The 71,796-nt window shown below is 41.4% G+C and overlaps 3 protein-coding genes and 1 long non-coding RNA gene across 9 annotated transcripts; 1 reads left to right on the top strand and 3 right to left on the bottom strand.

The window, feature by feature from the left end:
- Window positions 1–36,159: 36,159 nt before the first annotated feature.
- On the top strand, window positions 36,160–39,005 carry LOC116357730 (uncharacterized). The gene is made up of 2 exons (XR_004205671.1): window positions 36,160–36,286; window positions 37,852–39,005. It is a non-coding gene; the product is annotated as an uncharacterized LOC116357730 (long non-coding RNA).
- A 1,980-nt stretch (window positions 39,006–40,985) lies between these two features.
- Window positions 40,986–56,659, bottom strand: LOC109870893 (homeobox protein PKNOX1). Of its 5 annotated transcripts, none has more exons than XM_020461583.2 (12): window positions 55,801–55,916; window positions 55,399–55,462; window positions 54,876–54,987; window positions 52,450–52,580; window positions 52,062–52,233; window positions 47,368–47,556; window positions 45,812–45,917; window positions 45,545–45,642; window positions 45,330–45,458; window positions 45,128–45,204; window positions 44,790–44,950; window positions 43,129–44,533 (listed from the first exon to the last, which is right to left on the bottom strand). In XM_020461583.2, the coding sequence occupies exons 2-12, from the start codon at window positions 55,434–55,436 to the stop codon at window positions 44,361–44,363; spliced, it is 1,386 nt and encodes a 461-aa protein (XP_020317172.1). In that variant the 5' UTR covers window positions 55,437–55,462; window positions 55,801–55,916; the 3' UTR covers window positions 43,129–44,360. The 5 variants fall into 5 exon arrangements, with proteins under 5 accessions (XP_020317176.1, XP_020317172.1, XP_031661540.1 ...); XM_031805680.1 differs by lacking the exon at window positions 55,801–55,916 and adding an exon at window positions 55,620–55,736; XM_020461587.2 differs by lacking the exons at window positions 55,399–55,462; window positions 55,801–55,916 and adding an exon at window positions 56,553–56,659 and having other exon boundaries at window positions 40,986–44,533.
- A 447-nt stretch (window positions 56,660–57,106) lies between these two features.
- LOC109871275 (NADH dehydrogenase [ubiquinone] flavoprotein 3, mitochondrial-like) lies at window positions 57,107–62,380 on the bottom strand. Its single transcript, XM_020462096.2, has 4 exons — window positions 61,548–62,380; window positions 61,275–61,398; window positions 60,719–60,821; window positions 57,107–57,480 (listed from the first exon to the last, which is right to left on the bottom strand). The coding sequence occupies exons 2-4, from the start codon at window positions 61,317–61,319 to the stop codon at window positions 57,311–57,313; spliced, it is 318 nt and encodes a 105-aa protein (XP_020317685.1). The 5' UTR covers window positions 61,320–61,398; window positions 61,548–62,380; the 3' UTR covers window positions 57,107–57,310.
- An 841-nt stretch (window positions 62,381–63,221) lies between these two features.
- Window positions 63,222–71,493, bottom strand: LOC109870826 (ice-structuring glycoprotein-like). 2 transcript variants are annotated; one of them, XM_020461475.2, is made up of 7 exons: window positions 71,366–71,493; window positions 70,835–70,938; window positions 70,165–70,270; window positions 65,345–66,346; window positions 63,884–63,947; window positions 63,653–63,777; window positions 63,222–63,566 (listed from the first exon to the last, which is right to left on the bottom strand). In XM_020461475.2, exons 2-7 carry the CDS (start codon window positions 70,877–70,879, stop codon window positions 63,535–63,537), a joined length of 1,374 nt encoding a protein of 457 aa, XP_020317064.1. In that variant the 5' UTR covers window positions 70,880–70,938; window positions 71,366–71,493; the 3' UTR covers window positions 63,222–63,534. The 2 variants fall into 2 exon arrangements, with proteins under 2 accessions (XP_020317064.1, XP_031661665.1); XM_031805805.1 differs by having other exon boundaries at window positions 70,835–70,956; window positions 71,366–71,454.
- Window positions 71,494–71,796: the final 303 nt, after the last annotated feature.

The raw sequence follows: 71,796 nt of genomic DNA, 5'->3' as shown, positions 1-71,796 counted from the left end.
TACGGCTAAATTCAGATGTTAATGTCAAAGGAAGGCTGATTTACTTAGGACTCAACCTCGCTTGGGGATTTGAACTCACAACCTCATGATTGCTATCTCCTGTAGTACTTGCTGCGCCACCAGGTGTGTGGATATAATGTAAATGGGCAAGAAAAGATTTCTGCACTTTACCTAAATTAGCAGTAAAAATAAAGTACAGTGGCTCCAGAAAGTATTCACACCCCTTGACTGTTACAGCCTGAATGTAAAATGGATTCAATTGCGATTTTTTTGTTGTTGTCAGTAGCCAACACACAATACCACATATTGTCAAAGTGGAATTATGCTTTATATATACAGTACCAGTCAAAAGTTTGGACACACCTACACTTCTACACTTCTACACTGTAGAATAATAGGGAAGACATCAAAACTATGAAATCATGTAGTAACCAAAAAGTGTGAAACAAATCTAAATATAATTTATATTTGAGGTTCTTCAAAGTAGCTACCCTTTGCCTTGATGACAGCTTCAAACACTCTTGGCATTCTCTCAACCAGCTTCATGAGGTAATCACCTGGAATGCATTTCAATTAACAGGTGTGTCTTGTTAAAATGTATTTTGTGGAATTTCTTTCCTTAATGCGTTTGAGCCAATCAGTTCTGTTGTGACAAGGTAGAAGGTAGAAGATAGCCCTATTTGGTAAAAGACCACGTCCATATTATGACAAGAACAACTCAAATAAGCAAAGAGAAATGACAGTCCATCATTACTTTAAGACATGAAGGTCAGTCAATCCAGAAAGTTTCAAGAAGTTTGAAAGTTTCTTCAAGTGCAGTCGCAAAAAACATCAAGTGCTATGATGAAACAGCAGTTGCCTCTGCTGCAGAGGATAAGTTCATTAAAGTTAACTGCACCTCAGATTGCAGCCCAAATAAATGCTTCACAGAGTTCAAGTGACAGACACATCTCAACATCAACTGTTCAGAAGAGACTGTGTGACTCAGGCCTTCATGGTAGAATCTCTGCAAAGAAACCACTACTAAAGGACACCAATAATAAAAAGAGACTTGCTTGGGCCAAGAAACACGAGTGATGGACATTAGACCTGTGGAAATCTGTCCTTTGGTCTGATGAGTTTTTTGGTTCCAACCGCCGTGTCTTTGTGAGACGCAGAGTAGGTGAACGGATGATCTCTGCATGTGTGGTTCCCACCATGAAGCATGGAGGAGGAGGTGTGATGGTGTGGGGGTGCTTTGCTGGTGACACTATTGGTGATTTATTTAGAATTCAAGGCACACTTAACCAGCATGGCTACCACAGCATTCTGCCGTGATACGCCATCCCATCTTGTTTGCACTTAGTGGTACTATCATTTGTATTTCAACATGACAATGACCCAAAACACACCTCCAGGCTGTGTAAGGGCTATTTGACCAAGAAGGAGAGTGATGGAGTGCTTGATCAGATGACCTGGCCTCCACAATCATCCGACCTTAACCCAATTAATATGGTTTGGGAGTTGGACCGCAGAGTGAAGGAAAAGCAGTCAACAAGTGCTCAGCATATGTGGGAACTCCTTAAAGACTGTTGGAAAACCATTTAATGTGAAGATGGTTGAGAGAATGCCAAGAGTGTGCAATGCTGTCATCAAGGCAAAGGGTGGCTACTTTGAAGAATATAAAATATAAAATATATTTGGATTTGATTAACACTTGTTTGGTTACTACATGATTCGGTAGTTGTTATTTCATAGTTTTGATATCTTCACTATTATTCTACAATGAGGAAAATATAGAAAAACCCTTGAAAGAGCAGGTGTGTCCAAACATGCACTGTATATTGACTGGTACTGTATATTTTTTTACAAGTTAATACAAAATGAAAAAATCTCTTGAGTCAGTAAGTATTCTACCTCTTTGTTATGGCAAGCGTAAAAATGTGCTTAACAAGTCACATAATAAGTTGCATGGACTCACTCTTGTGTGCAACAGCCTTTTAAGATGAGCGAGGACCATTTTTTTCATGCGAATGACATTATTTTTATTACATCATATTCGATGACTTTCATTCCATTCACTCAGCTCAATGTAACATCAATAGGTTTAAGCTGCTACATGATACTCAAATTTCCCCTAACCCCATCATGAGGTTGCTGTAACCTAGCGTATGAATTAAAGTTTACAACGTAGGTGCCCAGGTGAAACATTTCAGAAATCAAGGTGACAGACAGTGACACATTTAATAACACCTTGCACACTCTTGCCTGCATCTAGCTGATCTAGGGTGTAATCATTAGTCTAACAGTTGCAAAAAAGTGTTTCTATTGGAAAAATTCAGATATGTTTATCCCCGTTTCACTCCATTTGCTTCTGTTTAATAAACATTTTTAACAGAATTGGCAGAATGAATACAACCCTGGTCACACGCGAATACTGACCAGGCTAACCACTTCACACAGCCTACATCGTTGTCACCATATTAGCTAGCGTCATAGTTAACATAGCTACAATAACTAATGTGTTAGCAAACCCGCTGCAATCATGCAGTACAGTGTAAAGTCAGCAAGCAGTTTAGCAGTTACACCGGCAGGCCCCAGTGGCAATAAATTACCCTGACTTAGAAGAGTTCCAGTGTTGCATAGCCAGAGCCAGCTTGCTAACATAGCATCCCTCTCTGTTTGTGCCGGGTGTTTGAGTAGGCTAAACTAGCAAGCTGCATTCGCTAGCTAAGTGAAAGTGAAAAAATTTTAGCTCTCTCTCACTCTCTCTTTCTTGTTTCTCATTAGTTTTTGAAGAATCTGAATTTATTCAAAACTGTTCAGATATTGTCTTCTCTGTCTTTGAGTCAACTACTTACCACATTGTATGCACAGCTGTGCTAGCTAGTTGTAGGTTATGCTTTCAGTACGTTATTCATTCTCTGATGATATGATTGGGTGGACAACATGTGAGTTCATGCTGCAAGAGCTCTGATAGGTCAAATCAAATCAAATGTTATTTGTCACATGCTCCGAATACAACAGGTATGTTGTTTTAAGAAAATACCTAAAAAAAAGTAAGAGATAAGAATAACAAATAATTGAAGGCAGCAGTAAACAACAATAGCAGGGCTATATGCAGGAGTACAGAGTCAATGTGTCAATGTCCGGGGGCACCAGTGTCGAGGTAATTGACATAATTATGTACATGTAGGTACAGTTATAAAAGTGGCTATGCATAGATAATAACAGAGAGTAGCAGCAGCATGGGGGGGGGGGGGGGGGGGGGCAATGCAAATCGTCTGGGTAGCCATTTGATTAGCTGTTCAGGAGTCTTATGGCTTGGGGGTAGAAGCTGTTTAGAAGCCTCTTGGACCTAGACTTGGCACTCCAGTACCGCTTGCCGTGCGGTAGCAGAGAGAACAGTCTATGACTAGGGTGGCTGGAGTCTATGACAATTATTAGGGCCTTCCTCTGACATCGCCTGGTACAGACGTCCTGGATGGCAGGAAGCTTGACCCCAGTTATGTACTGGGTCGTACGCACTACCCTCAGTAGTGCCTTGTGGTCGGAGGTTGAGCAGTTGCCATACCAGGCAGTGATGCTACCCGTCAGGATGCTCTCGATGATGCAGCTGTAAAATCTTTTGAGGATCTGAGGACCCATGCCAAATCTTTTCAGTCTCCTGAGGTGGAATAGGTTTTGTCGTGCCCTCTTCACGACTGTCTTGGTGTGCTTGGACCATGTTAGTCTGTTGGTGATGTGGACACCAAGGAACTTTAAGCTCTCAACCTGCTCCACTACAACCCTGTCGATGAGAATGGGGGCGTGCTCGGTCCTCCTTTTCCTGTAGTCCACAATCATCTCCTTTGTCTTGATCACGTTGAGGGAGAGGTTGTTGTCCTGGCACCACACGGTCATGTCCCTGACCACATCCCTATAGGCTGTCTCATCGTTGTCAGTGATCAGGCCTACCACTGTTGTGTCATCAGAAAACCATGCAGTCATGAGTGAACAGGGAGTATAGGAGGGGATTTAGCATGCACCCCCGAGGGGCATCCGTGTTGAGCATCAGTGTGGCAGATGTGTTTTTATCTACCCTTATCACCTGGGGGCCGCCCGTCAGGAAGTTCAGGATCCAGTGGCAGAGGGAGGGGTTTAGTCCCAGGGTCCTTAGCTTAGTGATGAGCTTTGAGGGCACTATGGTGTTGAACTCTGAGTTGTAGTCGATGAATAGCATTCTCACATAGGTGTTCCTTTTGTCCAGGTGGGAAAGGGCCGTGTGGAGTGCAATAGAGATTGCATCATCTGTGGATCTGTATGCAAATTGGAGTGAGTCTAGGGTTTCTGGGATAATGGTGTTGATGTGAGCCATGACCAGCCTTTCAAAGCATTTCATGGCTACAGACGTGAGTGCTACGGGTCGGTAGTCATTTAGGCAGGTTACCTTAGTGTTCTTGGGCAGAGAGACTATGGTGGTCTGCTTGAAACATGTTGGTATTACAGACTCAGACAGGTTGAAAATGTCAGTGAAGACACTTGCCAGTTGATCAGCGCATGCTCGCAGTACATGTCCTGGTAATCCGTCTGGCCCTGCGACCTTGTGAATGTTGACCTGTTTAAAGGTCTAACTCACATCGGCTCTGGAGAGCATGATCACACAGTCGTCTGGAACAGCTGGTGCTCTCATGCATGTTTCAGTGTTACTTAACTCGAAGCAAGCATAGAAGTTATTTAGCTCGTCTGGTAGGCTTGTGTCACTGGGCAGCTCTCGGCTGTGCTTCCCTTTGTAGTCTGTAATAGTTTGCAAGCCCTGCCACATCTGACGAGCGTCGGAGCCAGTGTAATATGATTCGATCCTGTATTGACGCTTTGCCTGTTTGATGGTTCATCGGAGGACATAACGGGATTTCTTATACGCTTCTGGGTTAGAGTCCCGCTCCTTGAAAGCAGCAGCTCTACCCTTTAGCTCAGTGCAAATGTTGCCTTTAATCCATGGCTTCTGGTTGGGGTATGTACGTACAGTCACTGTAGGGACGATGTCCTCAATGCACTTATTGATAAAGCCAGTGACTGATGTGGTGTACTCCTCAGTGCTCAGAACATATTCCAGTCTGTACCAGCAAAACAGTCCTGTAGGTTGGAGGATGTCCTCCGGAAGTTGTCAAAATGACTGTGTGGGTCTATGGAAGGGGTTGAAAACCATGAGCCTCCTAAGTTTTGTATTGAAGTCAATGTAACCAGAAGAGGACGGAAATTGGCTACACCATGGTGCAAACCTACAGAGTGCTGTTGAGGCTACTGTAGACCTTCATTGCAAAACAGTGTGTTTTAATCGATTATTTGGTGATGTGAATATATTTAGTATAATTTTCCCTAAAAAGGTCCTCCCCTCCTCCTCTGAGGAGCCTCCACTGGTGTGCAATAATAGGGTTTAATATGATTTTTGAATGACTACCTAATTTCTGTACCCCACACAATTATCTGCAAGGTCGGTCAATCAAGCAGTGAATTTCAAACACCTATTCCACCACTAAGACCAGGGAGGTTTTCCAATGCCTCACAAAAAAAGGGCACCTATTGGTAGATGGGTCAAAATAAAATAAAAGCAGACATTGAACATCCCTTTGAGAAAAGTGAAATTCTTAATTACACTTTGGATGGTGTATCAATACTCCCAGTCACTACAAAGATACAGGTATCGTTCCTAACTCAGTTGCTGGAAAAGAAGGAAACCGCTAAGGGCCAATGGTGACTTTAAAACAGTTACAGAGTTGAATGGCTGTATTAGGAGAAAACTGAGGATGGGATCAACATTGTAGTTACTCCACAATAATAACCTAATTGACAGACTGAAAAGAAGGAAGTCTGTACAGAATACAAATATTCCAAAATATGTATCCTGTTTGCAACAAGGCACTAAAGCAATACTGCAAAAGAATTGCTAAGCAATTTACTTTTTGTCCTGAATACAAAGTATTATGTTTGGGCAAATCCAATACAACACATTACTGAGTACCACTCTCCATATTTTCAAGCATAGTGGTGGCTACATCATATTATGGGTATGCATGTAATCATTAAGGACTGGGAAGTTTTTCAGGATAAAAAAGAAACAAAATGGAGCTAAGCACAGGCTAAATCCTAGAGGAAAACCTGGTTTGTTCTGCATTCCAACAGACACCGGGAGATTATTTCACCTTTCAGCAGGACAATAACCTAAAACACAAGGCCAAGTCTATACTGGAGTTGCTCACCAAGAAGAACGTGAATGTTCCTGAGTGTCCGAGTTACAGTTTTGACTTAAATCTACTTGAAAGCTATGGCAACAACTGAAAATGGTTGTCTAGCAATGATCAACAACCAATTTGACAGAGCTTGAACATTTAAAAAAAATGTTGCACAATCCATTTGTGGAAAGCTCTTAGAGACTTACCCAAAAAATAATCACAGCTGTAATCGCTGCCAAAGGTGTTTCTACAAAATATTCACTGAGTGGTGTAAATACTAAATTAGATATTTCTGTATTTAATTTTCAATACATGAATTACAATTTCTAAAAATATGTTTTCACTTTGTCATTGTGGGGTATTGTGTGTAGATTGGTGATAATAATACAAATATTTAATCAATTTTTAATTCAGGCTGTCACACAACAAGGTTTTGGAATAAGTCAAGCGGTATGAATACTTTCTGAAGGCACTTTATAGACAACAACTTGAAGGTGTTATTTCTATAAAAAGACAGTATGCTGCTGTATTCTGATTTCAATTAGTGGGGTATACATTCATTATTTGGAGATTTGTACTTGCAACCTCTTGGTTGCATCAATGTTTCTGCAGTGCCACCAGCTTCATACTTATTCACATTATATAGCATATTTGGGGGCGTGGTCAAATATATCCCATGCAGCCTTGTTTACAAGTTGGAACACTGGAATGTGATATGTAATCTACACCTCGATAAGGTTAATAGAAATCCTCATTCTTTTCTTTAATGATTTTCAATTTGAGTGTCATTATTTCTATTGGTCTATAGTCTACACTTTCTCGTTGTCACGCCCTGACCTTAGAGATCCTTTTTATGTCTCTATTTTGGTTTGGTCAGGGCGTGAGTTGGGGTGGGCATTCTATGCTTTGTGTTCTATGTTTTCTATTTCTTTGTGTTTGGCCGGGTATGGTTCTCAATCAGGGACAGCTGTCTATCGTTGTCTCTGATTGGGAACCATACTTAGGTACCCTTTTCCCACTTGTGGGAAGTTGTCTTTGTTTGTAGCATTATAGCCCTTAAGCTTCACGGTTGGTTTTGTATGGCTATTGTTTTTGTCAGCGTCATCCAAAATATAGGAATATGTACGCTTACCATGCTGTGCTTTGGTCCTCCTCATTCAACGATCGTGACACTCGTTCTGTACTTCTAATGCGAGTAGGACGGGTGTGGCTTTGTGACAACGACCACACAAGCAGCGCTCACTGATTTGACAGCTCTAATGCAGCGACGCCACAAAAATACCAGCTATGCGAGTGTCGCCTATCACATGTTTACACTTGATCTGATTGAATCTAGGCCTTAATGGCAAGTGTCCCTGAACACGGATACTTTTTAGTTGGTGTTGTCAGATAATCGCACAATTATTGACTTGATTCCAGGTAACATTGAGCAATGTGCAGAAATGTATTCTTGCCAATACATCTGTGGCTGATCTCAGCCGTAGCCACAGACCTGGTGGTGAAGCAGGAAATTCAGGTTCCTGTCATCTAAAACGTTGTGAATTTAAATCCCAATTGTGTTGACCAATGTTGAGGTCAATTCGATGTAAGTTCCAGTCAATTCAAAAAGTTAAACAAATTCCCAACTTTCCAGTATTGAAAATATTTTAAATAGAACTAGAATTTCTGTGTACTTCCTGAATACATTTTGTTGTATATTTACTGACAAAATACAGTTCAGCTGTAGAAGTACTTAAAAAGTTGTTTGCTCTTATTCCACCGCAACTCAGTAGCCGGTAACTTACTATAAAATTGTACAGATTTTTTTTTAACAGTTTGTGCCATAAACACATCTAAACTAGGCTTTCTAATAAGTTTAAATGGAATTTCAAGTGAGGCATGCAAAGTTAATTTGCAGGACGGGCCAAAAAGTATCCATGTGCATTGCGATTGACAGTAAGTAAATAGCAAAACACTAATATAGTATCCTGTAGAAATGTACCGTATAATGACTGTAGAACTTACCACAAAATTAACATCAATGGCTAACAGTATAGTTTCATGTTGAACCATATGATTTCACATGTGAAACTGTGTTTTTGGAACACTTCACATGTGAAATTCCATGCGTTATCGCTGTTCAGCTAAATTCTGACCCAACCTGGGATTTGAACTCACGACCTTTGGACTCAGCAATAGAGTGCCATCTGTTATTCTGACTATTCTCTCATCATTGGTTTAAATAACTTATTTCAGTTGGTGGGGCATATTATTCTGTTTTAATGTTACTGTTTTAATGTTTTTGTCACGGGATTCTTCCTGGGAAGGAGAGGCGGACAAAAATGCAGCGTTGTTATGGTTGAACATCTTTAATAAAGAAGATAACGTGAACAATATACATATACAAAATAAGAAACCGTGGAAAAAACCAAAACAAATCTGGTGCAAAGACAGGAAACAATCACCCACAAAACCCAACACAAAACAGGCTACCTAAATATGGCTCCCAATCAGAGACAATGACTAACACCTGCCTCTGATTGAGAACCATATCAGGCCCAAACACAGAAACAGACAAACAAGACATCCAACATAGAATGCCCACTCAGATCACACCCTGACCAAACAAAACATAGAAACATACAAAGCAAACTATGGTCAGGGTGTGACAGTTTTAATGTTACTCCTGAATCATTATGTTAAGTACAAAACATTAGGAACACTTTCCTAATATTGAGTTGCACCCCCTTTTGCCTTCAGAACAGCCTCAATGCATCAGGGCATGGACTACAAGGTATTGAAAGCGTTCCACAGGGATGCTGGCCCAATGTTGACTCCAATGCTTCCTACAGTTGTGTCAAGTTGGCTGGATGTCCTTTGGGTGGTGGACCATTCTTGATACACACAGGAAACTGTTGAGCGTGAAAACCCCAGCAGTGTTGCAGTTCTTGACACACTCAAACCGGTGCCCTTGGCACCTTCTACCATAGCCCGTTGTAAGGCAATTCAATATGTGTCTTGCCCATTCACCCTGTGAATGGCACACACACACAATCCATGTCTCAATTGTCTCAAGGCTTAAAAATCCTTCTTTGTCTCCTTCCCTTCATCTATGCTGATTGAAGTGGATTGAACAAGTGACATCAATAAGGGATCATAGCTTTCACCTGGATTCACCTGGTCAGTCTATGTCATGGAAAGAGCAGGTGTTCCTAAAGTTTTGTACACTCAGTGTGTGATAATTTTTCTTGAGTGTATTTTTAAGTCCAAAGTGTAGGAATACAGGTGAATTCAGTTACTGACACAGACATGGTAGCGTAGGAGGAAGATTGAAATGCTGTTAACAAGGAGGTTGTGAGTTCAAATCCCAGGTAACAACATGTTGAATCATAATGACTGTATGTATAAACCTATTAAAATGTTGTCATGAAAGTTGAAAACACTGTATGTTAAAAGCACTGTGTGTCTATTATAACAACTCATTTTCGTTTGCAAGGCATAAAATGTGAAGTCTGATGTGAGAATTTGAATCGTTGTGTGAACGCGTGAGAATCCACATGTGAAATATCATCACGTGAAGTGTTCCAAAACTCATGGCTTCACATCCTACAGTGTTTCAGAGTTGAGCATGCCATGCAAGAATTCACATTACCAGGTATCTCTGGAGCTTTTTCCTCCATCTCTATGCATGCATATTGCATGTCAGCTAACTGTAGAGGATAATGAATGTGGTTCAGGTGGTTCTTTTGAAATGTGTGATATGAAATCAATCCCTCCAAACTGTTTTACAATATGGAATTCAGAAAGGGCGTGGGGATAAATTATTCAGAGTCTCATTTTTAGATATTCAGAATGTTTGTAAATAATTCATGGTATCTTGAACATATGACAATACCTCAGTTTGTGTGGTTTCCATAACTATTTATAGGCCCTTTTAATTCAGAAAATGATAATTTAACACACCGTAGCGCACAATTACATGTTTAATTAGTATGTCATGTAAATGAGCCACGAACCACATCATAATTGGTACTGTTTGAAACGGTTGAAAAATACAATAATTTTATTTTCTGAAGTTGAGAATTGATTCCCATTGTAAAAAGATTGTAATTAATAATAATGAACCTGATTTATATTTTGCTGTAGGTAAGTTGTAAATGCTGAAACGTTGCTGTACCAGTGCTGCTCCCACATGATGGAAATTGTAGAGCCATTCTTCCACAGGGAGAATTTTCCCATCGGTCATAACATAGTTAAACTGTTCGCCTAGCCATTGGCTACCCACATCAAAGGAAAATACAATATACAGGAAACAGTCCGAGTTGAGATGGAGTGGTTGCTGTAGCAACCAATCCTACTCCTGGTAGATTTTCTCATACTGGACTGGAATTACATGTTTTACATGGAATTACTGAAATGTCTAGTTTTTCTATGTTTTGTACCATTGTAAATATTGGGCTCAATATTTTTGTTAAATATTTGTTAAATAACAAAGGCATCGCTCATGCTCCAAAGTGTCTTGGGACAAAATAGAGAAAATATGTTGGGAAAGCATTTAATGGTACCGTTTTCATTATACACTGAGTGTACAAAACTTTAGGAACACCTGCTCTTTCCATGACATAGACTGACCAGGCGAATCCAGGTGAAAGCTATGATCCCTTATTGATGTCACTTGTTAAATCCACTTCAATCAGATGGGGAGGAGACAGGTTAAAGAAGGATTTTTAAGCCTTGAGACAATTGAGACATGTATTGTGTATGTGTGCCTTTCAGGCACAACTTGGCACTTACTGTAGGAAGCATTGGAGCCAACATGGGCCAGCATCCCTGTGCAACGCTTCCGACACCTTGTAGAGTCCATGTCCTGACAAATTGAGCTGTTCTGAGGGCAGAAGTTGTTCCTAATGTTTTGTCCACTCAGTGTATCTGTGCAAAAAAACATTAAGCTATAACCTTAAGAAATACTTGGACCCAAAAGTAGGCTAGTAGTACATATCAGTTATAAATCCCAGTGTGCTGAACTTGAAATATATATATTTCATTAGCCTCTACGGATGGCTCACTTCCGACAACATCAATGTTTGAACAGAATGTTTTCATGCATACATGAATATGAATATGAGTTTATTTCCACCAATTTTTCATATTAGATTTTTTTTACCAGAGATTATAGCTTATGGGTTCCCTCATGTGTGTGTCAAATATTACCGTTCTCAGATTTTTTATTAATATATTATTTTATTTTTACTTAAAATGCTATATTTCCATTGTTTTGTATCCTATATATTTGACTGTGCTATGTGGTTGTCTCACCTTTCTATCTTAAGATGAATGCACTTACTCTGCGTCACTCTGGACAAGAGCATCTGCTAAATGACTAAAATGTCAAACGTACATGTATTACAGACAGATCACACTACTGTGTTTAATATTTTTTCACATTTTTAAATATTGATGTCAGATATGTATCATTTGTACATTTTTTTATTACAAATGCAGTCATTTGTTACATTAGACCGTGCAAAACCTAGTACTACTTATTTATCTGAGAGTGAGGTGGATATACAGTATAGCATTTAGCAAAAAAACGTCATTACAGTATTTGTCTCTCTTCAATGAAACCAATCAAGTGACACACCAATCAATTTCATAAGTTCGTTAAACAATAAAAGGTAATTTACTAACATTTCTGAAAATGGATATACAGCGTTTTGGAATGAAACTCTTCATATGTCCCTGAGGCAGTCCCAAGAGAGCAGATGATTTTGCATTGCCATGCTACAGGACGGCTACAACATCAAATATTCACCACAGCACTTGGAATAGGAGTCATCCATGAAAGTATGAGATTTATAATTAAGCAGTACGGATTAAAGCAGGGATGGAGCTTAATCAACAGCAGGATGAGTTGATAAGCGTTAAACCACCAAGACACGAATGATGAAAACTCCTTCTGATCAGGAGAAGGCCCCACAATGCATCACTCCTCAAGAATGAGGTCAACCATTTTGAGTCACAGAATGTTTCCTCACAGTCAAGTGACTCAATTAAATATGCCATTGTGCCGTCTGTAGAAAAACATTTCAGTTGACACATTCCTTACACACTGTAGAGTTCCATGTATACTATTCTATAGCCAGATGCTACGTTGCAGCTCGACTCACATAGAATGTTTCTCACCGAGCTGATGAACCTTGCTTTGTCATGTTTTTTCTCTCACAACATTCATGAAATGGTATGTGAAGCACAATGTTTTCCAACGTCAAGGCGATGTGAATGTACTGTAAATGCATTCATTATTCATGACCTGAAGTTGGAACATTGGAAAGATTTTAACTTTCCAGAGCATCAGACGTCTGCTTCCTGTGCAACAATATGTCTCTTGCAGACCTAGTAAAGTAAGGATAGAATACATTTAGCCTACCAGGATGCTACATGTGTGAATATGAAACAGTATAGCTGAGTATGTATTTACAATTGACCTTCGGCTGTCATTGCATTGTCTTCCTGTAGCGTTGTTCCACTTTGTGTTTCAATTCCATAATCCAACGCAATTAAATCACAATGCAGCTCTTAACCTACATTTGCAGGAGGGGACACATGGGGCAAAGGAGTTTGCATAATATATTCCCAATAATGGCATGAGTGTATTGCAGTAAGGGAAAGAGAGATCAGGAGAAATAGCCTACATGCTCTGCTCTACTTTGCTCTACTCAAACCTTGGCACTACTTAGCGCCCTTGATATGTCTGGTGAGCTGACAACAATCCTGTTCGGAGTCCTGATGATCACTGTGACCAAATGGTGAGTCTTGGGGGGGGGGGGGATACGTCAACACAGTTATGCAACACCGAGATCCTTGCAATTGCACAAGTGTCAGTTTGAACATTACTCACAGAGACACAATGAGGCTAATTAATCTACATGTAAGTACATTGTTTTTCAAAACCCCCAGCTCCATACATCAGCGATTAATATTCACTATGATTCACTGTGCAAACCATCTCTTGAGCTATGGCACCTAATTATTTCAACAGTTCATTTTTGCTATTGCCTCTGCTTGTAAGCTACCAACGGAAAGCTTTAGTTATTGGCTGTGTTAGAGTACATTGTGACTCTGTCATTCCTTCTTCTTTGGTTGTTGATTTTGTGAAGCACCATGGATATAGCCGGTGTGTTTCATGTTTACCATCTGTACAAGATGTATGCTCTGTGAATCTGCCACCTGGTGGTGGCATCAACGTATTTGCCATGGGATGATTGGGTTGTTGTTGCATTAACATGGATCCGTTCATCATGTCAACATGCGTTAAGTAGCCTGTGATAACTCAACAAAGCATGGAATCACACAAATTGTGGGAGGCAATAATGGTATATCTGCATGATTACCATGCTCCTTTGACAACGAATCTTACCATGTCTCCTTTCTGCTCACACTATGGCACTCGATGTCGCCTTCCAACCGCTGTTGCATAGTCAGCTTCACAATGAAAATGCTCAAATCCATCTTAAATTGACTGACAGAACATAATGTTAAGCGCTTTCATTTTTTTTTCTTCACGTCAAAAGAACTTCAAATACTGAGAGGAACGTATGCAAGTGTATCATACCCTCTATTCTTCCGAAGGTGAAGAGGTTTAAGCTCCCTATTCATAGAGAGGGTGAGGAGGTTTAACAAACTGTGTGTAATAGGCAACTATTTAAAGCCTTCAGATGTGGGTTTAGTTTAGGTAAAGAATGGTTTATCGGCAATTGCTGGCTTCACAAGTGTAGAATGCTATCACTCTCACGTTGTAATGTCCATGGAGTGGTTGGTTCAGGAGAGGTGCTGAGTGGACTACTAAACACATGGATCCACACTCATGAATGAATGCCACTTAGGGGACAGGAAATGGTGTTAGGCGGGGAAGGCACTGGCGAAGGATAGCTAATACCATTACGCCTATGTCGCAAAGTCATTGACGATGATCCAGGCCTTTTATCAGTCACTCTGCAGGACAATACGTGTTAAATGCTGCATACCCTCCAGACTTTCAGGGTAATATAATGTATGTCGAAGCTTCCAAGTTTATAATTGAAAAAGGGTAGAAATGGTAATGCTGGTTTTGTTCTTATGCACCAACTGGAGAAATCAGTCAAAAGATTGGTTTAGAACAGCTATTATAGAGATTCAAAGTGAACTGTCGTGTCAGACAGTAACAAGTCTGTTGTGGAGAGGCCTTGAGGAATTGTTGCTGCACACACAGGCCACATTCAAGCTGGTACTGGATTAGCTTTGAGGCTGAGCAAAAAGCGAGAGAATTGAAATGCAAATGAGAAGGGGATTACTGAGAGAGAGCATTCACTCCACTAGCGTCTCTTCCGTTAACTGGTACCGTGTTTCAGAATTTGTTCTTTCCTCAACCATATTTAATTGCAGATCTATTCACAGTTAGTCATTCACCTTCTGTCATCGAAGTCAATTGGTAAATTACCTTGTCTCACGCTTGTCTGCAATGTGTAATGAGATAAACAAGTACTTGACTCTTGACTTTGTGTAGCATGACCTTGTTTATCATATTCCCTATACCATAATCACGCAAATGCACAATCTATCCTTCCTCACATTCTTCCATATCTTCTCCACTCAATAAAATGCCTTCTGACAGCAAGACCCCATCCCTACTTAACCTCAACTCCAAAAGACTAATAATAGTGTTGACAAATCAACAACAACAGAGATAATGTTTTCTCCATCCAGAGTTCTGGGGTTTGTTTGGCCATGGCCGTCCCATGAGCTGTACATGAATCCAAAGAAAATGGCGAAAAATGAGGAACTGAGTCATCTCCCCTTCAAAAGAATGCTTCCTGCACACCCCAACACTGTGAAATCTCTAGCTGCAGGCATGAGGTTGACTTCAAAGTGCTCAACTGTGAATTTACTTTGATCCGTTTTCAGATTTGGAGTGAAGAGGAAAGGTTGTGAATTGTTATTTTAACACATTTATGTTTTTCTGCAATATAAACATTTGTTTGTTTTGCTGAAATATACTCTATTTTTATGATGATTCAGTATAGTAAACGAAAAAGGTTTTCTTACTAATTACTGAGGTTGTCTACATGCGTTGGTTTTCCACTGCACCACTCTTTCACACCACTGGAGACTAAATACATAAGGTATGAGAACTGGGATGAAATACTGTACATGTGTATTTAATTATTTGTTATTTAAATGCTTGTTTTCTGTGTATTTGAGTATTTTCAAATAATGTGGCCTGAATAAACTACTTCTATTGGAAGTATTTGAAAGTATTTTAAAATAATTTCCCCCAAAATTGCCTTATTTGAAACTATTTTCAAATACTTATTTCAAATAATATTTTAAAATGCTATGGTTAAATGCATAGGATGGTATTTATGAGTCAGTGTATTTGAGTATTTCCAAATACATTCCAATATTCAACGAAAAATCTAAAAACGTACTTTCAAAAAAGTGAAAATATTGAAATTCCCTAAATATACTGAACGAAAATACAACATGCAACAATTTCAACGATTTTACTAAGTTACAGTTCATATAAGGAAATCAGTCAATTGAAATAAATTCATTAGGCCCTAATCTATGGATTTCACATGACTGGGCAGGGAGGGCACACAGTGGATTGCGAAAGTATTCACCTCCCTTTGAATTTTCCTTATTTTGTTGCCTTACAACCTGGAATAACAATTACAGCAGCAAGTCTCTTGGAGTATGTCTCTATAAGCTTGACACATCTAGCCACTGAGATTTTTGCCCATTCTTCAAGGCTGGTGTACAGCAATACAGCAATACCACAGATTCTCAATTGGATTGAGGTCTGGGCTTTGACTAGGCCATTCCAAGACATTTAAATGTTTCCCCTTAAACCACTCAAGTGTTGCTTTAGCAGTATGTTTAGGGTCATTGTCCTGCTGGAAGGTGAACCTCCGTCCCAGTCTCAAATCTCTGGAAGACTGAAACAGGTTTCCCTCAATAATTTCCCTGTATTTAGCGCCATCCATCATTCCTTCAATTCTGACCAGTTTCCCAGTCCCTGCTGATGGAAAAACATCCCCACAGCATGATGCTGCCACCACCATGCTTCACTTCACTGGGGATGGTATTCACGAGGTGATGAGAGGTGTTGGGTTTGCACCAAACATAGCTTTTTCCTTGATGGCCAAAAAGCTCAATTTTAGACCAGAGTACCTTCTTCCATATGTTTGGGGAGTCTCCCAAATGCCTTCTGGTGAACACCAAACGTGTTTGCTTATTTTTTTCTTTCAGCAATGACTTTTTTTCTGACCACTCTTCCGTAAAGCCCAGCTCTGTGGAATGTACGGCTTAAAATGGTCCTATGGACAGATACTCCAATCTCTGCTGTGGAGCTTTGCAGCTCTTTCAGGGTAATCTTTGGTCTCAGGGTTATCTTTGGTCTCTCTGATTAATGCCCTCCTAGCCTGGTTCGTGAGTTTTGGTGGGCGGCTCTCTCTTGGCAGGTTTGTTGTGGTGCCAGATTCTTTTCATTTTTTAATAACGGATTTAATGGTGCTCCTTGGGATGTTCAAAGTTTCAGATAATTTTTTATAACCCAACCTTGATCTGTACTTCTCCACAACTTTGACCCTGACCTGTTTGGAGAGCTCCTTGGTCTTCATGGTGCCGCTTGCTTGGTGGTGCCCCTTGCTTGGTGGTGCCCCTTGCTTAGTGGTGCCCCTTGCTTAGTGGTGTTGCAGACCCTTTCAGAACCGGTGAATATATACTGAGATCATGTGACACTTAGATTGCACACTGGTGGGCTTTATTTGGGGCGGCAGGTAGCCTAGTGGTTAGAGTGTTGGACTTGTAACCGAAAGGTTGCAAGATCAAATCCCTGAGCTGACAAGGTAAAAATGTGTTGTACTTATCCTGAACAAGGCAGTTAACCCACTCTTCCTAGGCCGTCATTGAAAATAAGAAATTGTTCTTAACTGCCTTGCCCAGTTAAATTGAACAACTACCCTCCCTTTACTAATTATGTGACTTCTGAAGGTAATTGGTTATGCCAGATCTTATTTAGGGGCTTCATAGCAAAAGGGTAAATATACACACACTAATTTTACTTTCTTTTTTTTTTATTGCATTTTTTAAACTAGTAATTTTTTTCATTTCACTTCACCAATTTCGACTATGTCCATTACATGAAATCCAAATAAAAATCTATTTAAATTACAGGTTGTAATGCAATAAAATTGGAATAATGCCAAGGGGGATGAATACTTTTGCAAGGCACTGTAGGCCCATCCACTGGGGAGCCAAGACCAACCGCTGGGAGCCGCTGGTTACACGTGGTCTGTGGCACAGCTGATCAGATCGAATTTTTCCCCACAAAAGCTCTTTACTACAGACAGAAATACTCCTGTTTCATCAGCTGTCAAGATGGCTGGTCTTAGACGATCCCGCAGGTAAAGAAGCCGAATATGGAGGTCCTGGGCTGGCATGGTTACACGTGGTCTGTGGTTGAGCGGCCGGTTGGACGTACTGCCAAATTCTCTAAAATGACATTGGAGGCGGCTTATGGTAGAGAAACTAACATTCAATTCTCTGGCAACAGTTTTGGTGGACATTCCTGCAGTCAGCATGCCAATTGCACGCTCCCTCAACTTGAGACAGCTGTGGCATTGTGTTGTCTGACAAAACTGTAAATTTTAGAGTGGCCTTTTATTGTCCCCAACACAAGGTGCACCTGTATAATGATCATGCTGTTCAATCAGCTTCTTGATATGCCACACCTGTCAGGTGAATGGATTATCTTGTCAAAGGAGAAATGCTCACTAACGTGGATGTAAATACATATGTACACAAAATGTGAGATAAATATGCTTTTTGTGCGTATGGAACATTTCTGGGATCTTTTATTTCAGCTCAGGAAACATGGGACCAACACTTTTCCATTTATAGTTTTGTTCAATATAGTATCTGAACTGATCCTTTGATTTCTATGAGCAATGCATTTGCAAAGTCAATGCATATTTTAATATACTATAGAGGCAAATGTATTGTATATTAAAGTGTATTGTATTATGTTACAACAGTGTTCAACCTTTCTGTAATTTCAGTCTTGCTCAGATGGTGTCAGTCCCACTTAAAGTACAGGTGTTAGGTAGACCTAGTTATTTACTTATTATGTACATACATACTACATAGGCTAGTAGACTATGTAAGGGATATTCAGTGATACCTTCTGGAAACAAAGCTTGTATTATAAGGAGGATGGGATCCACCCAAATCATTTGGGTTCCTAGATTCTTTCACAGCATTATAAGGCTGCATTGAGACAATGACTTATCAATGACCCAAGCCCAGCTCATTTAATCCCTACAATTGTGCTGCTGAGCTGTCATAATGCTTCAGCAAATGTACATTATCCCAGGGGCGCTGGAAGACAAAATGTAAGTAACCTCATTTATGTCCCTCTTACTGCCCAGCAAAGGATCAGCAGTAATCATATGCCTATGAACCAGAGTTATACTGTTAGCACTGAGGTGGTGTGCAGCTCACCCTGCACTAAGATAAATAACCCGAGCATGTCAACCTCTGCTAAGCTTCCCAGTAAAGAAAGAAAAACAATCAAGTATCCCAGAAAAGTGTTAAAAATAGCCCAGATTTACAAATGTATCTTATTTTTATTACCTTTATTTAACTAGGCAAGTCAGTTAAGAACAAATTCTTATTTTCAATGATGGCCTAGGAACAGTGGGTTAACTGCCTGTTCAGGGGCAGAACGACAGATCTGTACCCTGTTAGCTCGGGGGTTTGAACTTGCAACCTTCCGGTTACTAGTTCAACACTCTAACCACTAGTCTACCCTTCCGCCCCAATGAAACAAGGTTCACGAAACCAATAATTTGCTAGCAACAGATGGCATTCATATTCTGACTTACCGTACTCTGAAACTCACTTAAATAATACCTTTGATGATACAGTGGTAGCAATACATGGTTATAAGATCTACAGAAAGCTGGGAAGCTGCTATAGACCACCAAGTGCTAACAGTCAGGATCTGGATAACATGTGTGAAATGCTTGATAATGTATGTGATATCAATAGAGGGGTATGTTTTCTGGGTTATTTAAATAACAAGTGCCTGCAACCTGGTCCGGGTTATCAATCAACCAACCAGGGTAGTTACAAACAGCACCGGAATGAAATAAATTGCATGTACTGATCACATCTTTACTCATGCTGCAGAAATTTGTTTGAAAGCACTATCCAAATCAATCGGATGTAGTGATCAAATCAAAGTTTATTTGTCACGTGCGCCGAATACCGTGAAATGCTTACTTGCAGGCTCTAACGAATAGTGCAAAAAAGGTATTAGTTGAACAATAGGTATGTTAAGAAATAAAAACAGTAAAAAGACAGTGAAAAATAACAGTAGCGAAGCTATAAAAGTAGGGAGGCTACATACAGACACCGGTTAGTCAGGCTGATACATGTACATGTAGATATGGTTAAAGTGACAATGCATATATGATGAACAGAGAGTAGCAGTAGCGTAAAAGAGGGGTTGGCGGGTGGTGGGTGGGACACAAAGCAGATAGCCCGGTTAGCCAATGTGTGGGAGCACTGGTTGGTCGGGCCAATTGAGGTAGTATGTACATGAATGTATAGTTAAAGTGACTATGCATATATGATAAACAAAGAGTAGCAGCAGCGTAAAAGAGGGGTTGGGGGAGCACACAATGAAAATAGTCTGGGCAGGCATTTGATTACCTGTTCAGGAGTCTTATGGTTTGGGGGTAAAAACTGTTGAGAAGCCTTTTTGTCCTAGACGTGGCACTCTGGTACTGCTTGCCATGCAGTAGTAGAGAGAACAGTCTATGACTGAGGTGGCTAGGGTCTTTGATAATTTTTAGGGCCTTCCTCTGACACCGCCTGGTGGAGAGATCCTGGATGGCAGGCAGCTTAGCCCCAGTCATGTACTGGGCCGTACACATTACCCTCTGAAGTGCCTTGCGGTCGGAGGCCGAGCTTTAGCTGTACCAGGCAGTGATGCAACCAGTTGCATGCTCTCAAGGTTGCATCTGTTCAACCTTTTGAGGATCTCAGGACCGATGCCAAATCTTTTCCGTTTCCTGTAGGGGGAATAGGCTTTGTCATGCCCTCTTCGCGACTGTCTTGGTATGTTTGGACCTTTCTAGTTTGTTGGTGATGTGGACACCAAGGAACTTGAAGCTCTCAACCTGCTCCACTACAGCCCCATCGATGAGAATGGGTGCGTACTCTGTCTTTCTTTTCCTGTAGTCCACAATCATCTCCTTAATCTTGGTTACGTTGAGGGATAGGTTGTTATTCTGGCACCACCCGGCCAGGTCTCTGACCTTCTTCCTATAGGCTGTCTCGTTGTTATCGGTGATCAGGCCTACCACTGTTGTGTCGTCTGCAAACTTAATGATGGTGTTGGAGTTGTGCTTGGTCATGCAGTCGTGATTGAACAGGGAGTACAGGAGGGGACTGAGCACGCACCCCTGGGAGGCTTCAGTGTTGAGGATCAGGGTGGCAGATGTGTTGCTACCTACCCTCACCACCTGGGGGTGGCCCGTCAGGAAGTCCAGGATCCAGTCCCTCAAAGCTCATCACTAAGCTAAGGATCCTGGGACTAAACACCTCCCTCTGCAACTGGATCCTGGACTTTCTGACGGGCCGCCCCCAGGTGGTGAGGGTAGGTAGCAACACATCTGCCACGCTGATCCTCAACACTGGAGCCTCCCAAGGGTGCGTGCTCAGTCCCCTCCTGTACTCCCTGTTCACCCTGTTCACCCTGTTCACTCCCTGTTCACCCAAGGGTCTTGTGTTTCTGGGATCACAATATAGTAGCCATATCTAGGAAAACCAACGTTCCAAAGGCTGGGCCTAATATAGTGTACAAGAGGTCATACAATAAGTCATTGTATCATTCATTGAATCAGATGGCTAATTTATCACAAATTTACCCACTGTTTCCAACTACTAAGATTAGCAAACGTAGGTATGACATGCCAGCAACAAACACTGACACTAGACATCCAAATATATCTGACCAAATTATCAAAGACAAGCATTATAATTTTGAGTTCCGTAATGTAAGTGTGGAAGAGCTGAAAACAATATTGTTGTCTATCAACAATGACAAGCCACCGGGGTCTGACAACTTCCATGTAAAATTTCTGAGGATAACAGCGAATGCTATTGCAACTCCTATTTGCCATATTTTCAATTTAAACCTATTAGAAAGTGTGTGCCCTCAGGCCTGGAGGGAACCAATATTATTCCACTTATTTCCCCAAATAGCCAACCAATCAGCCTGTTACCAACCCTTCGTAAACCTTTGGAAAAAATGGTGTTGACCAGATACAATGTTATTTTACAGTAAACAAATTGACAACAGACTTCCAACACTCATATAAGGAAGGACACTCAACAAGCACAGCACTTACACATATAACTGAATATTGGCTGAGATACATTTATGATAAAAAGATTGTGAGGGCTGTTTTGTTAGACTTCAGTGCAGCTTTTGAAATTATCGATCATAGTCTGTTGCTGGAAAAACATATGTGTTATGGCTTTACACCCCCTGCTATATTGTGGATAAAAAGTTACCTGTCTAACAGAATACAGAGGGTGTTCTTTAATGGAAGTTGGTGAATACATGACTCCATATGTGTTATTTCATAGCTTTGATGTCTTCACTATTATTCAACAATGTAGAAAATAGTAAAAAATAAAAACGCGGGAATGAGTAGGTGTGTCCAAACGTTTGACTGGTACTGTATATACTAGGCGGTGTCAGAGGAAGGTCCAACAAATTGTCAAAGACTCCAGTCACCCAAGTCATAGACTGTTCTATCTGCTACAGCACGGCACGCGGTAACGGAGCGCCAAGTCTAGGTCCAAAAGGTTCCTTAACAGCTTCTACCACCAAGCCATAAGACTGCTGAACAATTAATCAAATGGCCACCCAGACTATTTACATTGACATCCCCCTTTGATTTTACACTGCTGATACTCGCTGTTTATTATCTATGTATAGTCACTTTACCCCTACCTACATGTACAAATTGCCTCAACTTAACTGTTCCCCCCTGCATATTGATTTGGTACCGGTACCCCCTGTATATAGCCTCGGTATTGTTATTTTATTTTTTACTTTAGTTTATTTAGTACATTTTTTTCGACCTCTATTTCGACCTTGATTTGATTTGAACTTGGCTTCCCTTGGCTCAATTTACCCCACAGCAACTCAATTTACCCCACAGCAACCATTTTGACTATATTAGCCCACACAGCTAAAAGGCTGCATTTTATGCTAGGTTTGGGACCTTATATTGAAGCTTATAGAGACCCCAAATGATGTATCAAACTGTTTTTAAACAATATACTTTGAGTTAGATGCAAGCATCATGAAACCTATAACACAATACATTTATTTGACTTTGTGAAAATCAGTTTTTTTGGACCTAAATTGATTCCCACTTTTTCCATGTGGTTTCTTCCTTCAGACTCATTGAACTTATGACCTATTCCTAAATATTTGGTCACATGACAAATGTTATGTATAGAAACTAGGGGTCTCAACTAACCCTTTCGTTAAACTAACCCTACTCTCCCCTACTGTCCTGTAAAAATAGTCCACCCTCCAACATCTTCAGTAAGGATTACTGTTTGAGGATTATTAAAACAGAAGAGGAAAGGTTTCACATTCCAACCTTATGTCTATGCTATTGTCTCCCATGTTGAACTCAAGCAAAGAGTATGAGCATCTCTGGGTTGTAAATCCTAATCCAGTCTACAGTCTTATTTGCATGGCATGTGCAGAGCGTCCTCTGCTGGCAAAACCCAAGCATGGCACAATACCTCTCTGAGGGAAAAGTTCACACACTACTTACAGTGAGGGGGAAAAGTATTTGATCCCCTGCTGATTTTGTACATTTGCCCACTGACAAAGAAATGATCAGTCTATAACTTTAATGGTAGGTTTATTTGAACAGTGAGAGACAGAATAACAACAACAAAAATCCAGAAAAACACATGTCAAAAATGTTATAAATTGATTTGCATTTTATTGAGGGAAATAAGTATTTGACACCTCTGCAAAACATGGCTTAGTACTTGGTGGCAAAACCCTTGTTGGCAATCACAGAGTTGTAGTTGGCCACCAGGTTTGCACACATCTCAGGAAGGATTTTGTCCCACTCCTCTTTGCAGATCTTCTCCAAGTCATTAAGGTTTCGAGGCTGACGTTTGGCAACTCGAACCTTCAGCTCACTCCACAGATTTTCTATGGGATTAAGATCTGGAGAAAGGCTAGGCCACTCCAGGACCTTAATGTGCTTCTTCTTGAGCCACTCCTTTGTTGCCTTGGCCGTGTGTTTTGGGTCATTGTCACAATGGAATACCCATCCATGACCCATTTTCAATGCCCTGGCTGAGGGAAGGAGGTTCTCAACCAAGATTTGACGGTACATGGCCCCGTCCATCATACCTTTGATGCGTTGAGGTTGTCCTGTCCCCTTAGCAGAAAAACACCCCCAAAGCATAATGTTTCCACCTCCATGTTTGACGGTGGGGATGGTGTTCTTGGGGTCATAGGCAGCATTCCTCCTCCTCCAAACACAGCAAGTTGAGTTGATGCCAAAGAGCTCCATTTTGTTCTCATCTGACCACAACACTTTCACCCAGTTGTCTTCTGAATCATTCAGATGTTCATTGGCAAACTTCAGACGGGCATGTATATGTGCTTTCGTGAGCAGGGGGACCTTGCGGGTGCTGCAGGATTACAGTCCATCACGGCGTAATGTGTTACAAATTGTTTTCTTGGTGACTATGGTCCCAGCTGCCTTGAGATCCTTGACGTGTAGTTCTGATCCTCCCGTGTAGTTCAAGATCCTCCCGTGTAGTTCTGGGCTGATTCCTCACAGTTCTCATGATCATTGCAACTCCACGAGGTGAGATCTTGCATGGAGCCCCAGGCCGGGGGAGATTGACAGTTCTGTTGTGTTTCTTCCATTTGCGAATAATCGCACCAACTGTTGTCACCTTCTCACCAAGCTGCTTGGCGATTGTCTTGAAACCCATTCCAGTCTTGTGTAGGTCTACAATCTTGTCCCTGACATCGTTGGAGAGCTCTTTGGTCTTGGCCAAGATGGAGAGTTTGGAATCTGATTGATTGATTGCTTCTGTGGACAGGTGTCTTATATACAGGTAACAAACTGAGATTAGGAGCACTCCCTTTAAGAGTGTGCTCCTAATCTCAGCTCGTTACCTGTATAAAAGACACCTGGGAGCCAGAAATCTTTCTGATTGTCAAATACTTATTTCCCTCAATACAATGCAAATCAATTTCTAACATTTTTGACATGCTTTTTCTGGATTTTTGTTGTTGTTATTCTGTCTCTCACTGTTCAAATAAACCCACCATTAAAATTATAGACTGATGATTTCTTTGTCAGTGGGCAAATGTACGAAATCAGCAGGGGATCAAATACTTTTTTCCCTCACTGTACTGTATCTAGCGATTGATTATTGGAGACTGAGAAAGCCTCTGGCAGATTACCAGGACAATCACTTTTCTTATGGTGGCATAATGTAGCATAATGCTTGCATTGATTTAATATAATTTTGTACAAAGCCAGGGCATCATTTACAAACAACACAAGATTTTATTTTAAACATGGAAAATAGATCAGGTATAATAAAACACTGAAGCTACAATCAAATAACCTTGTTACCTGGTCCCTTAGTAGTTGAGACTATTTCCCTTAAATATTGATGATTCCCTGCAAGAGAAGCAGAAGTGAGAATAGGAGAGATGGGTTCCAGAGCCAGACATTCATATATAATATGTGTGAAGTTGGGGCAGACAAAGAGTACCAGTCAATCGTTTGGACACACCTACTCATTCCAGGGGTTTTCTTTATTTTTGACTATTTCCTCATTGTGGAATAATAGTGAAGACATCAAAACTATGAAATAGCACATATGGAATCATGTAGTAACCAAAATAGGTGTTAAACAAATCTAGATCGATATTAGATTTGAGATTTTTCAAAGGAGCCTTTGCCTTGATGACAGCTTTGCACACTCTTGGCATTGTCTCAACCAGCTTCATGGGGAATGCTTTTCCAACAGTCTTGAAGGAGTTCCCACATATGCTGAGCACTTGTTGGCTGCTTTTCCTTCACTCTGTGGTCAAACTCATCCCAAGCCATCTCAATTGAGTTGAGGTCGGGGGATTGTGGAGGCCAGGTCATCTGATGCAGCACTCCATCACTCTCCTTGGTAAAATAGCCCTCACACACCCTGGAGGTGTGTTTTTGAGTCATTGTCCTGTTGAAAAATAAATGATAGTCCCACTAAGGAAGGAAGTGGATGGCTGCAAACTTTCTACTTTTAAACTCGGACAAAACAGAGATGCTTGTTCTAGGTCCCAAGAAACAGAGATCTTCTGTTGAATCTGACAATTAATCTTGATGGTTGTACAGTCGTCTCAAATAAAACTGTGAAGGACCTCGGCGTTACCCTGATCTCTCTTTTGACGAACATATCAAGACTGTTTAAAGGACAGCTTTTTTTCCATCTACGTAACATTGCAAAAATCAGAAACTTTCTGTCCAAAAATTATGCATAAATATTAATCCATGCTTTTGTTACGTTAGACTACTGCAATGCTCTACTTTCCGTCTACCCGGATAAAGCACTAAATAAACTTCAGTTAGTGCTAAATATGTCTGCTAGAATCCTGACTAGAACCAAAAAATGTGATCATATTACTCCAGTGCTAGCCTCCCTACACCAGCTTCCTGTTAAGGCAAGGGCTGATTTCAAGGTTTTACTGCTAACCTACAAAGCATTACATGGGCTTGCTCCTACCTATCTTTCTGATTTGGTCCTGCCGTACATACCTACACGTACGCTACGGTCACAAGACGCAGGCCTCCTAATTGTCCCTAGAATTTCTAAGCAAACAGCTGGAGGCAGGGCTTTCTCCTATAGAGCTCAATTTTTATGGAATGGTCTGCCTACCCATGTGAGAGACGCAGACTCGGTCTCAACCTTTAAGTCTTTACTGAAGACTCATCTCTTCAGTGGGTCATATGTTTGAGTGTAGTCTGGCCCAGGAGTGTGAAGGTGAACGGAAAGGCTCTGGAGCAACAAACCGCCCTTGCTGTCTCTGCCTGGCCGGTTCCCCTCTCTCCACTGGGATTCTCTGCCTCTAACCCTATTACAGGGGCTGATTCACTGGCTTACTGGTGCTCATTCATGCCATCCCTGGGAGGGGTGCGTCACTTGAGTGGGTTGAGTCACTGATGTGATCTTCCTTTCTGGGTTGGCGCCCCCCCCCCCCGGGTTGTGCCGTAGCGGAGATCTTTGTGGGCTATACTCGGCCTTGTCTCAGGATGGTAAGTTGGTGGTTGAAGATATCCCTCTAGTGGTGTGGGGGCTGTGCTTTGGCAAAGTGGGTGGGTTTATATCCTTCCTGTTTGGCCCTGTCCGGGGGTATCATCGGATGGGGCCACAATGTCTCCTGACCCCTCCTGTCTCAGCCTCCAGTATTTATGCTGCAGTAGTTTATGTGTCGGGGGCTAGGGTCAGTTTGTTATATCTGGAGCACTTCTCCTGTCTTATCCGGTGTCCTGTGTGAATTTAAGTATGTTCTCTCTAATTCTCTCTTTCTCTCTTTCTCTCAGAGGACCTGAGCACTAGGACCATGCCTCAGGACTACCTGGCATGATGACTCCTTGCTGTCCCCAGTCCACTTGGCCGTACTGCTGCTCCAGTTTCAACTGTTCTGCCTGTGGCTATGGAATCCTGACCTGTTCACAGGATGTACTACCTATCCCAGACCTGCTGTTTTCAACTCTCTAGAAACAGCAGGAGTGGTAGAGATACTCTTAATCGGCTATGAAAAGCCAACTGACATTTACTCCTGAGGTGCTGACTTGCTGCACCCTCGACAACTACTGTGATTATTATTATTTGACCATACTGGTAATTTATGAACATTTGAACATCTTGGCCATGTTCTGTTATAATCTCCACCCAGCACAGCCAGAAGAGGACAGGCCACCTCTCATATCCTGGTTCCTCTCTAGGTTTCTTCCTAGGTTTTGGCCATTCTAGGGAGTTTTTCCTAGCCACCGTGCTTCTACACCTGCATTGCTTGCTGTTTGGGGTTTTAGGCTGGGTTTCTGTACAGCACTTTGAGATATCAGCTGATGTACGAAGGGCTATATAAATACATTTGATTTGATTTGACTAAGCGCAAACCAGATGGGATGGTGTATCGCTGCAGAATGCTATGGTAGCCATGATGGTTAAGTGTGCCTTGAATTCTAAATAAATCACAGATAATGTCACCAGCAAAGCACCCCCACACCATCACACCTCTGCCATGCTTCCCGGTTGGTACCACACATGCAGAGATCATCCCTTCTCACAAAGACACAGAGGTTGGAACCAAAAATCTCCAATTTGGACTCATCAGACCAAAGGACAGATTTTCATTGGTCTAAATGTCCATTGCTCATGTTTCTTGGCCCAAGCAAGTCTCTTCTTCTGATTGGTGTCCTTCAGTAGTGGTTTCTATACAGTAGTGGAAACCACTATACAGTAGTGGTTTCTATACAGCCCTAATTCAAACAGTCTCCTCTGAACAGTTGATGTTGAGATGTGTCTGTTACTTGAACTCTGTGAAGCATTTATTTGGGCTGCAATCTGAGGTGCAGTTAATTCTAATGAACTTATCCTCTGCAGCAGAGGTAACTCTGGGTCTTCCTTTCCTGTGGTGGTCATCATGAGAGAAAATTGTAAAAAAAAATAAAGAAAAACCCTTGAATGAGTAGGTGTTTCCAAATTTTGAACTGGTACTGTGCAAAATTATAATAAATCATAAATTATAATAACTAATAACTTCATTTGTATAGCGCTTTTCAACACAAGTAACAAAGCTCTTCACATCATAAAATAATACATTAAAACTGCTGACAAAGAAACAATGATAGGAGAAAGGAGAACGGGAAAAAGAAAGCAAACTAAAGTCATACATTAAAAGAATCTTTATAAAAATGTGTCTTCATCAGAGATTTAAAAAGAGCCACTGAATATGCAAGTGTCCTCTGGAAGAACATTCCAAGGTCTAAGGGCCCTAATGACAAACGCCAGTCTCCTTTTGTTTTCAACCTTGGAATGGTCAACAGTGGCCTGCCAGAGGATCTCAGAGACATAGAATGGGGCTAAGCCTTACATGTGATTAATAATATTTTAGAATCTATTCTAAAAGTCACTGGTAGCCAGTGTAAAGAAACAGGTGTGACATGGTTACATTTTCTGGTGCCTATTAAAAGCAGCGCTGCAGCATTTTGAACTAAGTGTAGACAATGGAGTGATTTCTGGTTGAGACATGTATACAAAGAGTTACAGTAATATAGGTGTGAGGAAATAAAAGTGTGTATAACTTTCTCCAGATCAGTGACTGAAAATACTTCAATTTATATATGTTACATGATTAAAGCAGGTCTGGACAACCAGTGTTGGGGAGTAATGAACTACATGTAGTTCAACTAGTAACTTAACTACATGCAGTAGCTTGGTGGTATTTGAACTAAATTCTAATCTTGGTAGTGTTTTTTTTGTAGTTAATTACTTGTTTGCCATGTAGCGGTGTAGCTTACTACTAGACCTACACACTACTTCGTTAGCAAAGAGAAAATAACCTTCTTAATTCTCACTTGAAACATCCTTTTTATTTTTAATAGGCTAAAAAAATACTGTTAACATCTGACAATTAGTAGTCCACAGTGGCGTAAGGGACTTAAGTAAAAATACTTTAGAGTGCTATTTAACTCGTTTTTTGGGGTATCTGTACTTTACTTGACTATTTATATTTTTGCCAGCTTTTACTTCACTACATTTCTAAAGAAAATAATGTACATTTTACTCCATACATTTTCCCTGACACTCAAAAGTACTTGTTACATTTTGACAAGTAAATGTTCCAATTCACACACTTATCAAAAGAACAATCCTGGTCATCCCTACTCCCTCTGATCTGGCAGACTCACTAAACACAAATGCTTTGTTTTGTAAATTATGTCTGAGTGTTGGAGTGTGCCCCCGGATATCCATCAATAAAAAAAAATTAAAAAAAATTGAAATTGTGTTGTCTGGTTTTCTTAATATAAGGAATTTGAAATGTTTTATACTTTTACTTTTACATTTGATACTTAAGTACATTTGAGCAATTACGTTTACTTTTGATACTTAAGTATATTTAAAAACAAAAACTTTTTGACTTTTACTCAAGTAGTATTTTACTGGATGAATTTCACATTTACAAGTCATTTTCTATTAAGGTATCTTTACTTTTACTCAAGTTTGACTGTTGAGTACTTTTTCCACCACTGGTAGTCTATGATATTTCAGATTTAGATATGATTATATATCACAAAGTGGTTTCCATGTAGTGAACTACTTTTTCAAAGAAACTTTAATTAAGGAAACTATATATTTTTTTAAGGTAGCTTTGTTTAGCTTAAATATATCCAGTGTGAAGTATAATGAACAAAAATATAAACGCAACATGCAACAATTTCAAAGATTTTGACTGAGTTACAGTTCATATAAGGAAATCAGGCAATTGAAATAAATTAATTGGGCCCTAATCTATGGTTTCACATGACTGGACAAGGGCCCACCCACTTGGGAGCCAGACCCAGCCACTCAGAATCAGTTTTTCCCACAAAAGGGCTTTATTACAGACAGAAATACTCCTCAGCAGCCCCTGGAATTTTTCGAATAAGTTGTTCATACACTAATAAGCCACCAATTGTTTTAAAGAGCCTTTAAAAAGCAACAAATCCCTTTTGAAAAACAGCCTATGTGGCATCGATATGAGTCAGAAACAGTTATTCTAGTGTCAAAATTGACTACAAAGTGTAAAACTGAGTTTGGAACATCCGTGCGTAACAACGAGTAAATGAAGATTGGGTTTTGTTTTGACAATGCCCACTAACATCGGGTGAACAGCTGCAGAGATTGCTCTCTATCCAATAGCATAGACAGTGAGACAGACTTGCCCAGCAGCTCGGACTTTGTTTACATAAGACAAATCTCAAACGTTTTTTTAAACTTGAGAAATACTGCACCAAACACCTTAGTTAGATGAAAAATCATGCGACTAAAACATCCTCGAGATAGGTCTGTAATTACTCAGTGAGGAGGCGTCTAGACTGGGGTTTTTAAGGAGAGGTTGGACCAGAGCGGTTTTATAATAGGCTGGAAAGGAGCCAGAGGTCAGGGAGCTATTTACAATAGACAGAATGTTGGGGCCAACAGTAGGCATAACCTCTTTTAGTAGTCTAGTAGGGATCATGTCCAAGGGGAAGTGTATCACTGTTAGGAGGGCACCAAGAACACGCTCAATTGTCTTAAATAGAATTTAAGTTGTGGGAGTCCTCAGAGATCAGAGTAGACTAAGTGTGGGGAACATAAATTCCCTTTCAGTGTGAGTGGGGTTGGAGGGGTCGAAGGGAGGGGAGGGTATGACCTTGTCTCTTCCCTGGTGTGCTCAGCAGATACTAGCCTTCAACACATACTAGTGTGGGATTAGAGCAGGGGATGTATCAGGGGGACAGAGCATCAAGAAGACACTTTATCATATTTTTGGTTGAAGCACCTCAGTAAGTATCGGCAAGTAGAGATGTTCAGTTCATGGACAACTTGAGAGGTTCAAAGGACCAGGATATATGAAAGGGTGTATGTTTTATTTTTCTAGCAGTTTATTTACTCAACCCAAACCATACATCTAATTTTCACATTTGGTTTATTCTACCTTAATCTTTTTAAATGAATAAATGAAGACAAAAACCTTATGAAAGATCTACTGACTTACTCAATGCCAATCTACTACTTTTGGCTAAATATAGTGAGGACGGGACAAGACAGGGGCATCTTGAACCTGTGATAGAAAATCACTGGCTGTGAAGGTAGTAGTAGCCTAACCTTCACAGAGTCTGCTCTGAGGTTTGCTTGGGTGGATATGCTCGGAGTAAAGTTGTTTGTAGCTTGTCGCTATGAGGACACAACTGCAGGGAGCAATGTAATTATTTTGCCATGGCTCCGTGTTTTGTACACCAAGTAGGATAAGGATGTATCTTGGATCTGATTTATTGCAGCCACTTTTTTCTTTACCAATTATTTTTTTTTAAACAATGTGCTTTCCCTTCAATTCTATATTATTCTTCCCATGACATTTAGTTGAATCTGAAAATAAATTTAAAAACATGCAAATACCCTAGCCTTAGAAGAGTAAGTGGGATCAACTGTTGGATCAAAAGTGGGATCAATGCACGATTATAAGTGAAAAATGTAAATGCTTCAGTAGTTCGTTTTTAGTTACTTGCATTCAATTGTTAATATTAATAACTTCGAGGGGGTTTCCATCACAAAAAAGATTGCTGTTTTGATACTGCTGTAAAAGTGCAGCAACTGCAGTTGACTGTGGTATTTTGAATGCAGCAGTTGCAGAATAACTGAAGTGTATTGCAATTACACTGCAAAATTACTGCAATAAAAAAACATAACTTGGACAAAGTACTTTCAGTTATACTGCAATCTTTTTTTCATGTTTTTTTTCTGTTAATAATGCACAAACAATTGAAGAGGGGGTTAGAAGTATTGTTTATTTATATCTATGGAAAGCTGAATAAATACTTTATTTTAATTTCACAAAGTAACTTGGAGAACCATCCAGTTCGTCAGATACATTCAAATCAATTAGTTTTGACATTGCACAAGTACGCAGCAACATTTAATTTTTGGTAATGCTTTATCTGTCTGGCTGGTTGTCATGTGGCTCTGAGAGGAAAGACCTATGTGTTTTTGCACCCCTTGTGTGAGATTTTACACATGAATGGGGCTAGATGTGAGAGGTGAGCTGGCCTGACCTCAGGTCACAAAGCAAGACAATTCCAAGCATTGCTTTTATGGTGTGGAACACTCCTGTGGCCCCACGGTGGGAGGAGTTTCAGCAACTGCCATTTTAGAAAAGAGTTGGTAGCATTGCTACTTCAAGGATTCCATTACTAGCTCTCACACTGAGATGGTATGGGATTCACACATGGATCTGCATAGAAATAAAACTCCCTACTGTTTAACACAAAAATAAACAGTTTACCATATTTTTGAAGCATCTATGCCAAATAAGTGTCTCTAGTTACTTAACTTATCTCCAAATTAAAAAAGTGCATAGGTTACATACATGGACTTATACTTGCAGGATGAGCTGTACCTTCAATGTAATTTTAACAACATAAAAATGTATGCATTGAGAATAAGGGCTTTGAACATAAAATGTATGCATACAATGCCGATTCCTTTACGTCCAATGTCACCTTGACTCACAAGTTGACAGTTATACTGTGTTAGTAACCAAGTGGGAAATGGAAATTTACCACATACGACTGGTAAAAAAAAACGGCCCTCCAACTGGTAATTTCTTATGGGAAACTCGTCTACCATCCTGAGCTCCCACTTCTCCCACATGCTGACGTCACCTACTAAAGAAATGAACTTGATAACGGCATTTCGGCAGTTAAATACAAAAACAAAACATCATTGATAAGAAGCACTGTAATTTGTTAACAAGCATGATAGCTGTACTTTTAGTTTAGGGTTTACACAGCTTGTTGGCCATTAGCCAATCAGTGTTTCTCAACTAGTTAAAACCACGTGAATGGATCCAACTGGTATTTACGACTTCACAACTGGTAAATTCCCACCTCCAATTTGGTTATGAACGCAGCATTACTCTATGGATAATTCCGAAACAGAGAGTCAGTGAAACAATACCATACAGGGGGAAGAATGAGGGGTTTCATGTACACTCTTTCTTTGGTTGTCCCCATGGGAGAACTCTCTGTGGAAAGGGTTCTACATCTAACCCAAAAGGGTTCTACCTGGAGCCTAAAATTATTCAAAGGGTTCTCTCATGGGGACAGCCGAAGAACCCTTTTAGGTTTTGGATAAAAAACTTTTTGTCAAAGTGTAGGTTTCACATGATTTCTTCACAAAACTAACACAGTGTCATAGTATTCCACCTAACAGTCTTATTCTCACTATATTATAACATCATTTGAAAACTCTGAACTATGATGATGACATACTGTAAATAAGAAGTTTGTTGCCACTTAGAAGCCAGAACAGAGAAGAGGCACTCTTCAGAAGGGAGTGACAAGTGGTAAACTACAGTAGGCCTACTGTATGGTGCTCTGGCATCACCTGCATGTAGGGGGAAGTCAAAGTGGTTCCCTTCACTACTCAGGACTAGTACTGAGTCTATTGCAGGACTCTCCAACCCTGTTCCCGGAGAGCTACCTCCTGTAGGTTTTGGCTTCCACCCCAGTTGTAACTAACCTGATTCAGCTTATCAACCAGCTAATTATTAGACGTGCGCTAGATTAGGGTTGGAGTGAAAACCTACAGGACGGTAGGTCTCCACAAACAGGGCTGGATAGCCCTGGTCTAGTATGTGCAACAACATGAAGCCAGCCATCTTTGTTTTTGTTGGAAACATCATCTATCATATCAATAATTTAGTACTTTCCACAACACTGGCATCTTTGTAATTTTCTGTAAGGATGAAGCACCATGTCATATAGCCTACAGCAGTGGTTCCCAACCAGGGGTACTAGGACCCCTGGGGGTACTTGGCCTATCCACAGGGGGTACTTGAGAAGGCTCAAGAGACCATAGACTTACTGGTCAAATGTACATGAAGGGGTACTTCAGGGGTACTGCGGGCACAGTAAAATTCAGTTGGTGGTACAGTAACCGAAAAAGTTTGGGAACCACAGGCCTACAATATGCATTTTCACCTATATTTATAATATTTAAGACATTGTAGCCTACTAAGCTATTCATATCATTGTTCTCTTCAAATCATCACATTTGCATCAGTGTTCATTTTGGCACTCTTTTTTAGATTGAGTCTAGTCTTAGTGATTTTTGACAAAAATATAATTAAGTCTTAGTCACATTTGTCATTTAAATAATGATTTAATCTAGTTATTGACAAAACGATGAAAACAGTGGGACATTTTAGTCAACTACATGCCCTTTCATGCTTGTCACATTTAAGTTATAAATCATAAATCCCTGACTTCCATGAGCACAAACATACATAGCCTTGTCCTACAAACTTCCATAGCATTATATTATCTTCCTAACAGCAGAAATATACCGTGTAAGAAAAATATTATATTATATAAGAATTATCTGGCCATGTAAAATCCTAATTCAGCCTACATAAATATTGCACATTAAGTACAAAACAGACACACACAAGCAGAGGGAGAGAGCGAGTGCGAGATTTTCACCCAATGGTAGGGTAAAGTAGTATGATTTGCACCTCAGCATGTCCAAACGTAGAACGGGAGGTATTAATGACTGTTTCGCCCAATGATGTAGTCGAGTAACCAAACATCCGAGTCCCAAGTCCCCTGTGCTTGAGTCCGAGTTCGAGTCACCAATGGTCGAGTCGACCCTATGGTTAAAGTTCAAGTCCCAGTGCTCGAGTCTGAGTCATTGGGTCCACATTAAGTTAAAATAAAGTTATTTAGACAGCCAGATATAGCGTAGTGGCAAGAGGGATTTAGTCAATAAATTGTTTGTGCCAAAAAATGTTTCCATATAGGCAACAGGTAATGTTAACAGGGCCACGATATACATTTCATGAATAAAGCCGACGTTATTCCTTCTCAAAATGTTAGAGACGCATGATTGTTCTATAGCATATTTCTATGCGAACATTCAAAAGCGTTGCCTCCTGGTGAACGCGACCCAGGTTGTTAGCTGTAGCTAGCTAATGAGCCAACATGACTGAACAAGGTAGCCTAAACAAATGGTTAACTGTCCAGTCCGCAAGATCCTAGTTTAAGAACGGCCTGCAATATACTTTATGAATGTAAAATGCGGCCCAATGCACGATAGAAAGAAAAGTATATAAGGCATATAGGCGTAATCACAGTGGGGGTAACAATTTATTAAGATGGAATTCCGAAATGACCGTAGTTAAATTGACTTTGCAAGAAAAGTAATGCTTGTTAATTATTAGCCAATTCCTCGTTATCTAAACAACATGTTCAATTGAGAATGCATTAATGATTTAGGTAAAATTTTACTTAAAATCCTTCAGTTATAACGCATTATGGTGATGTTATAAGGCATCGTAAGACGTGTCATGTAATATACCCTTTTATAATGTTATAATCTAATAATGATGCTGATTCCTGGATACATAATAGACGTTTTGAGTCAGCTGCAAATGTCCATTATAAGCATAACATATAAACCTCTTTATACGAGATTATAAATCATGTTGTTTATAACAAGTAATAAAGCATTTATAGGCCTACCTGCAGGCAATGTTAACAATGTGTAACCACGATTTACCTCCACTAGCCTATTCAGTTGTGTAACTTTTCAAAAAGTCATGTAAATCTCACCTACTTAGAATAACATGAACTAATTAATCGTCCATATCATAATGATTTCTGATTGCATAAGAAACCAATGTAAAATCTAAGACAGAAAATACTTCAGACTGATTAAGAGAGTAAACTTTGCTATATTATCTCCACTAGTCTGCAATCAAATAATTCATCATGAGACGCATAGGCTACTTGAACTAAAATGTTGCAGTTGATCCATTATTGATATATTTGTAGCCAATCGATGATCGATCAATATGACTTCGAACAAGAAAAGAGCTCATGGCCAACATTTCCATTGTAGTAAACTTGTGTTTTGGATTGGCCGAGGGTAAAGATCGGAAGTAGTTTATTTATGCTAATGAAGGAGTTGGGGTTGTAGATATTTACGTTCGACGGCGGGAACCGCCCTTCATTCACCACATGGTTAAAAGCAGGGGACGTTCGCGCCACTTTCACAATTTTACTACGATTCACAAAGTCCTGTCGAATCAAAATAGCAGCATACGGGGATGCGTTTATTTGTGTTTTTTTACTTCGCTACGACGCATTTGACAAGTTTATGGTTTAGTTTCGTAGGTATGCCTGGAGCATTGACAGTAAACGGTAAGTCTGCAGTAGTGAGTGAAGATGGTGGATTTCAGAGGCGAATGTCTTAGTACGCGCATGTTATTGACAAACCTGTTGTTAGCCTCTTCATGGGATGCGACTGTAGAAGTTAAACAATGCCTATTTATGCATTTTATTTACCAAATTGACGCAGGGAATTAATTCTCTATCGGCTGTTTTTGCATTTAAAACAATGTAACGTTAAGAGGCGCATGGCCCCTTCCTCCATAGTTCTGAGAATGAGGGAGATTTGAAAAGCGTGCACTGCTGCCTCTGCAATGCTTCTACTAGTGTGGCTAGTGTAAGTGAACATTACTTTAGGTAATTATGGATATGTCGCTAGAAATATATTTGTGTAATGGTATACATTTCATGACCAGGCAATAAATAAAGTTGCGTTATTTTGTCTGTGTTCAGTGGCGTGTGCGTTGAAGTGCCTCCAGAACAAAGCAGTAACACATGGGGCTGAAGGCCGCGCGCCTCTGCTAGCTTGGCAGGCTATGCCAGCGAGCATTTAGCTAGCTAAATTACTTTGCCTGTCATTCAGATCGCTCGTTAGCCACCCGCTGGTTGATAGCTGTATAAAATTATTGCTGGGCAGCCTTTGTTTCGCGTGTTAAGTGCCCATATCGTGCAGTCGGTGACATCAACAATGTTGAAAAATATGCGCAGAGTTGAAGGCCGGGAGGCAACTTTAGCTTGCTACAGTAATGGCTGGCGGTTTTGAGCTTCGTATCTGTTCTTGTTTTCATACGTTGGTGTAAATCTTTCCCACATTTTGTACCAGACTCTCAATCTATGATTTAGCACTAACATTAACATGCCGAAGTTGGTCTCAACGTGACACTTGTCGTGGCATGGGCTGCCAGCGAACGTTAGCTAGCTTCTCACATGCTTTGTATGCAGCGTCTTGATGTGTGGATTCATGTTAAGTTCGCGATATATCATTCGCGTGGGGCGCTTGGCCAACTAGCAAGGCATATTTCCATACCTCAACATGTGTAGTCTATGGATGTGTTAAGTTGCTTATGGGTTATATTGGTGGTTTATTACAACTAAAATGTATATTGGTATTGCGGACTCGGCGGCGCCATGTTAGCTAGTGCACAACGTGGGGGAGGGGTATTGCATTTAACGCATGTGCAGTTCCTACGACGTGGGCCACAAGTTGCGCATTTCATACAAGATTTACGTTTGCCATGACTTCCAAGAATCTCACTATTGGATTAATTAGCACCATATTGGTAGATTGCGTGCTTGATCTTTACGCCTGTCCAAATCGCCTTGTGTGATGCATTGACAATATCCGTGTGTTTTAATTAATTCCGTAAACACACTTGAAAGTAACATTGACCCAACTAATATCAGCATGGGTTACTTTTCAATTTGTATTGCCAGGCATGTCACAATGTATTCCTGTTCTCAAATCGTTTTGCGTGATGTAGGTTTAATTTCTCAACTAGTGATCAAGTTCTCAACCTTAAGTCCTATGTATTTTAGAAAATTCTGTGCATTAGTCTTTACATAAACATCAATTAATTGCCTTTTTTCTCCTTTTGCAGACACTCATTGCATTGTGATGCACCCCTAGAATCAGATCCCAGATCACAAGTAATTGACCCCGAAGCCTAGCATCTGTTGGTGTTGGAATGCTTCACTGAACTGGCAGTCACTGTAGTGTCAAAGTGCTTACAGTGCAGGTAGTCTTCTAATATCTACTGCAGTGAAGGCACTTTAAGCACTATACTGACACTGTCTTCATTGTACACTAATCTTCCGAACCTTCACTGGTGCTTATGCTAAGGTGCATCTAGTGCAGATAGTGAATTAGACTAGCACCTACTGCCCTAAGTGCTCCTTCTGGCATAAGGGTCTGGGACTCATCTGGTCTATGACGTGTATGATTTATTCTTGCAGATCTCTGCTAGTTTTGCATAGTTGCACTACAAGAAAAATTGAGTTGTGCAAATCTATGCAAAACTGTCGGTGGCCTGTGTGTCCATCTGTCCTGTTTGTCTACATTGACATCGGTTGAGCATCCTGGAAGGCTCTTGGACATCCAAGACCCTTTCTCCCACAGCAATGTTAATGTGTGCTGCAGATGGGTTTCAGCAGTATTAAAGTGCTTATAGTGCAGGTAGTTTTATGGATATCTACTGCAGTGTGAGCACTTGAAGTACTTCTAGATGCATGCATCACCACCGGGTACAGCAGATGCCACTTGGGGCTGGAGCCACTGGTCTCTGGTTAGTTTTGCTGGTTTGCTTTCAGCTTTTCAATGTACTGCTGTGCAAATCCATGCAAAACTGATCATAGCAGTGATTTTAAATCATTCATCAGAATAGCAATCCCTTTCTGTGCAGGTTGGGATAGGCAGCAATGCTTATTACTTGTATGGTATTGCACTTGTCCCGGCCTGTTGAGGACTTGGGGAATTGTCCTGCTGCTGAAGGTCTCCCGGGTGACATTACAGACACAATCAATCTCTCAATGTTTCCAATAGATTTGAAGTAGTGTCTTGATTTGCTGACTGCTTTAATAAATTATTTACTTTTGCTTACGGCCTCACTCTGTAAACAGTATCTAGATTTCATTGTAGTTGTCCATCCAACTGAAGATGGTATTGTTATTTCAAAGATGAATGTGAGTAACATTGTGTTGAAAGCAAACATTTTAATGATCTAGGACAAAATAAAATGTTTTCAAGATATTGGGATGACTGTTTGTGTGAAATGGTTTCTCTCAACTTTATAAGCCATATGTCATGGCTTTGTAGATATAGTTTGTAGCCACTTTGCACAATTATTATGCTCTTGAGTATGAAACCAAGCCCATTTGAAATTACTTGACCAATGCGGTGAGATGTTCTGTGGCAGGGATGTCAAACGAATCCCATGCAAGGCAGAGGAGGAAGTGCGGCCTGAAATCTGTCCACTAGAATAAGCCCACGGGGTGAGGAATTGAGGTCGGTGCGCATGTCTAATCTGGTAAACAAATGTATTTACTATTTTGCTACATGAGCCTTACTTGATTGAATAGAAGTTCTGTGATGGTTAGGTTATGAATGCACTGATTGCATTTTGGCGGAGGCCCCAATAATTACTAGATCGGCGTTGTGTGTGCAAGAGATGGGCATTGAGGCCTTCCACCATTTTAAAGTAGCCAAATAGGGTGGGGACTCCTGTGTTTGCAGGTATCAGCCAATGAAGAAAATTGACCACCTTTAAAATGGAGATGGCACGACCCATGCTGTCAGGTGCTGCAGTGGCGCAAAGATTTAGCCTGTTCATATTTGCACTCATTGGCTAGAATGTCCTCAAAGATGGAAGGCAGGACCAATCAATTTTCTGTTAGAGCGGTCTAAGGCAGTGTTTGTGCTTTTTCTTGTCTAAGTAGACAGGTGAGGGGAGTTCCTATCTAATCAGGTACAATGGAGTAGTGACAGCACCAACACTCAACCCTCCATTAAATGAACTTGACACCTGGGGTGTGTTCAGCAGGACATTGTTTTGGACCGTTCAGATGGAAATGTAATGTAGAACAAATATTCCTCCATGTAGATAGAAATGCCACGAAAAGCCATCTGCTACATTTGGCACATGAACTGAACTAGTCATGTCAAGTTGATTGGTTTAAGCCTTAAAGAGATCCTATTAACTACATGTAGGGTGAGACGTGTTCTGTTTACCAGCAGCATTCTCCTAGCCTGCAAGATCCATCTGACAACACAGATAAAATGTGTGTAGGCTATACTATTTCCTATCTAGAGTTTTCCTGGTTACTAAATTCTCAATTACCACTTGAATAGAGTAAGCCTGTCTTAAGATTTTGATGCAGGTACCATCGGTGTCATGTAAAATGTTCACGTGCGCCAGGGATTGTGTTGTCAGTTGAACTCTGATATTTACTGACTATTGCATAAACTGTATGTCAGGAGGTAAAATTGGCTCCGTGGATGTGACCAGAGAATAAAATAGAAAGCATACACGTTGCAGTTATGATTGTATCCAGCAGAGGGAAGCAAATGCATTAAGCTTTCCCTCGGTTTTTAGCGATTTCATGGCTCAATGGTAGGAATTGAGATCGCATTTTAGCACGTATTTATGGTTTTACGAGCGATCAACTGGCGATAATCTGGTGGCCATCTGTTATGTAAGAAAATATGAATAATTAGTGGGTGTTCTGCAACTATAGCCTGAGATTGTGTATTCAAGTGTCCAATCCACAAAAGGTATAATGGCAGTGTGAACATGTAAATAAATATCTACGGTGTATACATGAGTCCAAGATCTGAGCCATCCTAAAAAAAAATGTAACGCATAACAAATGCATCTGATTTTTTGCTGGTGTGTATGCAGTTCATTATCAGCCTACATCATTCAATATCAGCCTGCCAAAATGATGTTAGTTGTGGAAGGTCTGAACTGCCATATTTTCAACGCACACTCAAAACCAAACTTTGTATGCTATGTCTTCATGTGTATACAGTACATTGTGTGTGTGTTCTACTGCAAGGAGTCATTGTTGTCCAGGCCTAGCCCAGCCATATCATCACTTACCAAGTTGTGGGCAGTGTCTTGAGGGTATCTGTGGTTGTATGCCAGGGTGACATACCTGCCATAACCTGTGGGGTTGACCGTTTGTCACAAATCATGTCTACAACCAAGCACAATGAAGGTAAAGTGACACTTGACAGTTGAGTTTAGGCATTGTTTATTCCAAAATAGAAAGCTTTTAGGCAAACAGACAGAAGTAAACAGTAGATAAAAAGCGACATGTGAGAGAGCAGCTGAGACCCATCGGACCCCCGAGCCTGAAACTGGGGATCTCAGGCTCAGGTTTGAATGATACATCGGTGCAGGTTTTCATAACTTGTGCAATAATATGAAAAATAAGATGGAGCGTTTGGGAAAACATTCCTTAAAGCTGGCCCTTGGTCAGCCACAGCACTAGTCTTTCATTCCCCAGAGGACCAATGTGCCATCTGTAAGGTCTGAGGATCCCAACTGCACTCTTAACACATGCAAAATATCATTTTTTGTTTGTTTGTACTGCATCTGTCTGCCTAAGCACCATAATATCGATTTCAGTTCCATGTGATTGTGTTATAAGCATAGTGTACTGGATTGTGCACTTGAAAGTGACATCTATGCTACTATTATAAATGATTACAAAACATAACACTGCAGCAAAACTGGACTTGTTTGTAGAAAATTAGAGTACTGCAATAAATTAACTGATCAAGTACATATCAGTATATTTGAATTTCAAAGAACTGTGATTGACAATGTAACATTACTATGCCTTAGCCAAGTCAGTGTCCTGCATTTTAGCTTCCTTTTGACTAATTTCACTATAGGTATATAGCTTCATCTAGTTAAGCTTTCTGTGCTAGAGTTAGGTCTTTAAAAAAAAAAAAGGCCTACACAAGGCCTTTTTCAGATCTGGCGTTTAAAACCAATAGACATTTTGTTTCTCATTCGTCTTAAATATTTAGAAAACTTAATCGGACCCTGGTAAATAGGGCAACTAGCTTAAATAACGAGCCATTTTGTACAAACATTCCATACAAAACAAGAGAACACAAACCACAAAAACATATACTTATGTTCGTATATAAAAATAAGCATCTCCCTTTTTTTCTCACGGGCTCTGTTGGGCCTATATAGCTTGGCAGCTTGTAGTCTTAAAAAATGGAAAGGAGTTAGCATTTTCTACCTCTGGTTTGTTAGGCATTCCTATGGGAGGAAATAATGTGGTTTTGGGATAAATGCTGAAAATGAGGTCTGAGGTTAACACAGGCTCAGGAGGTCTTATACATTTTGTTCTATGAGATAATATCAGTCTGTTAACATTACCTTTATGAATTATTTAGTCTTCGTGCTTAAAATGTCAGTTGCTAACGAGTAGCCAACTGTCAGAGAAATGGAACTACAGTAATAGACCAATTCTTCGTCACACCTTCTGCTTTACCGGCTTGGATGGTAACGTTATGTTGCAGCCTGGACCAAAACAATATATATCTTCAGCGAGAATGTGCTTTTTTAGTTTCCCTGAACAATGTTGTCCAGAGACTACTTTGGCCCAGCTGATAAGGTAAACTAAAAGGCTGAACACCCCGCTCGCGTCGTAAAATACGTTTTGAAATCTGTTATTCAATTATTGCACCCACGCTACTCGCGCGCGCCAAAGAGCGTCTGCGTTGCCATCGGCTAAAATAGAAGTCATTCCAATTTGTGATGCAGATCGCGCTGCAAGTTCTGCCTCTCCCATCTCATTGGTTATACCCACGTGGGTGACCGACAGACGAACGAGGTCAGTGGCAGTAATGCACCTAATTTATGACAGTTGCCAATCGCAATATAAAGTCATGAGAAGAAAAAGACTGGAAGGAAGAGAGATGACTAGAAACAATTCGGTTGACCGTTTGTGTGGATTAATTGGCGGAGTAGAGGACCTTGTGCATTTCAGGTAAAATAACAACTTTGTTTATATCCCAGGACAAATTAGCTAGCAACAGCAAGCTAGCTAAATTTCCATAAATGTTTAATGCTTTTTGAACCTGTCCCCAAATTAATATAATTGGTTAAGAGTTTGTCTTGATATTTTAAGCTGCGCGTCGTGCTCGCGTTTGGTGTGGGGGGACAATACATTTATGCATGATGGTGCACGCGCACAGCCGGTTTAGGTTCCGTGTAAGCCTGTTATATTTTTACATCAAAGGCATTTGACCAAAGGTGTACATAAAAAAAAAACGTATGACATCCCACTTGTTTTGATTACATAAATGCCATAAAAAAACAACAGTGATGTTAGCTGATATCTCAAAGAACAAAATGTTTAAGATCTCTTAAGCCTGTTTACCACACCTTATTTTCTGCATTTAACAACAATTTCCCCCATAGGCGTTGGCCAACGAGCCATGGCGGAGTTAACCTCCCATTAGTGCCTACAAAACGATGCTATTGCTCTCTAGAGACCCATTTCCCCGGCGTGTCATGAAAAGTTGGGCACGAAATTACTCGTCAGATACCTTGTTTGCCATACAGTGGATACGATCACATCCAACTTAAAATGCAGCTTGTGCAAGTTAACAATTGGTTGTCTATAGCCATCAGTCTTGAGTGTTTTCATGGTCATCACAAACTCACTGTTTAAATGTGTTAAGGTCCCGACATCAGCGTTAGCTATCCCGCTACAGCGCTTTCTAATGTTAAACGAAGTTTCATGGTAAACAGAAAATGGCTCTATAGGGCCAGTCTGTAAGCCTGAGAGTCAGTCATGATCAGAGTGGGTAAAAGTCACAGGCATGCAAGGTGAAAAAAACAAACGATTACTTGAAACTTGGCAGCCAATAGCAGATTAAATGGAAAAATAAGAATCATTCAACATTTATTAACGGAGCGTACAAACGTAATTTTTTTCAACACTTCATGATTTGTTTTAGCTGCGTCCGTTCTTTTTGTCTTTTGGAGCGTAGAATTATATTATACAAAAAAAGTGCACTCTCCTACAGACTACGTAGTGAAAAACAGTTTCTGAAATGAAACTTCTCACACACAGCGCACTCCGTTCAATAAATGGACATCAGGAGTGCTCCCGTATATCTTGTGGTTGTGCTGTGTAAACTGAGTGTGTGTGCAATGCAATATCAGTCTATCTACAGTACATACATGATCTGAGCCGCCATTATTATTATTTTTTGCATAACATTGATCTGATTTTGTGCTAGTGTGTGTGTGCACACTTCATTAGCAGCCTACATCATTCAATATCAGTCTGCATACATCATGTATGTTTGTTGTGGAAGGCCTGAATTACCATATTTTCAACGCAGCATACAACGTTTGTTTTTGAGTGTGTGTGAGTCACAGGAAGTTGGTGGCACCTTAATTGGGGTGAATGGGCTTCTGGTAATGACTGGAGCGGAATCAGTGGAATTGTATCAATTAAATTAGCCTGGTTTGCAGGTGTTTGATACCAATCCATTTTCTCCATTCCAGCCATTATTGAGCAGTCCTCCCCTCAGCAGCCTCCTGTGGTGATTGTATACAGTACGCCTGTGTGTGTCCTACTGCAGGGAGTCACTGTTGTCCAGGCCCAGCCCAGTCATCTCATCATCGTCCCTGCTGTCTCCTGATTCGTCCTCGCTGTGCCCGCCGATTATCACTTGCTGCACGGCCAGCGTGGCGCCGTCTGAAGTCAGGCTCTGGAGACGCTCCACACTCATTGTCACCATGGTGCCTGGGGAACAGGCAACCAGGAGAGGACACATCAGCGACATTACATTTAGTCTCTTATTGAGAAAGAAGTTGCTTTACCAGGAGAGCCTTGACTTTGCCTTGTGACTGAATTCGCCTTGTGTCTATCATTCCCAATACAGTAAGCTCTCTTGTGCCTAGTTGCTTTAAAAACAAGTATAGCCAACAGCTCTAGCAACTCGCAATACACAGCAGTGCTGATCCAATGAGCAGTGTAGCAAGCCAGTAGCCATATGTACCGTCTGCCATCTGGACCTGTTGTTGGGTCATCCCCGTGGCGATGGAGTCAGGCCAGAAACGCTGTAGCGGCCGGTTCGGAAGCGGTTTCTTGGTTTTGGCCGTCTCCGAAGAGCTGGCGTCAAGCATGGGCTGCAGGATCCGCCTCCGTGCATTGATGAACCTGGAACGGAAGGAGAGATTGGACCCATCATGAAGGGGAACGAGTATTGACCAATCACTTAAGGGAATTGAAGAGTTGGAAACATTACTTGAGGTTCCCTCTAAGAGAAGTCGTTCTGTCATTTCATGCACTTAGGTGGTTATTCATGGTAGTATGGCATGGGTTCATGTAACTCACCAGTTGTTGACCTGGAGGAGGCTCAGGTTAGTTTGGGTAGCGATCTGCTTCTTCTCATCCTCTGTGGGGTATGGGTGCTATGGAAACAAAACAATTAAATATAACAGTAATTACGTAGGGCAAGATTAAAACACTGCAAGCCAACCAAATCCCAGAATCATTCCAGGTTGTCACCCATAGAGTTGGCCTGTGTTCTACTCACCCCGATGTGCTGGAAGAGCCAGGAGCGCATGACGTTGGTCGCTTGTTTGGGAAGGACGCCACGCTTGTTCTTGGACGAGCTGTCGTTGTGGCCGAAGAAGCTCAGGTCCTGGTTGAGCTGCAGCTGAAGCTGCAAGAGAGGCGGTTACATTAGCACACTCTTCAGCAGGCAGTAAATGTCAACCTTTTATGTATTAGTCCAGACAGATGTCTTACCTGTGTGTTCTGAATGTGTATAGTCTGGGGAGAGAGCGTCTGTGACATCAACTGACCCTGTGAGTTGACTACTGTGACAGGCTGGTACACTGCGCCACCTGGAGGACACGCACATGTAAGGGCTGCAAACAGACCACTTTAAACTGCAGGTACAGAGAAAGACTGAAACCAGCTGGTACACTAACAGTCCTATTGAGCTGATGGCGGTGAGCAGTGGTGGTTGGTGTCTGAGGGTACCCGTGGTTGTTGTATGCCAGGGTGACATACCTGCCATAACCTGTATGGGGTTGACTGTTACGTTGCCTTGCCGCAGGGCTGACGCTGCCACCACAATCCCCTGGGGACTGAGGGTTCCTTTGAAAGAGCTGGAGGTCTGCACAACACACACAGAGAACACACACACACACAGGTGAGTTAAACACTATTCCGCCATGGGGCGGTAGGGTAGCCTAGTGGTTAGAGCGTTGGACTAGTAACCAAAAGGTTGCAATTTCAAATCCCCCCAGCAGACAAGGTACAAATCTGTCGTTCTGCCCCTGAACAGGCAGTTAACCCACTGTTCCGTCATTGAAAATAAGAATTTGTTCTTAACTGACTAAATAAAGGTAAACTGAGCCTTCATTTTTTTACCTTATCAGGTGTATATGCTACATAGGGTGTGTCTGTGGTGGGTGTATAGCACGAGTGTACGGTGGTATGTACAGTGGGGCAAAAAAGTATTTAATCAGCCACCAATTGTGCAAGTAATCTCCCTCGATCTGGGGCTCCACGTAAGATCTCACCCCGTGGGGTCAAAATGATCACAAGAACGGTGAACAAAAAACCCAGAACCACACGGGGGGGACCTAGTGAATGACCTGCAGAGAGCTGGGACCAAAGTAACAAAGCCTACCATCAGTAACACACTACGCCGTCAGGGACTCAAATCCTCCAGTGCCAGACGTGTCCAGACCCGTCTGAAGTTTGCTAGAGAGCATTTGGATGATCAAGAAGAAGATTGGGAGAATGTCATATGGTCAGACGAAATCAAAATATAACTTTTTGGTAAAAACTTAACTCGTCGTGTTTGGAGGACAACGAATGCTGAGTTGCATCCAAAGAACACCATACCTACTCTGAAGCATGGGGGTGGAAACATCATGCTTTGGGGCTGTTTTTCTGCAAAGGGACCAGGACGACTGATCCGTGTAAAGGAAAGAATGAATGGGGCCATGTATCGTGAGATTTTGAGTGAAAACCTCCTTCCATCAGCAAGGGCATTGAAGATGAAACGTGGCTGGGTCTTTCAGCATGACAATGATCCTAAACACACCGCCCGGGCAACGAAGGAGTGGCTTCGTAAGAAGCATTTCAAGGTCCTGGAGTGGCCTAGCCAGTCTCCAGATCTCAACCCCATAGAAAATCTTTGGAGGGAGTTGAAAATCCGTGTTGCCCAGCAACAGCCCCAAAACATCACTGCTCTAGAGGAGATCTGCATGGAGGAATGGGCCAAAATACCTGCAACAGTGTGTGAAAACCTTGTAAAGACTTACAGAAAACGTTTGACCTCTGTCATTGCCAACCAAGGGTATATAACAAAGTATTGAGAAACTTTTGTTATTGACCAAATACTTATTTTCCACCATAATTTGCAAATAAATTCATAAAAAATCCTACAATGTGCTTTTCTGGATTTTTTCCCCCCTCATTTTGTCTGTCATAGTTGAAGTGTACCTATGATGAAAATTACAGGCCTCATCTTTTTAAGTGGGAGAACTTGCACAATTGGTGTCTGACTAAATACTTTTTTGCCCCACTGTGTGTGTGTGTGTGTGTGTGTGTACCTGGGTCTTGGTGGGAGAGTAGCCCTGTCCAGGTGAGTAGGGGCTGCCAAGCTCTCCACTCAGCATGGTCTCGCTGTTCATCTTGGTCTTGAGGCAGGCGATGTAGCGGCTGCAGAAGTCTTTACAAAGGTCACTCACCTTCTCCAGCTCGAGCAGGTGGATCCGCAGCACCTGGATGGCCTTCACCATCTGGAGTCAAAGGTGAGGGAGGAGGAGTTAGCAGAAGCAAGGACGTTTGCACTAGAAATGGCATGTATGTTGTCTGTAGTGTTACGTAGTACATTCATTATTCCACTAATAGCTACTTTGGTATAAGGCCTTTGTCATGCTGTGTGTGTGTAATGTGTACCCAACTTGCTTTATTAACCCTTTGACATGAAACAGTAGCTCACTTTGATGCGCTCAATACGGAAGTGGTCCGATGAAGCGGATGCTAAGATACAGGACTGTTTCGTTAGCACAGACTGGAATATGTTCCAGGATCCATCTGATATCATTGAAGATTTTCCACATCGGTCCCCGGCTTCATTAATATGTGCAACGACGACGTTGACCCCAGTGACCAACCAGAAGCCATATCCCAACCATATTCCATATCCCAACTAGAAGCCATGGATTACAGGCAACATCCGCACTGAGCTAAAGGCTATAGCTGCCGCTTTCAAGGAGTGGGACACTTGTAAAATGGGATTGCGTTTATAAATGGTATCATCCCTCCCACAAACTCCACTGGCTCCCAGTTCAATATATGATCATCTTCAAATTGCTTAGGCTCACCTACAGAGCACTAAATGGACTGGTGACCACATACCTTACTGACCTCCTGCACCCCTACACTCCCACCTGTTCACTGCGCTCCTCTGACACTGGCCTCCTCACCATCCCTCGCTAGTCTAGTTCACTTACATGGGTAGTCTGTCATGTTTAGTGTTCTCCATGTGCAGTCTCATGTTTACTGTACTTTTATACACAATGCATTGGGAAAGTGTTCAGACCTTGACTTTTTCCAAATTTTGTTACATTATTCACGTCAATCTACACAATATACCCCCCAATGACGAAGCAAAAAGAGGTTTAGACATTTTAGGATTTTTTTTATTTTATTTTTTATAATGAAATATGACATTTACATAAGTATTCAGACCCTTTACTAAGTACTTTGTTGACGCACCTTTGGCAGCGATTACAGCCTCAAGTCTTCTTGGGTATGACGCTACAAGCGTGGCACACCTGTATTTGGGGTTCCTCTCAAGCGCTGTCAGGTTGGATAGAGGGCGTCGCTGCACAGCTATTTTCAGGTCTCTACAGAGATGTTCCATCAGGTTCAAGTCCAGGCTCTGGCTGGGTCACTCAAGGACATGCAGAGACTTGTCCCGAAACGCCACCTCTACGTTGTCTTGGCTGTGTGCTTAGGTTGATTGTCATGTTGGAAGGTGAACCTTTGCCCAAGTCTGAGGTCCTGAGTGCTCTGGAGCAGGTTTTCATCGATCTCTGTATTTTGCTCTGTTCATCTTTCCTTTGATCTTGACTGGTCTCTCAGTCCCTGCTGCTGAAAAACATCCCCCCCCAGCATGATGCTGCCACCACTGTAGGAATGGTGCCAGGTTTCCTCCAGATGTGACACTTGCCATTTAGGCCAAAGAATTCAATCTTGGTTTCATCAGACCAATCTTGTTTCTCATGGTCAGAGTCCTTTTGGTGCCTCTTGGCAAACTCCCAGCGGCCTGCCATGTGATTTTTACTGAGAAGTGGCTTCTGTCTGGCCACTCTACCATAAAGGCCTGATTGGTGAAGTGCTGCAGAGATGGTTGTCCTTCTGGAAGGTTCTACCATCTCCACCGATGAATACTAGAGCTCTGTCAGAGTGACCATCTGGTTCTTGGTCACCTCTCTGACCAAGGCCCTTCTCCTCCGATTGCTCAGTTTGGCCAGACGGCCAGTTCTAGGAAGGGTCTTGGTGGTTCCAAACTTCCTCCATTTAAGAATGATGGAGGCCACTGTGTTCTTGGGGACCTTCAATGCTACAGAAATGTTTTGGTACCCTTCCCCAGACCTGTGCTATTGACACAATCCTGTCTCGGAGCGCTACAGACAATTCCTTCGAACTCATGGCTCGGTTTTAGCTCTGACTTGCACTGTCAACTGTGGGACCTTTTATATAGACAGGTGTGTGCCTTTCCAAATCATGTCCAATCAATTGAATTTACCACAGGTGGACTCCAAGTTGTATAAACATCTCAAAGATGATAAATGGAAACTGGATGTCGCTGAGCTCAATTTTGAGTCTCCTAGCAACAGGTCTGAATAGTTACCTAAATAAGGTATCTGTATTTTTAATACATTTGCAAAAAAAGTAAACTGTTTGCTTTGTCATTATGGGGTATTGTGATTGACAATGATTTTTGTTTAATACATTTTAGAATAAGGCGGTAACATTACAAAATGTGGAAAAAGTCATGGTCTGAATACTTTCCGAATACACTACTTTAATTAATGGGATTTTATTGCTTTTTATCCTACTGATTTTCTTGTGTATGTAAAGGGACTTTGGGTGTTGTGAAAAGTGTTTAAAATAAAATCTATTATTATTATTACAAGAAATCCCACTAAGACCTCTGACGAGCCATCAAACAATCAAAACGTCAATACAGGACTAAGATCGAATGCTACTACCCCGCTCTGACATTCGTCGGATGCTGCAGAACTTGCTTACAAAGAGAAACCCAACCGCGAGCTGCCCAGTGATGCAAGCCTACCAGACAAGCTAAATTCCTTCTATGCTCGCTTCGGGGCAAGCAACACTGAACCATGCAGAAAGCACTAGCTGTTCCGGACAAGTGTGATCTCATTCTCTGTAGCCAATGTGAGTAAGACCTTTTTTTAAACGGGTCAACATTCACAAGGCTGGTCGGGCCCAGACAGATTACTAGGATGCATACTCAGAGCGTGGCTGACCCAGTCTGTAATACCTACATGTTTCAAGCAGACCACCTTAGTCCCCTGTGCCCAAGAACGCCAACGGTAACCTGCCTAAATGACAACCACACCGTAGCACTCACATTTTGTAGCCATGAAATGCTTTGAAAGGTTGGTCATGGCTCACATCAACAGTCATCCAAGACACCCTGGACCCACTCCAATTTGCATACCACTCCAACAGATCCACAGATAACGCAATCTCTATTACACTCAACACTGCCCTCTCCCACTGGGACAAGAGGAACACATATGTGAGAATGCTGTTAATTGACCACAGCTCAGCATTCAACACCATAGTGCCCGCCAAGCTCATCACTAAGCTCTGTACCCTGGGACTGAACACCTCCCTCTGCAACTGGATGCTGAACTTTCTGACAGCATAGGCAAGAACACATCTGCCACACTGAGCCTCAGGGGTGTGTGTGTGCTTAATAGTGCTGAGCGATTTTAACCAATTTTTAAAAAATTCAATCGAAAAGTTAAAACTGACCAATGTCGGTTCAATTATTTGAATTTCGTTTTGTTCAGTTATTTTCTTTCTCCGGGAGCTCAATGCGCACATTGCACAGTTTCTCTAAAGAATAAATCCGATCAAGCCTGAACTGTGCCATGTAGTAGGAAGTTGTAGTTTCCAACAGGCCAATATTCTACATAATTACCAAGTTTTCTGTGCTAAACTAACTGTATTGACCATAATCCAATGCCGCCTACTTGTCCAGTCTAGTAATTTTACTCCTTCTACGTTAGGTTAATGTGCTGTCACTACCATCATGGGACATTTGATTTAGTCTGTGTTTCAGCATTCAACCCACATAATGCATAGTACATTTAATGTAAAAACAAATTTGAAACACAAAAACCATGATTCTCTCTTAATAATTGAACAGAAATCGAACAGACCTCAAACACTAATCGCTCAGCACTAGTGCTTAGTTCACTCCTGTACTCACTGTTCACCCAGGACAACAACCTATCCCTCAACAGCAAAACAAAAGTAGATCATTGTAGACTACAGGAAATGGAGGGCCAAGCCCGCCCACATCCACTTCGGCAGGGCTATAGTGGAGTGGGTCAAGAGCTTCAAGTTCTTCTGTGTCCACATCACTAAGGAATTATCACGGTACAAACAAAGACTGAGAACTCGGGAGACTGAAAAGATTTGGCATGGGCCCTCAGATCCTCAAAAATTCTACAGCTGCACCATTGAGAGCATACTGACTGGCTGCATCACCGCTTGGTATGGAACTGCTTGGCATCCGACTGCAAGGCGTTAGAGGGTAGTGCGAACGGCCCAGTACATCACTGGGCCAATCTCCCTGCCATCCAAAACCTCTATACCAGGCGGTGTCAGAGGAAGGCCCTAAAAATTGTTAGACTCCAGCCACCCAAGTCATAGTGTTCTCTCCGCTGCCGTAGGGCAAGCGGTACCAATGTACAAAGTTTGGAACCAACAAGACCCTGAACAGCTTCTGCCCCAAGACATAAGACTGATAGTTTGTTTAATGTTTAACCATCTCCCATCTCTCTACCTTGTTGGGAAGGGCCTGAAAGTAAGCATTTTACTGTTTGTCTACAGCTGCCGTTTACGAAGCATGTGACAAATAAAATGTGATTTGACATTCGATGTGTCAATTGCAGATATTTTGAATAGTGTCACTAGAGGTCATAGTGATGCAAAATCATTCAGACTATTGACAGCAGACGAGGAAGCTGACCAGATTGTCGAGGTCAGGATCCTCGCTGAAGAATGCTTTGCCCTCTTTCTCCTGGCTGCAGACAAAGTTCTCGATATCCACGTCAAAGCTGGCTGACGTGATGCAGTCTGAGCCCTGTGTCGACTGCTCACATTTCTCAAAGAGCAGGGCCAGGAGAGGAAACAAGGGATGCCTGCCACAGACACACACACAAAGAAAAACATTACCAAATTGCTACTATCTACAGTTGTCACATGTTGCCATTTCTACCCCATACTTTTATTTAGGTAGGGCACATAAGCCCGATCATCGTAGACTGCCATCGTCACTAACATTATCCTAATTAAAAGTAGTTGAGGGGGTCGCTTGACTAAAGTTTTGGCAGGGGGCCAACAGTTAGGAGGTGTACCGGTATATGGAGGCCTTATCTACATCAAAGGGTGTCTGGGGTTCAGTGGGGGCAGGGCTGGAGGCTGCAGCCAACCTCTCCTCACTGAACTTCTGATCATGATCAGCATCACTCTCCTTCTGCGCCACACCCTGCATGAGGAAAGGAGAGATGACAGCAGAGTAAGGAGCAATAGTGGTGGACAGGTAAAGCTCAGAACCCTTCCTCAACAATAAGGCATGAGAAGATTGGAAAGGCCAACAAGACCAATAGGTTTAGGTACTGAAAATTATCATAATAAAATGCCATTTACCAGACGCTTTTATCCAAAGCGACTTAGTCATGCGTGCATACATTTTACATATGGGTGTCCCAGGAATCAAACCAACTATCATGGCCTTGTAAGCACCATGCTCGACCAACTGAGCTACAGAGGACCACTGAGTACTTCAGTACAAAATGGAAAGGATATAGCCTATCTTAACAATTCTAAAATTGGTGGATGATGCAGAAGTGTCCTGGCCATGGCAGTATCTCTTTGGTCAGTGCCAGAATAGAAAGATGGGTGGTGGCATATCATATTTAACTGTTATTGATAGCCATGCCAAGCTTTAACTTGTGCTGCTTTATTCAGATTGTCAGTCACATTCATTGATTGGAAGCCAACTTGCTCTACCTCTTCTGCTTTTACACCATGACTTTGAAAGCAAATGCACTAAAAATACTTTTTTCCTAGAGCTGAAAAATTCATACCCCTTGACTTTTTCCACATCTTGTTGATACAGCCTGAATTTAAAATGGATTGAATGTAGATGTGTCACTGATCTACATTCAATACCCCATAATGTAAAACTAGAATTATGTTTTTAGACATTTTTACAAATTACTAAAAAGTGAAAAGCTGAAATGTCTTGAGTCAATAATTATTCATCCCTTTTATGGCAAGTCTAAATAACTTCAGGTGTAAAAATGTGCTTAACAAGTCAGATAATAAGTGGCGTGGATTCACTGTGTGCAATAATAGTGATTTTTGAATGACTACCTCAACAATGTACTGTGTGCACATACAATTATCTGTAAGGTCCCTCAGTCGAACAGTGAATTTCAGGGGTTCAACCATAAAAACCAGGGAGGTTTTCCCAATGCCTTGCAAATGTTTTATTTCATTTTTTAAAATGTAACCTTTATTTAACTAGGCAAGTCAGTTAATAAGAATAAATTCTTATTTACAATTACGGCCTACCCCGGCCAAACCCTAACGACGCTGGGCCAATTGTGCACCGCCCTATGGGACTCCCAATCACGGCCGGTTGCGATACAGCCTGGAATCGAACCAGGGTCTGTAGTGACGCCTCTAGCACTGACATGCAGTGCCTTAGACCGCTGCGCCACTCGGGAAGGGCACCTATTGGTAGATGGATAAAAAAGCAGACATTGAATATCCCTTTGAGCATGGTGAAGTTATTAATTACATTTTGGATGGTGTATCAATACACTCAATCACTACAAAGATACAGGCATCCTTCTTAACTCAGGTTACGGAGAGGAAGGGCACCACTCAGGGATTTCACCATGAGACCAATGGTGATCTTAAACCAATTACAGAGTTAAATGGCTGTGATTGGAGAGAACTGAGGATGGATCAAAAAATGTGTACAAAGAAAATTAAAGAAATGTTTTGGCAAAGAAATTAACTTTTTGTCCGGAATACAAAGCATTATGTTTGGGGCAAATCCATCAATGATGGTCTGCTTTCCAACAGACACTGGGAGACAAATCCACCTTTCAACAGGAAAATAACCTAAAACGCAAGGCCAAATATAACCTGGAGTTGCTTACCAAGACGACATTGAATGTTCCCGAGTGGTCTATTTACAGTTTTGACTTAAATGGCTGTCTAGCAATGATCAACTTCCAACTTGACAGAGCTTGAAGAATTTAAAAAAAGAATTAAATGGGCAAATATTGTACAATCCTGGTTTGTAAAAGCTCTTACGAGATTTACCGAGAAACACTCACAGCTGTAATCTCTGCCGAAGGTGATTCTAACATGTATTGACAGGGGGTTGAATACTAATCAAAATGTTTTATTTTCCATTAATTACAAAATAATTAATTTTTCTTCCACTTTGACCTTGTATTTGGTGTAGATCATTGACAAAAAGGACAAAAAACATTTTAAATCCCACTTTGTAACACAATGTGGATAGTCAAGGGGTGTGAATACTTTCTGAAGGCACTGTAATATCCATCTCCTTGCCCATACATTTTGCAATACTAGTCATTCTAAATCCATTAATGATACTTTGCCATTAACTGACCGATTAAAAATGTAAATTATCATCTCAAGAACTTCAAATCTTCCCTTGACCCACCCTTGTGGTTTTAGGCAGGTTTAAGTAGGCCTCAAATCGGAGCCTCAGACTAAATTTGTCCTTCTGACCCACCTGCTGCTCTCTCTTTGTGTACTTGTCCATGGAAACTGATTGGGCCGCCATCATATTCACTGCAGACGCCACAAACACTGAAGCATTATAAGGATGTGGAGAGTTGGCGGACCTAGAAAGAGACATAAACCCACACATTTTTGAGAAGTAAAGACTATTACTGTATCAATGATGATGAATTCTGATTATTCTAATGCAGGGCAAATATGAAAAATTGACTTATAATTACAATGGTAGTACTGATATTTTATTGTGAATAGAGTAGGGTTGTGGTGGGAGAAAGTTGTTGCGCTTCAGTGAAAATCTATTTGTAAATTGTTTTTCCTTCTGACAGAACAAATGCTATTAACATTTGATCGTTGTGATAGTCTAAATACCATAACATTCCACTTTTATACTTGGCTAAATGTCCATATTTCTATGAATGGAGCATTGCAAAGCTTGATTGCTCTGACAGAGGTGGTCTTCTACTTTACTTCAATACCATAAAAACTATATAATCCAGCTGCCTATTTGACTGTACCGTCTGTGTTCAAAGAGAATGGGACAACATGCATCCATCTCATGTCTCCATCCAGATGAAAGGCCTTTGATGATTAGGGGAACAATGTATCAAGTTTATTCACTTCCATTCGAATGTTTTGTTCACGTTTAACTTGTGTTCAGCAACATACCATACAATGTAGCGAATTGACAAGAAAGCCAAACATATCCGTCTATCATAATTAATGTTTACACACCCACCATGTTGAACTGACTTGCTTTTCTCATTACCGTGCTGGCGGCAACAAAGCTAGTTTGTAGGTGGTTAGTTAGCAAGCAAGGATCGGATTAGCTGTAAACCATGTGTAGGAAGACGGTCGAATGAGAATTCAGTCGAGAAAATTCCATTTTTGAGAACGTTAGCTACATAGAAAATGTTTACCTCTTCATATCCAGATTGTACGGTCGCTGGATGAAATAACACGCTGTAGCTATAGTAGGTCATTTACGAAAACAGCGAACGTAGCTAGGTCAGTAACGTTAGCTAATACATTTCAGTTTATTTGACAATCTTTTCGAAAACAACCTCAAACTTATGTCAACTATAATATGCATCACCCCCTCTACGGCCGAGACACCCACTGAAGCATCCTTGTTTTAAACGTAGGTTGACCACATTTACTCAAACGTAGCTAGCAGAAGTGCCATATTTATCAGCGGCGTTTGCTACGGATTCGCTAGCTAGCCGCGCGGGATAATAAACTGTTAGCTTAATGAAGTGCATATACACGCCTAGTTCATCCAATGTGTATGTACATTGTATTCCAGTATTATTACTGTTAATGTGTAAATATGTCTCTTTAATTTTAGATGGTTCTAAAATCCTGCCCACAACAGTCAAGCAAGCAAGGAACAGATGCCCTTCCCCATGCGCACTACTGATGGGGATAACGCTGGGGCCTCTCATCTAGCTCTCGCCCTTTATTTTCCAGAATCCTTCTCCGCCCAAAACGCGGACATATTTTTTCCTCTTGTAGATTTGCATCTTCCTTGGCCCCGGCCATCTATTCACTGCCAAATAAACTCTACTGGCCTGGCTGTGTCCCTAGCTTTAGCCCTAGGCATTTTTTCTTTGCGTCCCAGATTGTTTGATTGATAGGGAACAGAAAAACACGATTTTGAGTGACAGCTTACCTGAGTGCCAATCTTCGTCACACTGACAAGCGGCTGCAGCAATGGGGACTCGCAGTTGTCGCGCTGCGTCATCGCGTCTGGTCACGCAGGGTCATTTACTCATTAATATTTATAAAGTGGGAGTCGTCGTCTGGTGTGCCTTTTTCCTCGCCCATAGAATCTAGGCACGCGGCTGGTAGCATACAAGGCTAAATCTAAACCACTGCTGCTCTCTAGTTTTGTTCAATCCAAAATTAAAAGCCCGTATACCAATTACATTAATGTAATTAACTTGTCATTTACCAATACCCATCCTCCTCCCACATCAGTGGGTATTATTACACAGAAGATCCATTCTTCTATGATGTGTATTGATTGTAGTGCTGTGATTAGGTCATGTTTACTGTACTTTCAGGCCCAGAGTCATTCGGGAGTAATTCAAATAGACCGTAGAGTAAAAACATTTGCATGCACAGCACTATTCAAATGACCCTTAAGGTTAATCCCAGAAAATAAGAAATGTTAGATATTTTCTAACTTTATACAAGAGAAAAACCTCAAACATTACACAAATGTCAAAGCCTCATCCCTTTCGTGTAGTTTAATATCATACATTTCCTATAACAATTGCAAGCACGTCTTAGGGATCGTAAAGTAGAGGGGGAAATAATTCTTAAGACACCCGGGGCAGGTATGTTGGGCAGTGGGATCAGAGACATGGTGTCTGGGGATATGGGGTTGGGGTCATGTGGCCTGGTGTCCAGGCAGGCTGGGCCATCTCAGTGTCTGGGGGAGGGTCTGCCGGAGGAGGGCTGGGGCAGACGATACTTGGCCATCTCCAGGTCCAGGTCTGCGAAGGTGTAATGGTTGTAGTTGTGGTGCTGGAGGTTCTTGTAAGTACTGTTGTCGAAAGACTCGGGGGCTGGCGCTGGAGGTGCCGCTGCCGCCTCTTAAGGGGTTAGAACACAAAAACGGCTATAAGAGAAAGCACAGTAATATAGGTAACCTGGCTGACCAAGGGGCTGGAGTTCAGAAAAATAAAACCATAACTCAAAAAGATAGAAATAAGCAGTTTGCTGAATTAGTGAGTCCCTTTTGGTTTTAGAGTCTTATTCACAACCCTATCAACCATCAAAACCTAGCAGAAAAACAGCACAGTGCTCCCTCCAACCCATTGTGTAAATCAAATTGAAGGCTGACCGGGGTACTGCAGGCTACCATTACAAACCAAATTCCTTAACTTGCTCTGTGTGGGATTTTAAAATAAATCAGATCAAGAAGCAATTATTGGCACCAGGAATGTCTTCGAAATGTTGTTTTATTTACACTAAGACTGCCATTTTTTCCATTCACTATAACGGGGGATCCTGTTTTCTGCAAACAATGCCTACAGTACCACAGTCAGCCTTGAACATTCATGGCTTCAAATGAGAGGGGGCAGTTCTCCCCTAGCTGGGCCAAAGTTTGTATTTAAACTATTTCGAAGATACTGTTGGATTTTCCAAACTCGCCGCACTCTTGCCAAAGAGGTAGGCTCACACTGCTCATGATAGCATATGCACAGATCAAATACAAGGCATGAACTCTGATTAAGGTGTTTACATGTGCCAATAATGAAAATAAATTCCTACAAAATAAGGGTAAAGTGTTCACATGACTAATGCCAAACTATTGCCATACTCAGTTTAATATCTAATTATTAGTGTGCATGTAAATATACTAGACAAAAGAGTGAGGGGGGAGGAAACAGCAGGAATAGTTTACTGCCATTTTTTTGTTTTGTGAGAAAATATCCAATGAGAGCCTGTAAAATAACATGTATCGCAGAATCTTTCAAAAATATACAGTAACAATGATGGTGTGGGGTTAAAGTGTGCAGAAGACAAGGAACACCTCAATCTGCACAATGCAGGCAAGGCAATATAAAATAAAATACATTGCTATGTAATTAACATTCTATATGCAAATATAGATCCTAAGTCCCAACTGGGAACCATCAGTGCAGAGGTAAATGCAAGTAGAGCCCAGTTGAAACGCAGCATTTAACGCAAACATGCGTCATGCACTTGGCTGAAGTAGCCAAAATTATCGTGTGAAATGAGGAGTCTACTTTCACTTTAAGAATTTTGCATTACACACGGCAAGAATACTAGCTAGAGCAAATTAAATGGCATAATAAAATGACTGGGAGAAAAAAAACAAAGCAAAAGCACTTATGTTAGTGACTTTAGAGTATTAACATTTAACAGTACATGTTATGAAAAACAACATTTAGAAGAAATATAGCCATCTGTGGTTGGAAAGGTCCACAGAGGAGAGAAATAAAAGGGTTTTATGGAGGTGTGGTGTATACCCTCAGAAGCCTCAATCGGTACTGCATCAACCAGGGCCTCTGCAATCAGCTCCTCTCCTGCTTCAGTCACAACAAGAGCGGTGTCTACCAGCTCTTCCTCCGCAGCTTCATCTACCAGCTCCTCTGCGGCAGCTTCAACTGGTGCAGCTTCAGCAACAGCCTTGGCTGGTGCAGCTTCTGCTGCAGCTTCAACGGGGGCTCCCGATGCAGCTTCAATAGGAGTTCAGCGTCAACTTTTACAGGGGCAGCTTCAGATACTTGTTCTACTGCTCCTTGAGCCTCGTGGGCAGCTTCCATGACAGCTTCTGGAGTGGCTTCTACTGCAGCCGCGACTTCTGGAGTTGTCACTTCAACCTCTGGGGCAGCAGCGATCTTAGGGGCAGAGTCTACCAGCTCCTCAGAACTTGCAGCAGGGGCAGTTTCAGGGGCAACCTCCACGGCAGCTTCAGCTGGGGCTGCTTCCTGGACTGGAGCGGGGTCAACCAGCTCAGCACTTGCAACCACTAGTGCGGTCACGTGAACCTCTTCGGCTACAACTTCTGTTGCTTTTTCCTTATCTTCAGTAACGGCATCCAGAGTCACTGCAGGTGTAGCCACTCGCACAGCTTGAGCAATGGCCGCAAATAAATCTACTAGGATTGCTGGTTTTACCTTTGATTTTACTTCGGACTTGTCGACTGAGTCTGTGGAGGACGATTCAGCCGATGGGGCTCTGTGTTCAGTGGAGGCAGCAGCCACTCCGGGTGGTTCTGCAGAGAATGGAATATCTTCTGGCGCGGGAGCTTCAGAACATACAGTAAAAACAATCTCAGCGGCAGGGGGAGCAGCATCCACGATTCGGTGGCAACATCGATTAAAGGTGAGGCAAAATCGATGGGAGCAGCAATGTTAGCGACTGGGGCAGGTTTGGCGACAGCCTCCGCTTCAACTGGGGCCTCTGTCACGACTGCTTCAATGGCAATAGCATGGGCGACTGCTGTGGCCTCAGCGACTGGTGCAGCGGCTTCTACTACTGGTGTTTCTGGTGCTGCAGCGTCCTCTGCTAAAGGAGCTGCAGTCTCTGCAACACTCTTAGAAGCAGGAGCAGCCACCTCAACGACTGGAGAACTACATCGACAGCAGGACTAGCCATTTCTTCGGCCACAGCAGTTTTACAGACGTAGCTTCGGCATGGCTTGTGGAAATGGGAGCTGGTTCTGCAGATGCGGAAGCTGCAACTACTATTGTTTCGGCCGTGACAGGGCTAGCCACTGTTTCGATTTCACCTAGAGCCTGTGCTGGGAAAAGTCCTGAGGCTGAAAGCTTAACGGGAAGGCAAATGTGGTCTTGTAGGCTAGTAGTGCTGCCCTCTCTTCTGAGGCCTCTAGGGCTGAGCAAATGGTACAGGTTACATAAAACTACCAATACCAAACATACAGAAACTCACCTAACCCCAATGCTTCTGTAGAACTACAGAAATACAATTGGCTTTAGAAAATGGTCATGATTTATCTGTAAGATTCCAGGAATTTGGTCATTGGAGTAAGTTTGTTGGCACATAGTTTGAATCATGCAGAGAAAGAAATGCCATTCAGGTTTAGCTACTCAGGGGAAAATAAGGACCTAGCAATGGCATATAACGTAAACCAGTATTTCCCAACTCCAGTCCTTGAATACCCAAATAGTACACATTTTACCCCAGACAAACACACCAGAGTCAACCTGTCAACTAAGTTAATCATTAAGATGAATCAGGTGAGTTTGTATGGGGCTACAACAAAAAATGTGTGCTGTTGGGGGTTATTGCGCGCAGGAGTTGGGAGAAATTGACATGAACAAAAACCTGTGCTCTTACTTGCAGCCTTCGCCTTTTTAGCTTTCTTTGGCACCTCCACCTTGGTGCAGAACGCAGCCACAGAGGGGCACCTCAAAAGGACCCAGCTCTCTCGCTGGAGAGCCTGCACAGAAATAAATGCATTCCATTGTAAATTCAGCGTTCATTAGCCTTGGTGTAAGTCTATTTCTGCCCTCCTTATGGAATTGTCATGCTGACCATGTATGGCTTGACAAACATATCTGGGACCAGCCTAAGCACCCGTGCCCTGGCTCAGTTATTTAATGTGTTAGTTACCTAGCTATCATAATGAGCACGTATTTTTTTTATTATGCATTGTAAAATGTCATCACTACAATTTACGTCTAAATAAAAAACCCATATAGGTGCAGCCAAGTCTCAAAACTTCAGCTAGTTAACAAGCAGTCCAGCTCAGGTCAATAGGACCGGCGAAGTCGGTTGTTTAACAACATTTTTTGGGGCTACGTTGATTACAAACCAATCATCTAACGAATAAGTTATTTCTGATATTACAACTGAAGAACAACATATTTAGTCAATAACCAAAACATTTTACCTTGAGAGACCCCAGTCGTCCTAGCCAAAGTAAGGAAGTCGCCATTTTGGTGCTCCCTCTATTATTTTCCGTGGGGAAACAAAAGACGTGTACATACACATCATTGGCGTCTTTTCTTTTTTTCCTGTGTTTAAAAAAAAAAATGGCGGTTGGCAATCGAAAGGTACATTACCGCCACCGACTAGACTGGATAGTGTAAATCCATTACACTATGTGATTCAAAACGGGGAAAAATACTAATAAAATGATCCTGCCAACTAACCCTTCACTTACCAAAACCCACCATTCCACTACCTTGCTTTCTTTGGCTCCTCCGCCTTGGGCGGGTGCAGTTGCAGAGGGGCTCCTCAAAAAGCCAGAGCTCTCTTGCTGGAGAGCCTGCACAGAAATAAATAACATTCCATTATTTTGTATTGTAAATGCAGCCTTCGTTAGCCTGGGTGTCTATTTCTGATCCACGCCAGGCCAACATCCACATATTGTGGCGAATAGCCTCTTCTTAGAAACCTAATGCGCATCTCCGCTGCGTTTTCTAGATAATCCTCTGTGGAGTGGCATATACGGTGCAGTCTGAAAATCGGTCTTCTTAGAAGTCCTCTTTTTAATGGCTCAGGATGGAAGCTGTACCCCTGTAATAGAGTATATCTGTCCGTTTCTTTTCTATACAGAGTTGTAAACAGGGTTCAATTTGATTTCTCAATCCACATATCGAGGTAATGAACACGTTGAGTGTCACATTCAATAGTGAATTTGAGATTGGGGTCAATGTCATTGAGTAGTGCCATAAAATCTGACAGCTCTTGTTCAGTTCCTTCCCATATGCAAAAAATGTCGTCAATATATCGGGACTTTATTCAAAAATGGATTTTCGTTTTCATTATTAACAAAACGTTCTTCAAAAAGACCCACATAAAGGCATTCGCATAACTCGGGGCGAATGTGGAGTCCATCGATGTTCCATTCGTTTGGAGGTAGTATTCATCATCAAACCTAAAATAGTTATGTCAAAACATATTCTGACAGCTTTAGAATGAAGTTTGTTGGTGGATATTCATTAGTATCTCTGTCTCCCAAATAGTGTGCTAGTGCTGCCCCCCCCCCCCCCCCCCCCCCCCCGAGACTCTCGACATCTAATGTGAGCAGAATAGTCTTCTTTTAAACCCGTTATTGGTGAGATCTTGTTTATGAAGTCCATAGAGTATTTTACATATGATGGCAATGCTTGCACGTGAGTTTTAATTAAAAAGTCTACAAAGTTCGACAATGGCTCACGACTGAGCGTGGTATGATCATTGGTGCCATCTCAGAAACAGCAGGCATCTTGAGCTTTTCATGCACGACAGTATCTAGGTTTACCGAGAACGGTGCGACAAATAACATCCAGGTAGCGGCAGCTCATTGAGAGGTCGAAGAACAGAAAGAATCATGCAAGCTAACAGGCAAATTACAGCGCAGTACAGAACAGCATCTCGGAACGCACAACTCGCCAGTCCTTGTCACGGATGGGCTATTTCAGCAGACTGACACACCGGGTTCTACTCTTATCAGCTAAAAACAAGAAGCGTCTCCAATGGGTATGCTATCACCAACAATGGACAATTAGGAGTGTAAAAACATTGCCTGGTGCAACATATCCCAGCTCCTGTTGTGTCATGCTGATGGCAGAGTCAGGATTTGGCATAAGCAGCATGAGTCCATTACCCATCCTGTCTGGTGTCAACAGTACAAGCTGTTGGCGGTGGTGTGGTCCCTTGATACCAATTGAGCAACATTTCCATGCCCCAAATAATTCAGGCTGTCTGACCCAGTACTAGATGGGTGTCACTAATAAACTGGCCACTGATTGTGTATGGGTAGTCTCTTGACTTAAGCATTGCATGTGATGTACAATGATGACTTACAACATATCGATCCACTTTCGGATGAAACATGCAACGGAGACAAAAGTAAAACAATATGGATCAGAGTTTATTTTTCCCTTATCCAACTTAAAACATTTCTGGATCTTCATCCTATGCAAAAGCATATTTCACAGCTCAAAGTGCAGCATCAGCTTGTCCTCCAACACGTACGTCTAATACAGACTCATTTGCAAGAGAATTTCTAGATACATGGAAACAGCTGTATACCCCACAAACAAAATGAATGAACATTATTTTAGCCTTGATTAGATATAGTAGCCTACGTAATTTATTACTAGATGTCCGCTTCAAAGAACAGATTGACAGGAAAAGACAACAGAAAAGTTGACTGGTGATGTTTACTTGGGGGCAACTTCCTCCAACTTGGGCTCTGAAGAAGGAGAGAATGGGTGTGAGATGAGAATTCTATGTAACGCATTTTTTTTAAAGATTCATGACCTTTATAAAACTACTAACCTGGGAACTTGAACTCTGGGAAAGCTGTGAGGTCACCACCGCCATACAGCCTCTGGAGTTTAGTCAGCTCTTCTGCCAAGTTCTTCTCATATGCAGGGCCTGCATCTACCAAACCACCACTAGCCCTGAGAGAGAAAAATAGGCCTAAACGTCAGCTTGATGACAAAGGGTGTGATTGTAAGCAAAACCGAAGCGCTAGCCACAAAAAAAAAAAATACCTCTGTCACTTACGCGCTCTTTGAGGAATACTCGCGGATTGAATGCAGGAATAGCTTCTGGATGGGGTCCAGTTGAGCTGAGAGTCCAAGAAAAGAAAATTATTTTCCATTCATTCACAGAAATTCCAACTATGACCATGCCCCTTTGGCTTAAACCATATGATAAAAAAAACAAATCCCATCTGTGACCTAAACCCTCATGCACAAAACAGCACCTGGGAGTGGTAGACAGTATAGCATCTACAGGGGTAAGAGAGGAAAGGATTGAGTGTGAAAGGTCAGGTAACAGGTTAAATAAGTTCCGTGTCATGCTAGGCATCACAAGTTCATAGAATCACTTGGCAGACACTGGATCTATATTTGAGATTGAGATGTCCAATTTAAATCCCTGCATAACCAATTCATGTACATTAAAAAAAAGGTAATAATTGACAACCTCTTCCCCTACTCATGTTTAATTCCACACACAGCAACCAAGGTGCAAACTCAAACTCACCGAGTGCATTGACCACAAAGTGGATGGAAAGTTGACATTTCCAAAGTAATCTCATACAGCACCAAACAAATACAGAAGTGAGGGGATCAATTACAGATAACTGATATCATGCACCTCCTGGGTAAAACAAGTGCGACAAGGGAAGAGTAGGAAATCAGACCCCATTTCACAATGTAATCCGTCAGTAGCTGCCCAGAGGCAACAGACTGGCCAAAACCCTGGTTGGTTAGTATGACCATAACATTACTTTTGACAGTACACAGTAACTTTAGCATTAACCGTACAAATAATCTTTAACATAAACACACCAAACAGTAGTTTTAATTATAAAAAAACAAAATTAGGGGCATTGAGAATCAAGTCTTTGAAACAATATTTGGTGAAGGGAATAGAGGACGAGGAAATGAGGAGTTGTGCAAATACATTAATTGGCAGGTAAATGACATCACAATAATCAAGTGAAAATAGAAAGGAGAGGCTGAGAAACAAAGATGAGGGCAGTTCAGAATTAGTGAGTGCTGGAAAAACATGGCAAAATAAATTGCAGAAAGACACTGAGCCAAGCAGATCAGTGCAGGCCATCACAGATGAACCCATGAGAAAATGATGATGCATCCATATGCATGCATCAAGGTGGTCAAAGCAGCATGGTTACAAGTTAATGCACACAATCCCAGAAGGACCACAAATACACAGAGGAGAATGGGGTTGTGTGGCTTGAGTCTACATGGCTGCAATGTAGAAATGTGGTAGTTAAGGGATAAATAGCATGGAGTAAATAAGCCCACTAAAAGAGATAAGCCAATAAGCTGCCCAATGCAAGAACGAAAAGCGCTTTTGTGATATTGAGTATCTTTACAAGTTATCCTTACAGTTATAATATATTAACATCAAATGGGAATACAAATATGACTGTTGGTAGACTGTAGGGTCCACAGAGAGGAGAGAAGGGTTTAGGGGGGGGGGGGGTGTGTATACCCTCAGACGCCTCAATCGGTACTGCATCAGCCGGGGCCTCTGCAATCAGCTCCTCTCCTGCAGCCTCCGCCACTACAGGGGAGGTGTCTACCAGCTCCTCAGTGGCAGCGTCAACGGGGGAAGCTTCAGCCACAACCTCTGCAGTAGCTTCAGCCACAAGCTCAGCTACAACAGGGGCTTCGGCTGCAGCTTCAACGGGGGCAGCTTCAGCCACATCTTCTGCAGCAGCTTCAACTGGGTCAGCTTCTACTGGAGCCTCTGCTACGGCTTCAACATGGGCTTCAGCCGCAGCTTCAACGGGGGCAGCTTCAGCCACATCTTCTGCAGCAGCTTCAACTGGGTCAGCTTCTACTGGAACCTCTGCTACGGCTTCAACATGGGCTTCAGCCGCAGCTTCAACAGGGGCAGCTTCTGCAGGGGCAACCTCTACTGGGGATTCAGCTGCTGGTGCAACGGCTTCAGCGGGTGCAATGGCTTCGACAGCGGGTGCGTCTTCAGTGGCAGTTTCAACAGCGGGTGTGGCAGCTTCGGCTGCAGCAGGAGCAGCAGCTTCAAAGGCAGGAGTGGCTTCAACTGCAACGGCTTCAGCTGCAACAACGGGGGCAGCTTCAGCTGCAATGGCTTCAACTGCAATGGCTTCAACAGCGGGGGCAGCTTCAGCAGCAACAACTGCAATGGCTTCAACTGCAATGGCTTCAACAATGGGGGCAGCTTCAGCTGCCAGAGCAGCGGCTGGAGTCGGTGCAGCGGCTTCAGCAACTGCTTCACCTGAGAGGGCAACGGTTTCTACAACTGGTGTGGCTTCAGCTGCAGCGGAAGCTGCTACAGCTTCAGTGGCGGCGACAATTGGCTCTGCGGCAACTGCTTCAAAAGGTTTGAGGGTGGCAGCAAGTTCTGCTGCGGCAGCAGCTGCTGGTGTCGCGTCTTTCCTGGGAAATTCCACATATGTTCTGTGTGGGACAAGCTTCTCTATATCGAAGTATGTTTTGCCCTGGGACTTTTCTAGGACGGAGGAGGGGTGAAAACAAAGGATTTATTTACTTCTATTCATACTCTATGTAGTCTAAAAGGCTTGGACACCAACTTTTCCATACAAATGTGGACGAAACTTACCCAGCACAACATGGCTACCCCCAGAGTATTCAAGAATGTCCCTTTGCAAGACACATATGGTGACTAGACAAGTGCCAAATTTCAAGCAAGGGTACAAAAAGTGTTGTTGTAATATTAAAATGGACTGCTGGTGGCACATTAATTGGGGAAGACAGCTCAGTAATGTCTGGAATGAGCACACTTAACAGTATAAAAACACAGTTTGATACTAATCCATTCCAGACATTATTATGAACTGTCCACCTCTCACCAGCCTCCTGTGGGAGGGACGTATTAAAAACCCCAAATGTGAATCAAAGTATAGTTTCATAATTGAAGTGCTTATGTGCCACTAAACAAAAATTGGCCACTAGATAAAACTAACTTTCATTGACAATTCAACTTAAGGATACAGGTATTTGAAAAAATAACAGATTTATATGCCTATTACTAAAGGTTGAGAAATGTTGACACCTGGGGAAGGAAGACTTTAAATTCAAAATGTTCACCACAACGTAATATTTTTTTTTTAATGGTTGAACTAGCCAAGATAATTGCTCAAATTGTGGTACAAGTAGCCTGCAAAAAAAAACAAATCTCTAGAAGATTCAGAATTGTAGATTTTTCAGCTTTAGGCTCCAGGGACCCAAGAACGCTTGAACGTCACTTTCCCTTCAGCATGTAGGCCTAGATGACTTCAGTTAGATTAACATCTTCAGTTCTTCTCCAAACATCGCCTTGACTTCTGCTAATGTCTTTGGCACCTACTGTACACAGCGTCTTCAGCATCTGAAAATTATTTAAAATGTAATCTGGGGGGGCAAACCTTTCTTCGGCAGGGTAGCCTAGTGGTTAGAGCGTTGGACTATAAAGGTTGCAAGTTCGAATCCCTGAGCTGACAAGGTACAAATCTGTCGTTCTGCCCCTGAACAGGCAGTTAACCCATAGTTCCTAGGCCGTCATTGAAAATAAGAATTTGTTCTTAACTGACTTGCCTAGTAAAATAAAAGGTAATAAAAAATAAAAAAATTAAATGCAACTTCATAATGACAGTGCTGGTCAATCTTCAGTAAAGGCAGGATTATGGAGTGTTCTTGATTAGTTATGGAAAAGTTCCATAATACTTCATTTTTAAAAGTCTCACGACAAATATAAATCTTCTGGGACAAATGGAGTGGTCATGTCACAAGTGTGGTGTTTAATCAGCCAGATTGGGGTGTTTATTCAGTCTTGCCATCACTGGGTCTTCATCCTCTTCTTCCTGGGGCAACAGATGAATGCCGAACTGGGCCCTTTTATTACAGCTAAATGAAATCTCTAGATGGTTCACAGCCTAGTCTCTCACTTTGTCATGGTGTGCCAAGTATTTGATGCCTTTGTAAAATATCCAACAAAATGATGCTAAAAGGGTCAGTTTATGGAGTTAGTCAGTCTATTTGCCTAATTATACTTGTACCACAATTTGAGCACTCTCACTATGCGCAAGAATTGACATCTGCTCTAGTGATGGGAATTTGGGCTCTTTTTACTGACTCTGATCTTTGTCTCGTTCAGTCAAAATAACACATATTTAGACTAATTTCATTCATTCGAGTCCATTAATGCCCAGAGCACGCAGGACACCCTGCTGGCGAACAATGAACTAAACTTGAGTCATGATTCTACAAGCTTCTCATTCAAATGTTGCTCACCATAGGGGGCTTATTGGAGCGGTCACTTGTGACAGACTTGTAAAAGTGTGCTTAAAAACAAAGTATCGTAAAACTTTTTATTTTTTTAAACTCGAAGCATGGCGACATAATTCAGCAAATAAACACCCGTTTCAAATAAACTTAGGGTCTAAATTAATTGTTTATGAGATTACCATGGACAAAGCCTCTGATTATTGCCACAGTCATGTGCATTAAAAAATAAAACACCTAACTCTAGCTAGCAGTGTTGAAATCCGCAAAGCAAATTCTGTCGAGGCAACAGCCAGGCATTTTGGAATAGATCCAAAACAGAGATGCGTGAAGTCGAACTTCAACGTTTAGGCAGTGGGCCGAAGCAAGCTATCTGCTTTAGCTTTCGAGATGATCGATCTCTGTTGAGGGAGGAGCTGGTTTTTGCATATCGTGTCTATTTATTCTGAACATATTTGCATTTGTTGGTAATGTCAATTCTTGCACATTTTTGCAAAAAAAATTGCTTTTTTGTTAGAGAAAAACTTAACCGTAAACCAATCAAAATCCATATACTAGCCATGGTACTAACTCCTCCAACCACGTTATTCGTACCTAAGGAAGTAGAAAGCTGGTGATAGCTCGAGAGAGACCTCTATCCGACAAACTGCCATTATGTAGTCTTATATTTTCAATCTTCGAACTATTTAGTTATAGAAATGCGATACCATCAATGCAATATATAAAATGACTCCCAACATAGAACGCAGCAACCTTAGTAATGTATTTTTGTAATTTTCTACATGGTAGAATAGTAAAGACATCAAAACTATGAAATAACACATGGAATCATGTAGTAACCAAAAAAGAAATATTATAAAATATATTTTGATTTGTTTAGTAGCCACCCGTTGCCTTGACAGCTTTGCACAATCTTGGCATTCTCTCAACCAGCCAAGTTCATTTGTGGAATTTCTTTCCTTAATGTGTTATTACAGAGATTTGATCTATTCACTATTATTCTACAATGTAAAAATAAAAGAAAAACCCTTGAATGAGTAGGTGTGTCCAAACTTTAATTGGTACTGTATATACAGTGCCTTCGGAAAGTAGTCCGACTCTTTGACTTTTTCCACTTTGGTACGTTACAGCCTTATTCTAAAATGGATTAAATAGTCCCCCGGGCTGCCAGCTCTAGGAAGAGTCTTGGTGGTTCCAAACTTCTTCCATTTGAGAATGATGGAGGCCACTGTGTTCTTGGGGGCCTTCAATGCTGCATACATTTTTTGGTACCCTTTCCCCAGATCTGTGCCTCGACACAATCCTGTCTCGGAGCTCTATGGACAATTCCGTCGACCTCATGGCCTGCTTTTTGCTCTTACATGCCTTTCCAAATCATGTCCAATCAATTGAATTTACCACAGGTGGACTCCAATCAAGTTGTAGAAACATCTCAAGGATGATCAATGGAAACTGGATGCACCTGTGCTCAATTTTGAGTCTCATAGGGAAGGGTCTGAATACTTATGTAAATAAGGTATCTATTTCTAAATTTTTATAAATTTGCACAAAAAAAATAATAATACCGGTTTTCTCTCTCATTATGGGGTATTGTGTGTAGATTACTGATTTTTATTTGATCCATTTTAGAATAAGGCTGTAAAGTAACAACATGTGGAAAAAGTCAAGGGGTCTTAATACGTTCCCTAGGCATTGCATCTATCTACCTCCCATCCCAGCACATGGGCTGTTAGTCTACAGTTGTTGTTTACTTAGCATTTAACAAATACAATTTGATTTGACTCTAGCGCAGCAGGAGCATATACCAACCCTACTGTCAGCAGGTCAAACAAACTACTTAAATGAACGAGTCACTCAAATCATCAAATCTTATTGGTCACATACACATGGTTAGCAGATGTTATTGCTAGTGTCGCGAAATGCTTAAATGGACAACTAATCATGACTCGAGTACGTAAAAAGCGTTGTTCAAAAAGAACCAATCGTTCGTGAACTCCACATCACTAATCTGCTCAAGTATCATACACTACAAATAATTGTACTTACTCTCTGAACTGCTCTTCTTGGGCTTCTTGGGACCACCAGCATTCGTGCATAAGGCAACAGCTGCAGGAGCTCTCCTCAAAGAGCCCCAGCTCTCCGCATGCACGCACTGATCAAAGTACACACGAATTAGTGATAATTCACATGACTGCAACAAACTAATAATTGTCAGACAAAACTTGAGATTTGCAGTTAGTTAACGTTCAATGTTGAGTTGGTTGGCTATTACATTTAAGCGCAGAGATGTTAGCTATAGCAGAAGACTAGCTACTCCTACTACTTTCGTGCCATGGCGAGTAGGCCCAGCCATCTAGCTGGCTGACATCAACGTTTACGTATAGAACGTTAGCGAGCGGTCACAATCTTAAATAAATAGCTGATATAGCTATATACTTTGACAACTTGTTTACTCACTCAATATTTTCTCATATTCTAATTTAACCACGTGTGCACTTGATATGAAAAGTATACAGCTAACGTTATCTGGATAGCTAAGTTATCTAACGTTTGCTAGCGCTTTCCATGTTTCTAAAATCCAATCAAGCGCACAACTCATGTTTTTCTCAGCACAAATGGAAAAACAAAGGAGCAGGTTATATAGGTGTCTTTTCGAAAACAATGATGCGTTAAAACTTTAAAGAATATTGTGGTTATGTGCATGACATTTCATTACCTTGAGAGCGCCAAGTCGCCCTATTCTCAGCAAGGAAGCCGCCATCTTTGCGCTTTAAAATCCTTCCTATGGAAACACTGCTTGATCTTCGGCCCACAGTCTGCCTGTGTGTGTTTTAATAACAAAACAAATAAGAATTTATTACATCATTTTTTTATCATCACTTTATAACAGAATGCATGTGATCATTGTTAGGGAAGTGAGTTAATTTTGCGACACAACAATTAACAAATATGAAACGTGTGCATTGAAGCAGTAATAACAATAGTTATTACACGTCTGCAATATAGAACGATTACATGATTGATCATTTATGCGATTGCCAGTTTGTAGTTTAATTATTCTTTACGAATGTGAGCTCAGGGTCAATATGCCGTTGCCATAAGTTCAGTGAACGTTTTACCAACTTTAGTAAAGTTCAATGGCTTCTTTAGTCAGGAAGCATCCTCAAACTAAGGTTCGACCAATGGTGGATATTTGCTATATTTCTATAGCCTAGCTATGAAGTCAGAATTAAAATAGGATATCTACCAATAGGTCTGGAAGGGCAAATCTTGAAGCTCCTGTCTGCCTGGTGGTCACAGCATCAAGCGGCTTACGTAACAGAAGCTCAAACAGTGACAGTACACGCCCCTCCTCAAGTCTGGGACACACCAGTGCAATGAAAGTGCTTGTGGCAAAGATAACAGCAAATACTTTTTTATAACTAACCCATTGTTCTATCAGTGTAACAGTGTGCAACAGTTTTTATATAACCTTCAACATAATATCAACATTTATAATGCACAGTTGATGGAAGCTATCAAGTTTGTTTTCCGCACTTCCTTTTGTTTTCATACTGCTTCTGTATTCAGGTCCAGCTGCATAACACATGAAACAGTTTTTCAACTCATCTTGACATGAGTTATGTAAATCTCTATTCAGGCAATAGTTTTCTCCCTTGTTAAAGTCACCTTGCTTAT

This window comes from Oncorhynchus kisutch, linkage group LG26 (genome assembly GCF_002021735.2).
Source record: "Oncorhynchus kisutch isolate 150728-3 linkage group LG26, Okis_V2, whole genome shotgun sequence".
In the NCBI taxonomy this organism is placed as follows: Eukaryota; Metazoa; Chordata; class Actinopteri; order Salmoniformes; family Salmonidae; genus Oncorhynchus; species Oncorhynchus kisutch.
The sequence above is the reverse complement of the archived record's forward strand: the minus strand, read 5'-3'. Positions and strand labels throughout refer to the sequence as shown.

Coding starts and splice junctions, on each gene's coding strand:
- LOC109870893 (XM_020461583.2), bottom strand. CDS start 55,436: ATGGATGCATGTTGTCCCATTCTCTTTGAACACAGACG. Junction 54,988..55,398: donor ATTCTCTTTGAACACAGACG/GTACAGTCAAAT, acceptor GTCTCTTTCTAG/GTCCGCCAACTCTCCACATC. Junction 45,205..45,329: donor GGCTCTTCCAGCACATCGGG/GTGAGTAGAACA, acceptor TTGTTTCCATAG/CACCCATACCCCACAGAGGA.
- LOC109871275 (XM_020462096.2), bottom strand. CDS start 61,319: ATGGCGACTTCCTTACTTTGGCTAGGACGACTGGGGTCTCTCAAG. Junction 60,822..61,274: donor GACGACTGGGGTCTCTCAAG/GTAAAATGTTTT, acceptor ATTTCTGTGCAG/GCTCTCCAGCGAGAGAGCTG. Junction 57,481..60,718: donor TAAAAAGGCGAAGGCTGCAA/GTAAGAGCACAG, acceptor TAACCCCTTAAG/AGGCGGCAGCGGCACCTCCA.
- LOC109870826 (XM_020461475.2), bottom strand. CDS start 70,879: ATGGCGGCTTCCTTGCTGAGAATAGGGCGACTTGGCGCTCTCAAG. Junction 66,347..70,164: donor CAAGAAGAGCAGTTCAGAGA/GTAAGTACAATT, acceptor CCTCCGTCCTAG/AAAAGTCCCAGGGCAAAACA. Junction 63,948..65,344: donor ACCGATTGAGGCGTCTGAGG/GTATACACACCC, acceptor TTGGACTCTCAG/CTCAACTGGACCCCATCCAG.